The sequence below is a fragment of the Eptatretus burgeri genome, chromosome 3 (assembly GCF_056783735.1).
Source record: "Eptatretus burgeri isolate ZD-2024b chromosome 3, Ebu_testis_v1, whole genome shotgun sequence".
Classification (NCBI taxonomy): domain Eukaryota; kingdom Metazoa; phylum Chordata; class Myxini; order Myxiniformes; family Myxinidae; genus Eptatretus; species Eptatretus burgeri.
Genome location: NC_140963.1, coordinates 86,718,509 through 86,790,597, shown reverse-complemented (window position 1 = coordinate 86,790,597; position 72,089 = coordinate 86,718,509). Strand labels below are relative to the sequence as shown.

General features: G+C 43.0%; 2 protein-coding genes and 1 pseudogene across 2 annotated transcripts in view; 1 reads left to right on the top strand and 2 right to left on the bottom strand.

Annotated features, from left to right (window-relative positions):
- The window catches only part of PRDX6 (peroxiredoxin 6), a 13,048-nt gene extending 2,680 nt beyond the window's left edge, over window positions 1-10,368 (top strand). The window contains exons 2-5 of the mRNA XM_085874365.1: window positions 1,076-1,232; window positions 1,541-1,684; window positions 6,426-6,572; window positions 9,688-10,368. Of these exons, the coding sequence (XP_085730491.1) occupies window positions 1,076-1,232; window positions 1,541-1,684; window positions 6,426-6,572; window positions 9,688-9,819 (580 nt within the window). The 3' untranslated portion in view covers window positions 9,820-10,368. The remainder of the gene's footprint in view (window positions 1-1,075; window positions 1,233-1,540; window positions 1,685-6,425; window positions 6,573-9,687) is intronic.
- Window positions 10,369-30,889: 20,521 nt separating this feature from the next.
- On the bottom strand, window positions 30,890-34,054 carry LOC147030380 (uncharacterized; annotated as a pseudogene).
- A 1,922-nt stretch (window positions 34,055-35,976) lies between these two features.
- Window positions 35,977-57,069, bottom strand: COMMD5 (COMM domain containing 5). Its single transcript, XM_085874368.1, has 7 exons — window positions 56,645-57,069; window positions 56,412-56,566; window positions 54,195-54,223; window positions 51,927-51,977; window positions 39,117-39,212; window positions 38,907-38,982; window positions 35,977-36,771 (listed from the first exon to the last, which is right to left on the bottom strand). The coding sequence occupies exons 1-7, from the start codon at window positions 56,784-56,786 to the stop codon at window positions 36,670-36,672; spliced, it is 651 nt and encodes a 216-aa protein (XP_085730494.1). The 5' UTR covers window positions 56,787-57,069; the 3' UTR covers window positions 35,977-36,669.
- Window positions 57,070-72,089: the final 15,020 nt, after the last annotated feature.

The following is a 72,089-nucleotide window of genomic DNA, read 5'->3' as shown; positions in this document are numbered from 1 at the left end:
CACACACACACACACACACACACACACACACACACACACACACACACACACACGTGTGTGTGTGTGTCAAAACAAAGCCATGCATTGTGTTTACAAAGGGTGGGTTAAGTTTGAACAAGAGATTTTTATCAAGTGAAAGTTGGCAGGTATGCTAATCACCTCGATAATCTAAATAAAGCTGCTGTTCCAGGTGTTGTCCTTTTTATTTATTTTTTTATTTTTTTGGGAGTGTCAGATGAAGGATGAACATCTGAAATATCAGCTTGTTTTATCTATATCGCTCAAAATTCCTTTGTTTGCCTTGAACAATGTAAAATCGATCGATACATGTTGAATGGGATTGAGTTTTTTTTTTTTTTTTTTTTTTTGCAAGCGAGGTGGTGATGGGTAAGGTTCACTTGGCAAAATGGGCCACATGACTCCTTTGATCATGTTAACCCATCGCTATGCTCTTCTACAAGTCGTGGAGTTATTTTCGAGATACACATGAGCGATACTGAAAAGGCATTTTTTTGGTTTGTTTGTTTTTTTTGGAACATTTTGTCATATTTTGGAGACATTTCCGAGGCTGGTACTTTATGCCATTTGTACCAGCCAAGGCCATGCAGCAAAAACTAATTATAGTTTGGAAGATTCACCAACATTTTGCCGAAATGCAACACTGAACCAGAAAGCAAGGTTCAGGTCCAATGTTTCAACCGTCGTCGTCCGGACAACAAGCAACATAAGCCCGGTGTTAAGTGCCCTCCCAAGAGGGGGCATTGTGTGAATGATGAGATTTAATGTTTTAATCACAGAGTAAGATTGGGAAGTGATATTGGGATTGGTCCCAATTGTCCCAAAGATGTACAGTGTAATCCACTTATTGGTAGTTTTATATTTATTTGAGATACGGTAAATGTACAAATTTTTTTTTATTTCTACTTTTGGGCAGTCCTCAGTGGTCAGACTTTCAGTCATTGTTTGCTAACTTTTTGATTCTTGCAAAAGCACCAACTGCCTGTAATGTAAATGAGTATTTCCACTCGTTGGTGCAGGCATTGCATGCATACACTAAGTGCTTCTATGCTTGCAGCTGGGGGATCCTGTTCTCACACCCGGCTGACTTCACTCCAGTGTGCACCACGGAGCTGGCTCGCGTGGTCTCGCTCGCACCGGAATTTGAACGGCGTGGCGTCAAGATGATTGCACTCTCCATCGATTCTGTTCAGGATCACAATGCCTGGATCAAGGCATGGCGCACGATTGGCAATGACTTTTCGTTGTTTGTCTCCCAGTGTTGCTATCTGTTTTGCGTTCCCATATGAGCACGTAGCTTGTGACCCTTGGGTCAATTGTGCCATTTGTTGATTTTACAGTGAAAGTGAGTGCGAGTGATTTTATTTTACCTGTGCGTCTCACCATCAAATTATTTATTAATTTTTGTACTTTTTGTTTTCTACGTAATTGTGTTCAAGCTTTCCCCAGTGCACCACAATTTAGTTATCTTTCTTGTTTTGCCCCCCCCCCTCCCAACCCTATTCCCTGTTTCAACCTGCAGGATATTCAGGCTTATAGGGACTCCTCTGACAAGTCCTTGCCGTACCCAATCTTGGCTGACCCAAACCGCCGGCTGGCTGTTCAGCTCGGCATGCTAGATCCGAAAGAGAAGGATGGCACTGGGATGCCACTCACAGCCCGCTGTGTGAGTAATGCTTGCCACCCAGTAAAAAATGATTTTGATTTGGGAAACAACACAGCGGTTTGACACGTGGTGAATGTCAACTTTTAAAGTGTCTGTTTAGAAGTAATATTTTGGCAATGGTCAGCAAATACATTTGTGGTTAAAACTGATGCAATTGTAGCTTGAGCACAGACCTGGAACTGGAACCAATACCTTTGCCATTGTGACCTCGTCAGAGTTTAAGCTGGAGAGAAAAAAAAAAAATCGGTATATTATATTAGCAATTTGGCAGATTTGTTTTGTTTGTTTGTGAGTTCAGGTGAGTTGTTGCTGGCACCATGGCCAAATTCCAAATTCCTACCTGTGTGGTCTAATCCAGTCTTGAAGGTTCCTGGACACCAGGTTCCACTGCTTGTTCCCTTCGCCAGAGGAGAGGGTATTGCGTTTGTTTGTTTGTTTGGACGCACAGAACTTTAGTGTTTTTCTCCACAACTGCTTGTCTGATCAAGACGGAATTTTCAACCATCGGAGCAACGACTCATGCAGAACGGTTTAGTGTTAAATCATGTCATCATAGGTCACGTGGTGTGGTGGCCATGTTGGAAAAACTTTGAACCTCTATTTCAAAAACCGCAACAAAGGAAAAAAAAATTGAAACTTAGCAAATAGCCAATACTCCTCATGGGGAATGTGAGGTGTGTTTGTGTTTTTTATTTATTTTTTTTTTTTTTTTTTTTTACGTCATAGTTGCATATATGGAATGCTACATCCGGTCAGTATGAAAAAATTTTGAGGGTAGTCTTTGGATAAATTGGTCCACAGAAAAAATAAAATAAAAATGATATCAGTCACAGGATTTGGCAGCCATATACATTGATAAGCCAAAACATCATGACCACCTCCCTCATATGGTGTTGGTCCTCCATGTGCCGCCAAAACAACGCCGACTCGCCGAGGCATGGACTCTACAGGACCCCTGAAGGTGTCCTGTGGTATCTGGCACCAAAACATTAGCAGCAGATCCTTCAAGTCCTGTAAGTTGCGAGGTGGAGCCGCCATGGATCGGACTTGTCGGTCCAGCACGTCCCACAGATGCTCAATCAGATTGAGATCTGGAGAATTTGGAGGCCAGGGCAACACCGTGAACACTTCATCATGCTCCTCAAACCATTCCCAAACAATGTGTGCAGTGTGGCAGGGCGCATTATCCTGCTGAAAAAGACTACTGCCATCAGGGAATACCATTGCCAAGAAGGGGTGTACCTGGTCTGCAATAATGTTTGGGTAGGTGACACGTGTCAAATTGACGTCCACATGAATGGCCAGACCCAGGGTTTCCCAGCAGAGCATTGCCCAGAGCATCACACTCCCTCCACCGGCTTGTCATCTTCCCACAGTGCATCCTGGTGCCATCACTTCCCCAGGTAAATGCACACACGTACACGGCCATCCACGTGATCTAAAAAAACGGGATTCGTCGGACCAGGTGACCTTCCACTGCCTCAAGGTCCAGTTCTGATGCTCGTGTGCCCATTGTAGGCGCTTTCGACAGTGAACAGGGGCCATCATGGGCACTCTGACCGGTCTGCGGCTACGCAGTAGGGTGTGGTGCACTTGTGGATTGTGACATTCCTCCCGTGACCACCATTAAAAATTTTTATGACTTGTGCTGCAGTAGACCTGTCAGTTTGGACCAGATGGGATAGCCTTCGTTGCCCTCGCACATCAATGAGCCTTGGGCACTCAACACCCTGTTGCCGGTTTGTGGTTTGTCCCTCCTCAGACCACTGTCGGTAGGTACTCACCACTGTTGACTGGGAGCACCCCACAAGCCTTGCCATTTCAGGGATGTTCTGACCCAGTCGTCTGGCCATAACAATTTCTCCCGTCCAAAGGCAGAACCTCGTAACTCACTTCTGATTGATTTTGAGAAAACAAAGAAAAACTGCTTTTATATACGGCATATTAAAGCCGTATCCATTCGAGAAGATTTGATTATTCCTTTACAGATGTTGGAGCGCTGCCATTTTGATGTCATGTGACTAAAGCGTGGCATCAGATTCGTCCATTGAGATACTAGGTTTTTTTGTGGTATTTACCGAATTCTGGAGGAGTTGCTAGGTCCTGCCATGAGCGTACAAGCTTACGTAGGGAACAAATTACAATAACTTATACACTAACATAAAGCCTATAACCTAGTAACTCCAAAATTAGTATTAGCTCAGTTTTGATCAAAAAATGAGTGACGAGGTTTTGCCTTTGGACAGGAGATTTGGCCCTTGTCAAAGTCACTCAGGTGCCCTGAGTTTACTCCTGCCCATTTCTCCTGCATCCAACACATCAACTTCAAGAACTGACTGTTCACTTGCTGCCGAATATATCCCACCCCTTGACAGGTGCCATTGCAACATGATAATCAATGTTATTCACTTCACTTGTCAGTGGTCATAATGTTTTTGTGTGTGTATGTGTGTGTGTGTGTGTGTGTGTGTGTGTGTGTGTGTGTGTGTGTGTGTGTGTGTGTGTGTGTGTGTGTGTGTGTATTAGCTAAAGTACCTGGTAATACCCAGGAAATTTGCCCTATTCCCCTCACGCTAGTTAGACTGAGGCATTAGTTGTATGGAGAAAATTGGGAAGGCTTCTTTTATTCCTCAGATTTATGGAAGGAAGGCTTTATGCTGCCGTAATCCTCAGAGAGGTCATAGTTGAAGGCGGCCTTGAGCCACTCAATGTTTCTAGCAGCAGTGGCAACTGTCCTTGATGTCCTGCCAAAACCTGGAACGTGAGTTTTGTGCTTCTCTCGCCCGTCGGTGTAACGCTCTATTTGCAGTTAGGCGACTCTGTCTCTCTCTGTCTCTCTGTCTCTCTCTCTCTCTGCAGCCGACTCTGCTTGCCTGGCTCGTTCATGAACAGATATTATATCAGCAGTAAGATGACTCACTCTCACTCTCACTCTCTGCAGCTGACTCCACTTGCCTGGCTCTTTCATGAGCAGATCTATCAGCAGTTCGCTGTTGCCTTGCGCGTGCAGTTTGAGAATTCAAATAACAGGAGGAGAATGTGTATGTTTAAAAAGTCAACAAATACGAACATTTTGGATTTCAAAAAACCCTAGTGTTTTTAACCATGAAGCCTTTTGTTACGATTAATACGCTGGCGCACAATTCGAAAGCCTTTTTTTTTTTTTTTTTTTTTAAATGGAAATTTTTATTTTTTATATATATATATATATTTTTTCATTTTTATGGAAAGCCACTTAGCGCATCCTGGAGCTGAATGTTAGGTCTATATGTGTGTAAAGTTTCATCAAGATCGGTTCATGGTCTTGGAGCTTATTGGTTACAAACAAACACAGACAGAAGGACTGCCATTTATATGTAGATATATATATATATATATATATATATATATATATATATATATATATATATATATATATATATATATTAAACCTTCAAAAATCTTCTCTGAAAAGGTTGAACAGATTGGAGCAAATTTACATGTATGACTGCCTATTCATGAGGAACAAAATGTTCACACACATGACATCATAGGTCACATGGTTTGGCAGCCATATTGGATTTACCCTAAAACCTATAAACATCTTTTCCAAAACGGCTGGACAGATCGAGGGGAACTTCACACAAATGTTCCCCAAGCCTTGGGGATACCAGCGTATTCATGAATAATTTGTCACATGGTCTGGCAGCCATATCGGATTGGGCAAAAATCTTAAAAAAAAATTCTTCCTCTTGAACCGCTTCATCAATAGATGTGACTTCACAATTATCTAGTGCTGATGGGGAATATTTATTTTAAATTTCAACTTGATCGGACGCATGGTGTGGCAGCCAGAATTGTTGAATTTATTGAATCCGAGTTATTTTTGCCTCTTTATTTATTTATTTATTTAAGAATGCTCACTTGTCTGTGCCGGATGGGTTTGAGCATAGAGGAATAGCAGCTGAAGTCTATCCAGATTCCTCCTGACTCCAATGCAGGACTGTACCGATTTGCTCTCCCATTTGAATTGAATTGAATTTATTTTAATCCCATTCTGAATTCAAATGAATAATAATAAACGTCAGGGTCAGGTGTCCGATCAAAGTGAGACGTCTTGGTACCCGGTCATCATTGCCAGAAGTTATGAAGTGGCAGTTCTAGTTATGTCTATTATTAATTACGTAACACACCAGTACACAAGTCCTAGCGAGGGTCCTCTGTCTCCGTCTGTTATTTTAGACTTTGGTGGCTGTCCAACCAGCAGCTCCTGAACTCTAAACATGTTTCATATAAACAGCTATCTTTGGTTACCAAGGGCAACAAATTCTGAAGTTTGGTATTGCATCGTATGTGTTAACTGCAAGGTGAAACTTTCGCTCAGTTATGCAAGTGTGGTGCTCCAGTTAAATCATTATGTTGCATCATGTGTGACTTTCTACAATAAAAGAAGCCGTTTTAAATTGGACTCCTCCTCTCATTCTGTCAGGAGTCTGACGGGACTTGGCCGCTTGCTTCCTATTCCGATTTCTCTGTTCAGGTCGCTCCATTGCTGGTTCCCTAAGTATACCATAAGAGAACAGGAATGGTTCGTATGACTGAATATAGGAAATAGATCCCTATATTCAGTCAGATTAACCCCCAAATCCCTCTCTTCTTCTCAACAATAGATAAAAGATAAATCGTTGATGCCCTTAAGCGGGATGTTTTATCTGGATTTGGTGGTTCATTGCGGTGACAGTCATTTGTTGATTCACAACAGGTGTTTATTGTGGGACCAGATAAAAAGCTGAAGCTGTCTCTGCTCTACCCGGCTACAACTGGCCGTAACTTTGATGAGATTTTGCGAGTGATTGACTCGCTGCAGCTCACTCAACGTCTGCCTTGCGCAACCCCTGTCGACTGGAAGGTATGCTATGGCCGACCTGGAGTATGTAGTCTACAGCCTTTCACTGATATTTTGATTCATTTATTTTGGCATTTGTTTGACTTTCATGTCTTTGTGCTGCTGTTCCCTTGAGAATTTTTGGCACTCTCTTCCATTTACACCAGGAGCTCCCTCGGGTTTTCTTTAAAACGTCTTGTTTGTTCCAATGTTTATCTCAAGAAGCAAGTGCCTCTTTTCTTTAAACCCATCCCCACTCTTCCACACACAGCCAAACCCCCTGCTCTTCTCGCTCGTATTACACACAGCCAACACCCTGCTCTTCTGAACTCTGTTTTCTTATTTAGTATCGTTTGCTCTTTTAGATTCCGATTTGCATCGATGTACGGCAGTTTGTAATCTGTCATGGGGGAAAAGATAAATGTCTAAATTACACCAATTATGTTTAACCACCGGCAGCTGTTGCTGTAAAAGTGGAATGGATAGGGAATTGGTGATTCGATGGATTGTAATGTTGCATCAACTTGTGGTTCAAGGATCGCAATCGAACAGTAATATAAAGGAAGGGAAAAGTTTATTTTGAACATTATAGAAAGAAAATCGTTTATGAGCTGCTGCAAAACATTACATGGATGATGAGATTGGATAAGTGGATAAATCACACAGTTGGGATTTTAACCTGGGCACAGCATCAGGAGGCAAGTGCTCCAAAGGGCAACATCACACAATGACCCAAAGTTGGTCTGTGTGGTGGTGATAAACCTGTTTTAAGTATAACCAAACTCGAGTTCCATGATGGACGGAATCGAGAGAACATTGATTGGCGGATGCCAACTGCCAATGGAAGCAAGGAGCTGACGTTTCAGGCATTAACCCTTTGTCGGATTCCTCTTTTGCTCCGATGAAGAGTTAACACACGGAATGTCACCACCTCCTGACTTCCCACGACTGTCAGCATACCTCGGTCAGTGTTCTGTTGAATCCATTCATTGTTGTAGCTGCCATTCCGAAACAGACTGACAATAGTCTTCATGAGCAAGACAAGTTCATTCAAATTTCATAAACAATTGTAATATCTGACAATCAAACTTTTTCAAAACATCATGTGTCTGAACGTGGTCATATGTTTGGCCTTTTGGGCCCATGATTGTTTATGAAACAGTCAACCAGAGATCCACAAGTGCAAGACAACGACCTTGAGAAAGTTCAATATTATTTGGATTTTTTTTTTGAAGTTGCCAGAGGCATTGTTATCTTGCCAAAACGAAGTTTTTGCAAGATATGCTAGTCAGCTTGTATGTTTTTTTTTTTGTTTGTTTGTTTGTTTGTTTTGTCTGTAATCACGTATAAAAAAATTCTGCAGAGCACAGTTATCATTGGAAATTTTTGTAACTTTGCATATCAGAGGCCTATAGAGGTCCCTTTCAGTGCACAAAATTTTGAAGGTCAAAGGTCAAGGTCACTTTGTCGCAAATCAGGGGAGTCGACGAAACCCTTATTTTTTAAGCAATTTTGATCGGATCGTCTCCAAACTTTATGGGAATATAGTTCATGGTCTGGCGCTCAGCTGATTAATTTTTGGTGGCGATTGGCCTTGACCTTCATGGTTAGCGCCTAAGGTCAAACATATTTGACCCCAAGGTCAAATTTTCAAGTTTTAGGAACCATATCGTGTAGTACCTCAAAGCCTGGTGTTGGCGCAGCGGTTCGGGCAGCGGCTTGGGATCCAAAAGGTCCTGAGTTCAAGCCCCGTTCGGCCACTGAATTAATACACCAGGGGGTTGACTCAGCCTGTCATCTTTCCGAGGTCGGCGAAGTGAGTACCAGTGTACTGGGCCGGTGTATACCCCGGTTAAAATAGGTGTACCATATCCCTGTGTCGTAAGAGGCGACCAGGGTTGCGTCAGGAAGGGCATCCGGCGTAAAACATGTGCCAAATCACTATGCGGATCATACGGATGATCCGCTGTGGTGACCCCTAATGGGAGCAGCCGAAGGAAGAAGAAGATCGTGTAGTACCTCAAATTGAACACCTCAATGAGTGCTTTCTAGATATGTCAAGCTTGAGACATTATGATGTCATTTGGTGACGTCATGAGGCAAACGCATATTTTTCATGGTTACTCTGTAGAATGATTCTCATCGGAATCTCTCGTAGGCAGATATTCCTCAAGGAGTCGCTCCTGGTGGATAGCAGCTCTGTTCACCTCAGTGTGACCTTAAAGAAGTCACACGTGGTCACCTTTTCGCATGATACGGGTCACCCTGAGGGTGACATTGGTTTATTTTCCAGTTGACCGTCCATGCTAATTTTCTGTTTTCTCTGCAACCACTTGTCCGATTCGTATCAAATTTTCATCATAGATGACTGCTCATGTAGAATGTTTTAATGATTATGATGTCAAATATCATGTGGTGTGGCAGCCATGTTGGGGGAGAAAAAAGGAAAAACCTTGGACCTTTATCTCCGAAACTGCTCCATGAAAAATATTGAAACTTGGCACACAGCAAGTACACACCATGGGGAATAAGTTTTTTTTTTCTTTTTTTAATGTTGTCGGTGGCTTCATTATGACGTCATAATTGCACACATTGACTACTATCTGATCAGTATGAAAATTTGAGGGTCATTTCGGGTTAACTTGTATGGGGGGGGGGGGCGTTTCGTGCATGCCCTCCCAGAACGCTGAGGTAACACTCATGGATACGGCATGTTGTTAAAGCCTGTGTGAGAGGCTTGAGCTAACAGACGTGTGCCCTCCATGTTGAGGTCTCGTGAAAGGACAATGGGCTGATTTAAGAATTACAGAAATGGAAGATGGGAAGAAGAAAAGGGTGGGGATAACAGGGAGCGAGCTTGACATCCAATTCTGGTCGATAGTAATTTTTACAAACAATTACCGAACACTCAGATATAACTGATGAATAATTAACCCCTGCTATTCTTGTAACAATATACATGCCTTGTATTTTGTTTTAGACTGTTGTGAATGTCTCATTTGTTAGTGTATTTTTTGGGGTGTGTGGTGGTGGTGATTTTGTGAATACTTTTTTTTTCTATGCTCCACTGAGGTATTAATTGTATCGGATATAGATTATTTAAGACTAACGTGTGTGTGTGTGTGTTCCTGGTTTGCAGCCTGGACAGAGAGTGATGATTCCACCCAATGTCGGCCCAGAAGCTGTAATCAAGCATTTCCCCAATGACGTGGAAGTAACATTGCTACCTTCCGGGCGACCATATCTCCGCCACACACAGATTAAAGAATGAGTCAAGCAAAACCCCTCCAGATGTTCTGTTTAAGCCATGTTGCCTTTACCTATCATTTCAACACTCGTGCCTGACCTATAATTTTGTGTCATCTTTGGTTTATTACCATGTGCTGCTTTCACCCAAAGCTAATGGATTTGTGAACATTGCTGTGAAGTGCATTATTCAATGGAACATTGGATAGCTGCAGATTCATGGGAACATGGAGGAGGTATATTAACTTTCGCGAAATGAATCTGAAAGTAACGATCATGATGCTGAATTCATACGAGAACCTTGCAATGTGATTTACTTTGATTACAACTCATGGTGTGCTTTTATTTCATCACTTCACCATTGATCAGATCAGCCAGAGCTGTGGATTAATGTTTGGAAACTTTAGGCTTTTTTATTTTTTTTTGAACATTGGTTAATCATTTTATTGAAGTTGAACAAAATCAAGTTGGGAGCATTTTCCTGTCTCTTTCTCTGCTGCCTCCCCCCCCCCCCCCTCTTGGAAAAATTTACTTAAATTGCAATAAAAAACGGTAATGGCTTTTGTCTGTCTTACTGATGGCATCCTGATATCAGTTAATCAACATCCTTGATTGTCAGGTTTTAAAAATTGCTTGACAAATTCAATATTTGTCTGGTTATTACATACTCAGAGCTAAACAAGCTCGAATGAGCTAAGATCCTCGTCTTTATGAAGTCATTGTGATGTATCAGGTTTGCGATAAATTATCTGTGCTCATGCCCGGCTTGATTCCCGCAAACAAAATTCAAACAGCTTGCCTAGTTTCGGAGATAATGGTAGAGGCGATTTCACGTCAACTTTTTTTCTAGGAAGAATTTCCAAAATCGGAGATGGTTACTGCCTGCGCGTGGGCTTTCTGCATATACATGGCAAGTTTCACGAAGATAGGATGAAAACTCTGGGTTGTTAAACAAAGTCAAAAAATAGGAATGATGTCATAGTGATGAATCATGTGTGGTAATTCATCTGCTAAATGCCCTGTTCGATTCCTGTAAACAGAATTCAAAAAGCTTGCCCAGTTTGAGAATTTTTTAGGCGATTTCCATTAGTGGAGATATTTTTGACATTACTTCTCGGAGGAATTTTCAAAATCGGAGATGGTTACTGTCTGCGCAGGGTATTTTTACATATAATGCCAAGTTTCAGGAAGTTTAGATGAAAACTGTAGGCTATGAAACAAACTAGTTTTGGAGATAATAGTATAGGCGATTTCCATTAGTGGTGATATGATGTTAACTTTTTTTTCTCGGAAGTATTTCCAAAATCGGAGATGGTTACTGCCTGCGCGTGGGCTTTTTGCATATACATGGCAAGTTTCACAAAGATCTGATGAAAACTCTGGGTTGTGAAACAAAAAAATAGGAATGATGTCATAAAAATTGATATGACGTCATAGTGATGTATCATATGTGCGGTAATTCATCTCTGCTAATGCCCTGTTCGATTCCTGCAAACAGAATTCAAAAAGCTTGCCAAGTTTGAGAATTTTTTAGGTGATTTCCATTTGCGGAGATATCTTGACATCAACTTTTTGTCTAGGAGGAATTTTCAAAATCAGAGATGGTTACTGTCTGCGCAGGGTATTTTTACATATACATGCCAAGTTTCAGGAAGTTTTGATGAAAACTAGGCTGTGAAACAGTCAAATAGGAATGTCATAAAAATTGATATGACATCATAGTGATGTATCATATGTGCAGTAATTCATCTCTGCTCATGCCCTGTTCGAATCCCACAAAGAGAATTCAAAAAGCTTGCCAAGTTTGAGATATTTTAGGCGATTTCCATTAGCAGAGATATTTTGACGTCATAACTTTTTTTTCTCGGAGGAATTTTCAAAACCGGAGATGATTACTGTCTGTGCAGGGTATTTTTACATATATATGCCAACTTTCAGGAAGTTTCGATGAAAACTAAGCTGTGAAACAAAAAAAGTTCACAAGAACAACAACGTGAGTATGACTTAGAGATCCTCCATGAGGATTTAAAAAAGTTAATTTCCATAGATCCTGTTTAGCATCATTGAACATGGTGTGTTGTTGCACTTTTTTTTAATATACATGTTTTTTGCATTTTGATTGCCCACCACAATTGAATGCTCCGCTCAATGGTTGAGTGTGAGAAAGAACCTTAAAAGGCACTGAGGATGGAAAACCATGAAACCTAGCAGCCTGAAACTTTGCATGCATACGAAGGAAACTTCAAGGGTGAGTTTCCACCTCCACCTCCAATTTAATTTAACGAAGGAAACTCCACCTCCAATTTAACTTAAATTAAGTTAAAACAAGTTAAAATTTGGTGTTTGGGAGCAATTTAAACACCACTTTTGAAGATAACCTTATTGAATTCCTTTATCAGGTGCATCATCACTCTACCTGCAATGGGGTCTTAAGGCACATCCTCGGTTACCTCGCAGGAGGTCTTAATTTGCCTTTTTTTGGGGGGGGGCTTCCTCAACAATGCCTTGATTTAGAACAGGCCCCCATGATTTATTCGAGTTTTTTTTGTTTGTTTGTTTGTTTTCCCCCCCACTTTTTTCACTCATCATCGAATGCCTGATCGTCATACCTACAAATCGCTGGATACATTGCAATGCTTAGACCAGCGTTTCTCAACCTTTTTGCCCTTGTGGAACCCTTGAAACGGTTTTCATGTCTCAGGGAACCCCTGCATAAAAATTATATACCATTATTAATATCTAGCTCTTTTATGTGTTTATCGTAGTTCAAGTGGTAAATATAATAAAATTTTTTTTGGATACCTGGTTTAAGGAAAAAATGACCCCCTTTTTGTCAAATTTATTGGCAATGAAAAAAAACAACCAACAACAGATTCAAATATAAATAATAAAAATTATTAGACTTAGGCGCTATCGCAGCTGCGTCGTACCTCCTATTACTCTTGTTTTGTTTACATTGATGACGTCATGAGGTCATTTCTCGCAAGTTTCCGCGATTCACTGTTCGAACACGTTTCAAACCACTAAAAAAATCTGATTGAATTGGGCCAATCTGCTTGCTTTGTAATTAGGTTGTGTGCTGCTTGGCTAATTAAAAAAGTCATTTTTGAAAGTGTTTGTCAATTAAAAAAACACCGCATGCAACTTGATAAACAAATAAAGCTGAAGCAATAAAGGGGGAGGGAGAGAGAAAGAGAGAGAAAGAGAGAGAGAGAAAGAGCTCGGAAGCACAGAGAAGATAGATGGACACCGTGCATGCGTCCCGTACTTGAGTCAGTCACTCAATGATACACGAATCTGCCGCGTACAGGACGTCCATGAACCAGTGAGGGCGGTTTCACACTGGCACCATAGAGACATCGTTAAATACATTCCCTATGGTTGTTATAAGTGTAAATAATATAAGAGGTTGAAACCTCTATTTAGTCTATTATAATAACCAAGGAGTTTCCAACAATATGCTGTACCTGTATAGTGAAATTACGACTATTAAATCAAACAAAAACTACTCAAAAATGCATTAGCCTATTTATTACCGTTTCTCGTGGAACCCCGAGCAACCTCTTGCGGAACCCTAGGGTTCTAGGGAACCATGGTTGAGAAACAGTGGCTTAGACACTTGAAGATACCAGCATTCGTGACTTTATTTCATTTCCACACATGCCATAATCTCTGGAATATCTTAAACCGAACCGAATTACAAAATTGAAGCTCCAGAATTGAACTTTGCAACAGTTCTGACTGCTAAAAAAAAACGTGTTCATTTGTCTAATTTGGACACCACCAGGAGGTGTTAAGTATGAGGGCCCCTCGATTTCAAGTCGCTTACGAAGCAAGTGATTAAATATCATTTGAGTTTGGAGGATTGGATCCTGTGGAGTAAATGACTCGATCTGGAGAGAAATGTGAAAATGATCAGAAATCGGTAATGTTTCGTTTTTTTGCCATTACCAATCAGCTTGCCAAGCCAGCTGTTCCTTATCAACCATTTAATTGGAGTGCTTAAGCCACTGGCCGAGTACCCTCCAGTCGATAGCAGTTTATCGTTTGTGTCCCGATTGGGATGTACAGTCAGAAGTTGCAACAAGCTCGAGGTACATACAGGTAGATTTGGATCTGCAAAGGGACTCTCTACAGGTGTGTGCATGTCTGCATGCTTGGTTATGGCTCTGGTGGCAAAGTTTCATCCTGTATCTTAAGATGATGGGTGGTGGAAGTTTTAATTTCTAACATCAGCAGCGTATGAGCGATCACGTGTTCCTTTGTCCTTGTTTCTAAAGCAATTGGTTATTTTATATCAACCGGGTGTGCTTTATAAAGGTTATATAGTGTTACGGCCACGAGTACAGAGACACCAGTTTGCTACTCGGGGTTGAATCCGCGTTTGTCCGCGGAAGAGCCAGACTTGGGGCCACCGCTCACAATTAACTTTGTGGTATGGTGGGTTACTTTAGAACCATGAACACCACCTAGTTAACCACGAGTTTCAGTGTCCGTCAAATTATGCCGTTTAACTAGAGGTCACGTGGTTACCTGAATGGGGAGCGTGCCCTCGGCGAAGCAACAATCTTATCTTGATTGCATCTAAATTAGGGCGGCCGAGCATTTAACCGCTGGTGCGTGCCACTACTATTGGTCAAGTCATGTGGTAATTACCTCCCAATCGAGGTTCAGACATTGCTGGATCAATGGAAGGAAAGGACAAGCACGGACTAGTTGGAATGTCAACAAGCAATTTATTAAGAAGAAAATAAATAAATATAAAGAACTTTTTAATTTTGAGGTAAAAATAAATAAATACCAAATCAATCAAATCATAACAAGAAAATAAATAATTAATCAGGCAAACTCAAAGTGAGAGGAAAAGAGACAAAGAGCAGAGGCTCATCAGGGATTGACTTACTTAACAACTAAACACAGACAAGCGTCCCCAGATCATTCGGGGAGGGGGGGGGGGGGAAGAAACCGTCTCGCTCACCAGAGAAGTCGTCCGTCAAACAAAAACGTCCTGAAATGTGTGAGCGTGCCTTGTCCGTTGCCAGCACCCAGCCTTGCCGTGCACCCACTCGCAAACGGGCTTGAGCGCCAGTCGATGTCATCCCCAAGAAACAGGTACACCAAGAGCGACCGTCTGACTGGAACGATGACCAACCTGCGTGCCACACACCAAGAACGGATGGACCTCCCTCTTTTTATAAGCGGCCTGTCTCAGTGGCACAGACTCCCCCCAAAATCCACCCCGCCCCACTTCGCACCATTACCGTGACAACCCGCACGTCCCGCGGTTATTCCTCGCTTACGAGGCCATGTCTGTGGTGCGGGACGAATGGAAAAAAAGCAACCATTTGTCTGAATTACCGAGCACAAACATGAAGCGCTCATCTCTCTCTGTCTCTCTAGAGTGCAGCCTGTGGCTGCTAGTTGCATCATTGGTTGGGACGCGGCTATGCCGCTGATGCAGTGTCCCCCTTACCAGTACACTGGTGCTCATTTTGCCGACCTCGGAAGGATGACAGGCTGAGTCAACCTCCTGGTGTATTTTTAGTTCAGTGGCCAACGGGGCTTGAACTCAGGACCCTACGATCCCAAGCCGCTACCCTAACCACTAAGCCAACACCAGGCCTGAAGCGCTCATAAAATGTCAACAACAATTGTTACCTCACTGTTCAGCCCGACATGAACAGGAGCCAGTTCGCGTCCATCGAGCTGTGGAACAGGGTGTCGAACAATCGATGGAAAAAGGCGGGTCTCAGCGTCCGTGAAAGAAACGGGAGTCTCGTGTGCATGAACATGTCTGCCGTAAAGCAAAAAAGCTTCCCATAAGAGAGGGGATCTATTCTTTACCCTTCTCAACGCATCACATTTGGAATCCCACCAGACATGGGGATGGGTCTATCCTGGACATGCATTTAGGGAAATAACTATCTGAGGACCTGGCTGTTGGTATGCATTCATCAGATCGGATTCTGAAATCCGTACCAATAGTTTCTTTTTGTGAGTTTCAAAGCAAAATACATTTGATAACACCTGAGTTCCGAGCAGTTTTCTCAATCACCCAGGCAATTTTTTTTTAAACCCATCATATCGACTGGCAGCTTTTTATAAAGATTAATATTTCTGCACATCTTGAAACATCGATAAAAATGCAATGCTGTTTTTTTAAATTTGTTTATTGAAATTGCCCCAAAACAAGGGTGTAAGCAACTCAAGGTATTTGGGTTGTATGCAGTACGTACTGTCACAAATCACACCGACTCCAATCTGCCGATTCCTTAAAAATTTCTGATATCACCCAAGCAGTGTGTGTGTGTGTGTGTGTGTGTGTGTGTGTGTGTGTGTGTGTGTGTGTGTGCGTGTGTGTGTGTGTGTGTGTGTGTGTGTGTGTGTGTGTGTGTGTGTGTGTGTTCATAAAGCAGAACTTTCTCTCTGCTAACTTCTCTCCCCCACATTTATCTCCAGACATATCCGGGTGGTGTTTTTCGTATGACCGGTAGAAAATGGATTTCAGACATTATTTTGTTTCCATCTTCACTATTATGCTATACATAATAATTTTGATGAAAGTATGTATTGCAATTAATGCTCCACCGCACATCTGCCTCCCCTTCCACCATCCTTCTACACTCTGCCCCCCCCCCCCACCTCATCCCACTATTCCCATCAGCAAATCAACAGGTTGTATTTTTGCAAGTCTATCTAGAATAATAATGTGTGCATGTGTCCATCCTCCAGAATTCAACCATGAAATTCAATTGCCTCAAACTTTGCATACATACAAAGGGAACTCCAAGGGAGTGCATGAATGAAAATTGGGTGTTTGGGTAAATTTAAACACCCCTTTTGATGATAATTTCAGGGATGCTTATGAGAAAAAATTTTTTGAAGCCTGACTGAGATGGTGGTGCACAATCTTGGTCAGCTCTATCACATCACTAGGTTCTTCAGTCACTATTTTGTTTGGCCTGTTCAAAAATTCCTCTTTGGAACAAGCCACAATGGTTCAACAATAAAGCATTCATTTTTTTTTTCACTTTCCTAATTCATATTATTGAATTCATATCATCCATACGAATCACTGCATACATCGTTTTTTAGAGTTTTTCTTCAAACTATAGTTTTCAATTTGGGAGTTTGGAGCCACGTTATGCATTGTGTGATGCAATTTTCCACAATGACCTCTCATGGACAAATGAAAGTATAAAATCAAAATATGAATTTGGCTTTGAAAATCAGATCTCATGGACCAAAGAAGTGTCAATCTGGAGTGAAATCTAAAAATGTTAAGGAAATTATTGATGTTTTTGGGGGTGTGTCCATATTAAGAATCAACTTGCCATCACTTGATAAGCCAAGCCACTTGGTGAGCGCTCTACTAGCTGCCTGTTTGTTCGTTTGCAAGCCATGGTGATACGTGGCAAAGGTACCCACACTAGCTTGGGATCCTTCGGTCAGAGTTCAAATCCTGCTTGGCCATTGAATTCATACCAGGTGGGGTTAACAGAGCCTGTCATCCTTCAGAGGTCAGCAAAATGAGTACCAACTTGCTGAGATTATTAAGCCATTTGAGGAACCTGCATTGGAGTGATGACCCATCCTGGATTGTGCCCAATAGCCCACAAGACTGCTTCGGCAGCACCAACACTACGTACAGCACATGGTCCTAATGGATGGATGTACCCACGTCCCACACTCACTGCAAAATACAACCAAAAACGCATGAAAGGTCAGACCACACCTGCCTGCATTGGAATTTTTGGTGCCATATATATTGTTACGAATTCGCGCCCGCCGGCGTGCGATCGGCCACGTACCTCTAATCGCAACCGCGTCGCCCACCGGACGGACAATTCAGTCGTGACTTTCCGGAGCCAACGCCGGAACCGTCACGGGTGGGTCTTCAACCCCACCATGCCGCGCAAGATAGCGTCACTCGCCGAATTCGATATCCCTAAGTACCTGTGCGGGGAGCCGAGCGGGCAGCCGTACCTCGACGCAGGTCGGCTTGGGACATGAACCGCTTAAGCGGTCCGTTCCGTTCCGTTCTGCAGTGATAACCGAGCGGGTATTATCGCCTACCTCGCCGGATCAGATTCTATTTAACGGGTGTTTGAAACCCCACTATTTATTCCGTGATGCAAGATGGCATTTTCAATAGGGGAAAGAGGATGCGACGAACGGGTTACATTCAAACAAAGCACATTTATTTTACACATACACATATACAGTCAATCATGCAGGCAAACAAAAGCAATCACGTGATGTATGCAAAGGAAAAGCACTACGACCGAATATAATTAATAAATGTACAGTCACTTAGGCAGTTTTTACTTGTCAGGACACGGTGCCACAAGATTCACTCAAAAGGAAGGAAAGGGCCACTCTCATAGACGAGAGTGGCAGACAGGGTCCGTGGACCTTTATAGTGCGTGAGCCTTGGTTGACCGAATGGGCTCGCGAGACCGATGCGGCTTACCCGCACCCTCGTGGTGCGACGATGGGCAGGTCGCGACGTCTGCTCCCCACGGCCACCAGGACAGCCGCGCCTGATTGCGGCCTTGCGACGATGGGCAGGTCGTGACGTCCGTTTCCCCACGGCCACTAGGACAGCCGCGCCCGATTGCGGCCTTGCGACGATGGGCAGGTCGTGACGTCCGTTTCCCCACGGCCACGAGGACAGCCACGCCTGATTGCGGCCTTGCAACGATGCACAGGTCGTGACGTCCGTTTCCCCACGGCCACTAGGACAGCCACGCCTGATTGTGGCCTTGCCAAGGCGAGGTGGTCCGGGCCCCGGCCGGCAACGCGGTGGAGAGGAACGAACGGGTCTTTTAATGCTCTGTCAAAGTTGATGCTCTATAAGAGTCGAATGCTCCAAGACCCCGTCCGTTCCTCAGCGATGCGCGAACCGCGCCGAGGTCCGATCACCTCAGACTGCCTTGACGCTGGCAAGCTCTCCCCGGCTGTGGTCTCCACGCAGCTCCTCGGCTTTCTCCGACTGACTCTCTCCAGACTTCGGGCTCCACTCGGCTCATCGACCCCTCCAGACTGCCTCGAAGCTCCATTCTGCTCGCCCTTATATAGGGCCTGGGGGGGATGAGATTTGGCCTTCGCTCTCTGACCCTTGACCCCACGCGGAAAGCGGACGTTGTAGAGATCACCGGCCCTCTGGATCCGATTCTCCAAGACGAAGCTTCCACACAAAGCGGACGTGGTAGAAATCAACACCCTTCGACCCCCACAGGCCCCGCCCCTTTCTCTCCTGTGATCCGTTTTTCGAGGCGAAGCTTCCACACAAAGCGGACGTGGTAGAAATCACCAGACTTGCGCTGCACGGCGAGGGAACCCTTGCCTCTCCCTGTAGTGATGCCGTTTGATCGGATCCCACCGCTGCTGGCGCAAAGATGGCGTCGTTTCGGGAACGAAGGTGAGGCGATGTTTGTGGCGTGGAGATGTTGACGGTTGCTGGCGGAGTGGTGAGGATGGCGTGGTTGTTGAGAGGCAGGTGTGGTTGTGGTTGGTGTTGTGGTTAAGGGGAGCGATGTTGGTTGTTGTAATGGTGGTGATGTGGTTGGTTCAAAATAACGATAAAAAAAGAAAAACCTACCTCAAAGGGTCACAGCCCCGTGACACGAATAAATCCCATTAAACAACGGTGGGGAAATCTAACTGAACACAGACTTATCAATCTTACTGAACTACGGACCTTTATGGTGTTCTGCGAATTTCCGCAGCCATAACAATATATTGTTGCGGATTCGCGCCCGCCGGCGTGCTGACGGCCACGTAACTCGAATCGCGGCACGTCGCCCACCGGACGGACAATCCAGTCGTGACCCTCTCGGACTAACGCCGGGAACCAGTCACGGGTGGACCTTTCGGTCTCACCGCGATCGAGCCAATCAGCCCCCGCGTGGGATAGGGTTGCTCGCCAAATTCGACCTACCTAAGTACCCACGCGGAGGGTAGACCGGGCGATCGCACCTCGCCACAGGTCGACTTCGGACACGGGCCACTTAAGCGACCCGTTCCGTACTATCGGGATAACCGAGCGGTGTTATTCGTCGACCTCGACGGTTCGATTAATTATCGGGCGTATTCAGCCCACTACCAACCCTTTACGTGAAGCAAGATGAGGATTCAATGAAAGAAATGACGAAGCGAAGCGGGAAACAGTTCAACACAAAGCACATTTATTCGCGACGAACGGAAAGCACACATATTCAATTCCACCAAAAGCACATAGAAAAGAAGAGAAACACAATGCAAATTTTACACAAAAAATAAATGCGACAATGCAGATCTAATACCGATTACACGAGCACACGGCAACATTTATACAATTTTACTTCACAGACGGCGCCGACAACACATACCCAAAACCAAGGAAAGAATACCCTCAAGGATGAGGCGGGCCTGAGGCTGAGACCGGGTCGGGCCTACCCGTCTGGTGATGAGACGCGGAGCGGCGATGGTGCCTCAACTCCGCGGGCCTCGCGGGCAGTGTCTGGTAGGGGGTGGGAAAGGGGCCCCCTTGGTCGCACTATCTCAGCGCGGGGGGAAACAGGAGGGGGTTGCTGATGCTCGGGGTATAGAGGATTTTTATTGTCCCGCGACAAGCGTCTCCACCTCGGCCAGGTCGCGCTGTCGGCCTCCCTGGGGTGCAGCTCCCTGCACGACGCGAGCACCCCCTCGTCTGCCCTCGCCGCCTCTCCACAGCTCCGTCCCCTCCGCTCCGACTCCAACGCACACGACGACCAGCTCCTTCTTGCCAACTCCACCGCCCGCGAAGTCTTAACTCTCTGTTCCCTCTCGACTCTACTACTCCCCTGGACTGACGAACACGGTCGCTTATATCAGCCCCGTGGCTTCGCCCTCTCATCTTTGACCCCCTCCCTTCGACCTTTCACCTCGCTCCCCATTGGCCCGAGAAAAAGTGGGCGTGAATGCTTTTTGATCCATAAATTTGCATATATCGATCGCCCTCCAACGCCCTGGGGCGGGGCCAGTCGCCCCTCGCTCACCGATTGGACGGCAAAAAGTGGGCGTGTGTCGTTTTTGATCCGTTTTTGAAGCACAAAATCCGTGATTTTGTACACGCTGTTCGGCGCGCGCCCTGCACGAGTCCAACACCGGTACCCACAAGCGGCGCAAGAACGGTGGCGATGCGACGGTTGCGAGGTGTGACGTGAAGGTCGTGGCGGTTGTGGTGAAGTGGCGTTGTGGTTGGTGGTTGATGTTGTGACTGGTGGTGGTAATCATGGCGGTTGGTCCAAATTAAAGATAGTAAAAGAAAAACGGCTATCCTGAAGAGTCGCAGCACGCATAAATGACATGTATTCCCACTAGACAACGGGTTTGGGCCTAACTACACATGTACTTACCGAGATCTCACCTAAGGGACCTGAATGGTGGTTTGCGAATTTGGTAACCACAACAATATATATATATTTTTTTTAATCATAATAATCACCTCGTTTCACATTTTTGTGTGATCTGCATTAATTATACCACCCATCACTTCGACGTACAGGTAGTGGACAATAAAAAACAAACAAACAAGTGGTGCCAGGCACAACAAATCCCACCCATTTGAGGCATAAAGTTATTTTGGGGATCAAATTTAATTTTGATATATCCTTAACCTGAATATTGATTATAAGGAATAGAATAAGGGATATTTTGTCTTAGTTTGAAGTCAATTAAACAATTTTTGACGAAGTTATGAGCGAAAAAGATTGACCTTTTCGTGACCTGACCTTGACCTAATTGGACCCAAAAGTGAATGGAGTTGTCCGAGGTTCATTACCCACGTGTGGATACAATTTGACAGTGTTTGAACCAGCCGTTTTCCCGCAAAGTTGTATTTTCGTAACCATGTTTTAGTTTTATTGGAAAATTTGTAATGTTGATCGATGGCCATGACCCCCAAAACTTTGGACCCTACCGATCTTCACAGATATGCATTTTTCACTATAGGAATGGGTAGGATGATAAGTGACAAATAAAATAAGGTTCACTACAAGCTTAGTTTTAAGTAAATCAGATAATTTTTGACGAAGTTATGAGCGAAAAACGATTTGATCTTTTCGTGACCTTGACCTTTGATCCAATTGGACCCAAAAGTTAATGGGGTCGTCCAAGGTTCATTGCCCACCTGTGGATTAACTTTGATAGTGTTTGCTCAAGCCGTTTTGCCGTAAAGTTGCTAACAGACAGACCGACAGACAAACAAACAGACAAACAAACTGGACGATTACAATATCCCGCCCCCTCCCTAATAATGGAAACATCAATGTAGTCACTTAATCGGGTGTTGGGCCATCACATGCCGTAGCAGCGTCCACCAGCCTCTGGAATTCTGCAGGAGGGTTGCATGAACCATTGTTCCATGAGAAAGTCAATCAACACATACTTTTGAATTTAGTTCATTTTCCACTTGTATTCCTCTTTTAAACAACTCTGTTTGAAAGGAAACATTTGCGGTTGTCATTTTGACGTAGTGTGTGTGTGTGTATATATATATATATATATATATATATATATATATATATATATATATATATATATATATATATATATATATATATATATATATATGTATATATATATATATATGTATGTATGTAAACATGACAAACAGAACTGGAAACAGGCCACGGTGCCTCAATCACAACAGTCTACAGGAGGTATGTGTTTGTGCATGTGCGTGGTCATGAAGGAAAAATTTTTTTTTGTTAACCCTCCCTCCTCCCCTCACATTTCTCTCTCTTCCCCCCCACCCCTCTCTGGCACCTCCTAATAAAGCACAGCACTCTCCTCCCACCCCACTCCTAGCACCCCCTCCCACCCAGAGTGTATGGCGATGTGTAGTGAGGCTTCTCCACACCCTCACCCCCTCTCTCCCTATGAATGTGTAGCAACTTGTGGTGTCACTCCCCCTACCCTCTGTCTCTCTCTCTGACCCCCCCCTTCCTGGAACGTAGCGATATGTGGTGAGCGACTCTTCCACCTCACCCCCCCCCACCACCTTTATATCCTCATCAATGGAGTGATGGCTGGTATATCAATAATTAACACAATGTAATCCTATTTGGTGAATTTTTTTTTTATGACAGCAACCATGTTCACAAATTAACCTACACGCACAAAGCAAATAGCAAAGTTAAGCAATTGGTTCATGTCCATTCGTCTTATCAGTTTATGATCAAGGAACAGCTTATTTAAATTGAATGTTATATTTTGAGCACAAATCAGAACATGAATAGTGTTCGTTTTAAGGTACTTTGGTGTTGAATTCATACCAACTGCACATGCACATCGGGGAGTGAAAATAATTTTTACTTTGTCAAATAATTGTCATCAGAATGACAAAAGGGGGGAAGCCAGCCGGGGGTGAAGGGTCGAAGGTAAAAGACCAAACCCTCCCCCGAACCCGATAAAAGGCGGGGCTGAAACGCCGAGAGGGTTGTTGAGAGTTGGACTGGGCCATCACAGTCCCACGAGTACGGAGCTCTGGAGTTCGGAGTTGAGTCTGCAGTTCGGAGTGGAGCTCAGTTGTTGAGTGGAGCTCGGTCGTTGGAGTCCGGTGGAGTTTGGAGCCTGGAGTCCAGTCAAGCCGGCAGTGCAGTGCAGAGGTGTTGGTCGGTGGAGGCGGCAGAGAGGTCGCCAGCTGGAGAGAAGTCGCCAGCCAGCGGCATAACGGTCCGAAGTGATCGGGCCCCGGGATGGTCCGAGCGACGCTGAGGAGTGAGCGGGCTCTAAAAAGAGCATCAACTCCAAAAGAGCAAGGCCGGTTCGCTCCTCTGAGGCGTCGTCGGCCAGGCCTGATCGACCAGGCTGCACGGCAAGGCCTGGACCAACCAAGCCGCTGTTACACCAGCTGCCATGTTGACGAGACATACGGAGGGTTGCCGACCGAAAGACCCATCGAGTAGTCTCCAGGGCGACAAGGTAGCCTGCTTGGTCTCCCAGAGTCCCTTCAGTCATCCCGGCTGAGAGCGAACATGCAGGCATTCAGGAGCCAAATGCGAACACGGCGGGGCGAAAGGCAGAGCATGGGGTTGGATCTCCAGGCTGGGCAAAAGGCAATCGTGGCAATTGCACGCGACGAAACACGGACGACGGAGCACAAAATGGCGACGCCATGTGGCAGAGACATCGAGCCAACGAGAGGGAGTGCAACGGCTGACCGGCCCACATTATAGACGGGTGAGGACACAATAATTCGGGAGACGTGTTGGGGGAGACTCGTAAAGGTGACTGAGGAAGTGACGGTGACGACGACGGAAAAATTAAATGGGGTGACTGAGACGTGTACGAGACACTTAGAAACGGAGGTAATGAACGAGGTGATGGAATTAACAGACACACAAAGGGAGATGACGAAGGAAATAGAAGTATGGCCAGAGATGCGGGAGATAGACCGAGTCAAGAATGAATAAAATTTAAAAAAAGCTGAGACAGAGGAACTGGGAGGACGTTTGGAAAAACATGAGGGCGAGACGAAGGAAGGAATTGGAGGCCATAAAAGAGGGGTGCAGGACAAGACACGAGGAGATGATGGAAATAGTTGAAGAGATGGGACTGGAAGGTGGGGGTCGGACCAGTATTATGGATCTCCGCCAATTGGGCTGAGGCGGTTGTCTGCATGCCGGAGTGGCGGCCACGTGCCCACCGACCGTGGCAATCCAGTCGTAGCTTTCGGATCAACGCCGAAATCCAGCTACGGGTGTGTTTTTAACCACACCACAACCTTGTCAATGCTCTGCCCGCGCTACAGGGTCGATCGCCGAATTGTCGATTTACCTAATTATTCGCGCGGACAGACCACCGAGAAGTTATACCTCAATGGGACCTGCTCGGAAACGAGCCGCTTAAGCAGCTAGCTCCGTTTGCGATTGCCGAGCGGTTTATTATCGCCAAGACCCGTTGGACCAGATTAGCTTATCCAATTGGGTTGGCCAATTGGCCAATTGGGCTGAGGCGGTCGTCCGCACGTCAGAGTGGCGGAGATCCACAACACTGTTGTCAGGAAGTGGGATACAAACTCTCCAGTCTCCAAACTAAATTAACGGGAATCGGATGAAGGGTGTGTAAAGTGACCCTCCGTTCCCATTAAATTCCGAGTGTTCAAATTTTTTATTACCGATACGCAAAATGGCAGCTCAAGGCGAGCAGGCACAGGAGGGATTAGATATAGATTTGGAAATGATAGAATCTATGGCTTAGGACGAGATCACCGTGCAGGACACTCCCATGCAGGTTGAATACCCCCCACAACCAAACACAGAGCTCGAAATGGGCGCAGGGGCGGCCACGGTGTACGACACCCCCCCCCCCTCCTCCGTCAAATTCCCTCCCCAGTCCCCAGCGGATCCGTGCCCGATAATGGTGAAGCGACTGCCACAGGGTCACCTGACACGAGCCAGCTATTCATAATTTTGCTAGCAAAAATGGAAGAAATGAAAAACAACATAAATGAAAATGCGTGCAAAATGAATGGCATGAAAAAACAAATGAAAACAAATGCGCAAGAAATGAATGCGAATATACAAGCCACAAAAGACGAAATGAAAGAAAACGCAGAAGAAATGAAAAACAACATAAATGAAAATGCGTGCAAGATGAACGGCAAAATAGAAAATAAAATGGATGAAAATATGCAAACACTGAGGCGTGAGATGCAGCGCATGGGGCTGGATCTCCAGGCTGGGCAAGGCGCACTGAAGAAGGAATTGGAGGAAGCAAAAGGCAAAATGGCAGAGGATATCGGCACGATACGAGACGAGGTGAACGAGTTGAAAAGTAGTGTAAAAGGTGTGGGGTCCGCGATGAAGGCGGGTAAGGAAGACATGACGGAAAAATAATAACGGTTGGGCAGGAGGTAGACAAGTTAGGACAGGGGATGGAAAAAGTAAAAGAAGGACAAGACCAATTAAAGGGGGAGATGGAGAACACGACAGCGATAGAGCAATTAAAAGAAGACCAGCGGGAAACGAGGAAGGAATTGGAGGCCGTAAAGGAGGGGTGCAGGACAAGACATGAGGAGATGACGGAAATAGTTGAAGAGATGGGACGGAATGTAAAAAACGGAGACAGAGGAACTGGGAGGACGTTTGGAAAAACACGAGGGCGAGACGAAGGAAGAGTTTAAAAGGACGAAAAAATAATTATCAGAGATGCGAAGGGGAATAGAGCAGGTAAAGGAAGAGTTTGAAAAGACAAAAAAAAAGAATTGACAGAGACGCGAGAGGGGATAGAGCAGGAGAGGGAAGAATTAAAAGAAGAGTGGGCACGAATGGAGGGGAAGATAGGGGATATGAAGGCGGAGTTGGTAGAATGTGTTGAGACCCGGTGTGAGAGGCAGCATGGCCTCCTTATGGAACAGAGGGAGAGAATACGCTCCCTCGAGGCAGATCGTAAACAGGTGGGGCCAGTGTCACTGAACGAAGTAAGAGGGTTGCACGACGCGGGGGTGTGCATACCGAGTTTGGGGGGGGGGGCAGAGGCCGCAGGGTCTCTTGGCCTAGTGCAGGCCCCCAGTATGATTGTCCCTGAGAGGATGCAGAATGCGAGTCTGATGGCATGGGAGAGTAAGCAGAACGGCGCGGAACGTGCACCGATGAAAACGGGGGTAATAAACTCCCCGGGAAAATGGCTCGGGCCCTGCGGGGGTAGGCACCATTGGAATCTGGGGGGTCCACCCCTCCATGTGTCCCTCAGGGACTGGAAGGTGGGGGTCAGACCTCGAAGGAACCAAAGGTGCCGCTGCCTCCGTACGACGGCAAGACGGACCTGAGGGCATATTTGGCCCATTTTCACTGCGTGGCCAGGGGCAATGGCTGGAATTAGGTGCAGGGCGTGGCACAGCTCACGGCGGCACTGTGCGGTGCGGCATCCGAGGTCTTGACCACATTATCCTTGGAAGGAGTAACACTGGCAGACCTCTATTCGGCCCTAAATAACCGGTTTGGTATGGAACAGCAAATCGAGCTTGTTAAGGCTGAGCTCAGTGGGCGCAAACGACACTCCCATGAGACGATGGGAGAATTGGCGTACGATATTCGCCGCGCGGTGGGGATCGCAAACGCGAATATGGCGCCGGAGTACCGGGAAGAGCTGGCTCTGGACCAATTTCTCCGAGCTCTAGCGGGCACCGATGCCGGGGCGTTACTGACCACATGGCACCAGGAGAACTTCCAGAAGGCGGCCGACGCTGCAGCCCGTTGGGAGGCAGCAAAGTCACCGACTGGAGGGCCGGGTGACATGCAGTGGCAATCCGGCAGGTGGGCCCCGTGAACAATGGTGCGCTGGGAGCCGGGGCTACCCTTGGTGACCAGGCGCAGTTGGAGATGGTCCAGGGCATGATCGACTGTCGGTTGCCGAGATCTGGGCCAAAGCGGTCGGGCCCAGGAGGGCGGGGGATGAGCCATCAGGGGGTACCCCAATTCCGAATGAAAGGGGGTATAATTCTGGGTACCGGAGGCATGCACCTTACCGGGCGAGGTGTTTTAACTGTGGCGGGAGGGACCACCTGCAGCGGGAGTGTAACGCCCTGTGCAGGGAAGAGCCACGGCCCCCCCATCACCAACTCTGCCCCGGGCAGACCGGAATAGCCGGGCCCAAACATCACCACCCCCCCCCCCCCACCAGTCCCAGGGAAACTAGAAAGTGCCGAACATACAGGGCCGTGTTCGGCAAACCCAGATGGAGAAGAGCCCTCAGAGTTGCGACAGGTCATCAATTGTGGCCAAATTGGCAATGGTAGTTTGACAATTCGGTGCAAAATTGCCGGCGTAGGGGTAGACGCCGTTGTGGACACAGGAGCAAGCGCCACGATCATCAGCCCTGTGGTCCTTAATTCGAGTGTGGACGGGTGGGATGAGATCCACCGCCTGCAAAATCATAGTTTGCAGCAAGCTACCGGGGCAATGGCCCCCATCATAGGGCGTGGTTTAGTGACCTTTAAATTGGGCACTGTTAAAAGAAAAATAGAGGTTTGGGTGGCGAAGGTGTGCGACCCATGTCTAATAGGGTTGGATGTGCTGACCGCCGGTGATTGCAAAATCGACTTAGGCCGAAGAGTCATGCAGTTGGGTGGTGGGGAATTGCCATTGGGTGGCATGTGCACAGATGAGAGGGTGGAGCTGGTGGCTGCGGCCTGGCTGAACTACTGGCGGGGCAATCAACCCCGGGTTTAGTCGTGGGCCGCACCCCAGTAAACACCGAAGGCCCTATCGTGCCCGTCCGGGTAATAAATGTTAGCACGGAACCACGCACTTTTAAACGGGGCACAAAGGTGGCAAATTGCACCCCAGTGGTAGAAGTCGCAGAGCTGAGGGACGATAACATCGAGCCAGACCGGCCCCGGAGGGGGTCTCCAGAGTTTGTTAGGAATTGGCCCAATCCCATTTGCGAGATCGTAAATCGGAGTAGTGTAGATTTGGAGGATACCCAGCGGGAGGCCTTACACAAACTGGTCGACCGACATGTAGAAATCTTCTCCTTCTCACCCAAGAAACCAGTTGAGTTGGGAGCTCGTGGAGTCCAGTTGAGTACGGAGCTCCAGAGTTCGGAGTAGAGTCGGCAGAATGGAGTCTGCAGTTCGGAGTTTGGAGTCCAGTCAAGCATGCAGTGCCGTGCAGAGTTGTGGGTCGGTGGAGGCGGCAGCGAAGTCGCCAGCCGGAGAGAGGTCGCCGGCTGGAGAGAAGTCGCCAGCCAGCGAGATATCGGTCCGAAGTGAACGGGCCCCGGGACGGTCCGAGCGACGCTAAGGAGTGAGCGGGCTCTTAAAATAGCATCAACTCATGAAGAGCAAGGCCCGTTCGCTCCTCTGAGGCATCGTCGGCCAAGCCCGATCGACCAGGCCGAACGGCAAGCCCTGGACCAACCGAGCCGCCATTACGCCAGCTGCCGTGTTGACGACGAGACATCGAGGGTCGCCCAGCGAGTCACCACGAGAGTGGCAGGTAACCTGCATGGTCTCACGGAGCTCCTTCGGTCTTCACAGCTCTGAGGAACATTAAAGGCCTCTGGGCCCTGTTCTCCCCTTTTCTTTCCTGGGGTTTTTGCATGGAAGTCTGTGGCGCCTTGTCCGATAAGTAGAGAACTGTTATAAGTGCATGTACATCATAAATAGACAACGGCTGTAGGTTTTTTTTACTTATGGGACACGGATACACCAAATGTCGCACTCAGGGATCCAGAGGTAAATCGTACTAGGGGATAACTTACACATGATGGCACACAAAAATTTGACAACTCGGGACGAGTCTGTAAAAAGGGGAGGGGGTAGTGTTACGGTTGTGGAAATTCACAGAACACCATTCAGGTTCCCCAGAGATCAGTTATATCGATAAGTGCGTGTCTGGATTAGATTTCCCCACCAATGCCTAAAGCGATTTATTTGTGTGCCGGGCTGTGAATCTTGAGGTAGTATTATTCTTTTCTATCTTTATTTTGAACAACATCTCACCATTATCTCCACAAACAACGCCATCTTTTCACCAACAACCATTTCAACAAACAAAAAACATCTCCTCACCATCATATCCACAAACAACACCATCTTTTCACCAACAACAACCATTTCAACAAACGAACAACATCTCCTCACCATCATCTCCACGGCGCCGCCATCTTTTCGCCAGCAACGGCATCCACAAACGAACAACATCTCCACCGACAAACACGACGACTTCCTCGTTGGAGCGAAAGCCGGCGATTCCTGCCACGTCCGCGTTTGACGGCAAGATCGGATCAGAATGACAAAAGGGGCGGAGCCAGCCAGGGGTGAAGGGTCGAAGGTAAAAGACCAAACCCTCCCCCCGAACCCGATAAAAGGCGGGGCTGAAACGCCGAGAGGATCGTTGAGAGTTGGCCTGGGCCATCACAGTCCCACGAGTACGGAGCTCTGGAGTTCGGAGTGGAGCTCGGTCGTTGGAGTCCGGTGGAGTTTGGAGCCTTGAGTCCAGTCAAGCCGGCAGTGCAGTGCAGAGGTGTTGGTCGGTGGAGGCGGCAGAGAGGTCACCAGCTGGAGAGAAGTCGCCAGCCAGCGATATAACGGTCCGAAGTGATCAGGCCCCGGGAAGGTCCGAGCGAGGCTGAGGAGTGAGCGGGCTCATAAAAGAGCAACAACTCCAAAAGAGCAAGGCCCGTTCGCTCCTCTGAGGCGTCGTCGGCCAGGCCCGATCGACCAGGCCGCACAGCAAGGCCTGGACCAACCGAGCCGCCGTTACACCAGCTGCCATGTTGACGACGAGACATACGGAGGGTCGCCGACCGAAAGACCCATCGAGTAGTCTCCAGGGTGACAAGGTAGCCTGCTCGGTCTCCCAGAATCCCTTCGGTCATCCCGGCTCCGAGCAAATATTAAAGGCTTACGAGCCCAGGCCTTTTCTTTTCTGGGGTTTTTGCATGGAAGTCTGTGGCGCCTTGTCCCTTAAGTAGAGAACTGTTATAAGTGCATGTAAATGATAATAGACAACGGCTGTAGGTCTTTTTGCTCATGTCTTGTCCCTTACCCCCATTCATTGCATACGTGCCTGCATTGGAAATAAATGTCCGCATTGTTTGAATATTCACCTGCTCGTTGCGTCCCTTCCTCCATTGAGCTGACGTGGTTGTGTTCGGAATAAATAGCTGGGTTTTAACACCGATAAGCTAATCGGGTCCAACGAGGCTTGGCGATAATAAACCGCTCGGCAATCGCAAATGGAGCGAGCTGCTCAAGCGGCTCGTTTCCGAGCAGGTCCCGTTGAGGTACAACCTCTCGGTAGTCTGTCCGCGCGAATAATTAGGTAAATCGACAATTCGGCGATCGACCCTGTAACGTGCGGGCAGAGCATTGACAAGGTTGTGGTGCGGTTAAAAAACACCCGTAGCTGGATTTCGGCGTTGATCCGAAAGCTACGACTGGATTGCCATGGTCGGTGGGCATGCGGCCGCAATTAGCTAAAAGCGGTCGCCCGCACGCCGGAGTGGCGAGAATCCACAACAATATATATATATATATATATATATATATATATATATATATATATATATATATATATATATATATATATATATATATATATATATATATATATATATATATATATATATTATAATACCAAGCTTGCACACTGAAAACTCAGCTCGCCGTCACACGATCCCTATGAAATTGCTGTGGCACTTGGCGGACATGCCGACAATGTTTGGGAAGTCTTGGCGTTCCATAGTACCACTTGCATTTTGCACAATGCGTATTTTTGTCATTCCCCATGTACGGTCTGTCCTCTGCTACCAGCTATGTTGTACTGCTATCCCATGCATGTGCACGGATATCGCTAAAATATATATCACACACAATTATATTATATATATATATATATATATATATATATATATATATATATATATATATATATATATATATATAATCACAGCGTGAATGTTGATTCTCACAGTTACATGATCGAGGTTGTGGATCTGCCATTTGGAGAGGTTCTGGGCTGAAAGAATCGAAACCTCAATGAAAAACGGTGCCCAGCTGATGATCCGGGGAGTTGGGAAATCAGTCAATTGCTTAAAAGTTAAGATAACGTCAAATAAAATAGCTTTTTTAAGTACTTAGCAGCAGATAATATATCCATGTTTGTGTTTGTATGGATGTCTGTATGTGTGTCTTTGTGTGTTAGGTCTGGCTTCCTTCTTGGGACTACAGTGCAGTGATTGGCCTTTATTTTAATTACTCTGCTCTCAGGACACGAACATTTTATTCCAAGTACTGTACTGCTAAACAGAAGGTTATTGAATGTCCCAAAAAGTGGTGTGTTCTCCAATGTTCAAGTACATTATTCAATTGAAATAAAATAAAAAAAAGATATTAAAGGTCGTATAATTTTTTTCCCCAAGTTTTGCATCAACCTCCGTTAATTTTTTTTGCATCAACCTCCGTTGATGCAGTGTCTTCCACACTACCTTATTTCACAAGTTATATTCATAATTTGTGCCCTTAATGACATCCTTAAAAACAGTAAGTTTCTTGTTTGTAATGATTTTCAAATTTGACTGCCAGACAGGCAAAACAACAAACACTTCTTACTCCTCTCTACATATGCGTGTCAGAGCCAGATTCAGTGCCAAAGTAGAGCTAAACTGAAGGCTTGCTTTCCGATTCACAGTACACCAGCCAAACATGGAAAAGTCCTCTAGAAAACGATTTCTCGTGCATTTTTTGTTAATAGCAGGCATCCATTCTTGATCAATCAGTCATAGGGGTGGGGAAGAAAATGTATGTGGATGCCACCCTCGATTTTGACCTTAAAGGTCATTTTCAAGGTCAAATTGTGTTTTTATTTTTACATTGTGCATGAATTGACATCAACTTTGCCTCCTCTATCCATATAAACTATTTATATTTTCAAAAACATGCATTTCGCCTGTTTAATTAACAAGTGAATTTTAAGTTTTACACATATGTGTGCGGCATTCTGAAACACAAAAATGCGATTTTCTCGAAATGTGTTTATTTTGCATGTTAAAGTCATTTGCACACCGAATCTTTTTGGTTTAAACTATCACACACATTCAGTGTACTAATTTTTCACTGTAAAATCCTAAACAAACTTTTTTTTGCAATAGCCACTCACATAATCTTTAATTAAATACTTATAGCCCCCTCTTGTGGCAGTCAGATTTGTTCTAGTACACCAGCCAACATCTGATTTTTAGGTGAATTTCTTGTTTACAACAGGCATCCATGCCAGATCAATTATAGTCGTGTGGGGAAGAATTTAATGTTGGTGGATGCAACCACTAATTTTGACCTGAAAGGTCATTTTATCCTGGACTTTTCCCCGTTGAAAGCTCATTTAATGTTTATATTTGCAAAAAGATAGTTATACTATTGCTGAAGTACACTATCTCTGCAACATGCATCATTGTGTATTATATGCCTTAATGTACGGCCCTACATGTATGATGCGAAACAGCAAACTTTTTTGATCTGAAAAAGGGCCATACGGTTTCGCCATTTATCCATCATTACAATGCGTTTAAAATATTAATTAAATTAATGTGATGTTGCTGAGTGTGACCAGCTGGGTGACACAATGGAAAGGGAACATACAGTATTGGGTGTGTCGCATAAGCCTACATGTACATGCATGTGTATCGGCATGAGGCTCTTGGTATGAATCTACTGGCCAGTTGGATTACAGCAGTCAATCGCATCACATCCGCAGGCAAAAGTGCACCTGAAGTTCTCTCTGAAGCAAGTACATCGAGCTATTCTGCATTTTGATTTGCATCCACAGGCTACCAGCTCCAAGCAGGCTTTTGGGATTGGGGATAGCCTTGTCCACACTGCTTTAAGGCAACCGGACTCCTTCCTCCAAGCTGAGGTGTCTGTAGGCGATGAGACATCTATGTGTTCCTGGTCTGCTTGCAACCAAATCTTTGCCTGATAATTGGCGCGTGTAGCATGAAGTTCCCGTGCATCCCTTGTCGGTGGTAACATCTCCAGTCCCTTCTTAGCATTTCCAAAGAGTTGGAGCCTGGCATGGTTGACAGTTCATTGGTCAGGTGTCCCATGCAGGTGACACACAAACTGTTCAATAGGTGCAAGGTCTCCATCACGACCGATCCCCTTGACAGGAAGTGGTTGGCTTTCAAATGCTTTCCAGCATGACTTCTTTGCATGGCCACTGAAATAAGATGTTGTGTCACAACCTGTTAAGCACATGGAAGCTGAGTAGGTTTTCCCTCACAGGTTGTGCAAGTCTCTCAGATACGGCATGTAGTGGGTAACATTTCCGATTCTTTGCTGTTCCAGACACCATCCACACTTCGTATATTCTTGTTGATACAAAGTGTATCAGAAGTAGCATGACACCTGTGTCTCTGCAGATTATGAGCACTCTTTGGTATCCTTCATTAACTGCCTCACACGAATGGAGTATCAGCCTGGTATCAGCCTCTTCATGGTTTCCGTGAAGCCTGGGGTCATCTCTCCTTGTTGACCTTGCATCAGTAACATCTGTAAATCCGCCTCTAGTTACCAGCTCAAATCGCCCGGGCAGATCTTTACCTTTCTTTATGATTTCCTCAGCTAAGAAATTGGCAAGATCAGCTTTGTTCTCATCCAAGGCAATGAACTGGACCCAAACCTGTGGGAGTGGGACATTGGGCCCATCGATGAGCTTGCGGATTGGTATCTTTTTTCCCAGTCGCTTTGAGCGAGTCACTGCCTTGATGGAGCTTTCCCGATGTAGTGATCAAATACTACATCAACTCTTGTTGTGTGCTGCCCAAAGTGACGTGTTACAGTTTTTACAAACACATCAGCATATTCACCAAATGTCTGACACCCAACAGGCTTTCCCAGAGCTTGGATGAGGGCGTGACCATCTATAATCACACATGTCTTGTCAGCTTCTGGAACTTCAGGAGGTACTTGTAGTCCTGCCATAAATATGTTAATCAGCTCCGACTTTGAAGCAGAGTTCATCTTCCCTCCAACCTTGGCCAGAGACAGTGGGATTGGAGAGAGTTCATGCTTGAGAATGGTCACCATTTCCAGTGGTCGCCCGGCGGTGACAGTATTGAGCAATCGCTGCAGTAGCTTTCTGTACATTCTGTTTAGTAGATACATTTGCCTTGTACAAATCAGCGAAGGTTTTTGAGTGGTGCTTCCTGAGTGTGTCATGAAACCCGACAGTTCCCTCAATCAACCACAAGAACGTATCTTTGTACATCGTACTGCATCAACGGTACAGGGCAATACATGTGTAATTTGACCCAAATGTGGTATGATGGTCCGTTTTACAGCATACCGTCATTCCAAACACAATTTTAGTATGTCCTCTGAATAGTTGTTTACCGATTAACAATATGGTTCAACTCAAATCTAAATGTGGAATTGCCAGGCTCAAACTTCGACCAAATAAATCCTCCCCGTGCACAGTGTATATCAGCCGTCAAATAAGACATGTAAATGCCCCAGTCCCGTTTCCTTCATGGGCCCAGATAATTGTTGTGTGTGTGTGTGTGTGTGTGTGTGTGTGTGTGTGTGTGTGTGTGTGTGTGTGTGTGTGTGTGTGTGTGTGTGTGTGTGTGTGTGTGTGTGTGTGTGTGTGTGTGTATATATATATATATATATATATATATATATATATATATATATATATATATATATCTCTAACCAACACGTCTAATTTTTTATCAAAATTACTCACTTTTGATGTGTAGTCTGCATCAATTATGTACACTGCCTGATAAAGCATGGTCACAACACCAAACCGCCATGTTGAAATTTATTTGACCAAATCTGCCACAAGAGGGGGCTATAAAGTGTTTAAGAACAAATAAAACAAGTGGCCATTGCAAACAAAATAATTGTTTGGCATTTTACAGTGACAAAGTAGTTTATTGAGCGTGTATGATAGTTTAAACCAAAAGATTCGGTGTGTAAATTACTTTAGCATGCAGAATAAACACATTTTAGTGTTTCACGATGCCATACACATATAGGTAAAAAATAAAATTCACTTGTTAATTAAACACCCTAAATACATGTTTTTGATATTAAAGATAGTTTATATGGATAGAGTGAACAAAATTGATGTCAATTAATGCACAATGTAAAAAACACAAAATTTGACCTTATTTGACCTTTAAAATCAAAATCGAGGGTGGCATCCACCCACATTTTCTTCCCCACCCTATTACTGATTGATCAAGCATGGATGCCTGCTATTAACAAAAAAAATGCACCCCAAAGTTAAAAAAATACATGTTGGCTGGTGTACTATCATATCCAAAATCTAATATTCCATTGAAATCAAGTCGTTCTTCGGTCATAAACTGACATCTAGACAGACAGGCAAAGTGAATCAATTGCTGAACCCCACCTTTCTCTTCTCACGTGCAGGGTAATAATAAATAATCTTTGTAGTAATATAACCTGATAAGACAATGCCCCCCCCCCCAATCTGTGGTCTGCAGACCCCTGTGGATCTGCAACCACATCGGAGGGGGGGGGGGCGGGAAAAAAGCCTTACTGGATCTCCAAATGACATCACGCTGCAACTCACCACACGACAACAAAGAGCAACTATTCCGGGACCACCAATCAAATATATCAATGTAGCATGATGCCAAGATATATTTCTACCTTCTGAACCCATGAAAGCAACAATTGCAGATCTTCACTCTATGACATCACAGAAATTTATTTCCATTTCCCCCTTCTCTCGACCCCCAATTCAACATTTGTATAAATTAAGCCGAATATCTGAGTGGACATGCATATCGGTCTTTGTTCCCTTGGGGTGAGGGGAGGGATAAAAGTACTTCACATGTCAATCAATCACCAATCTTTTACAATGCGTTTGCATTACTATTGCAAATGGAACTGTACAAACAATGCATCGATAACTGAGTGACCACATATCAAAAATGCCTTTGAGATGAAATGTCCAAACCACTCTGATCCTGGCAGTTGCAACATTCAACAGTTAGCATAAATCAATACATTATATTTCTTGTGGCAACAATGACAAACTTGTATTTCTGCAATAGCATGATGAACTACAAATTATTTATTTGTATGCAACCTGTGGCTGCATCATTCTCTGCAGGCATGGATGTGCCACTGATGTAATGCCCCATTACCAGCAAGCTGGTACTCATTTGGCCAACCTCAGAAAAATGACAGGCTGAGTTAACCCACCTGGTGTTATTTCAATGGCACGACAGGAGCTCAAACTCAAGATCCTAAGATCTTAGGCCAGCCACCCCAACTATTAAGTTAACACCAAGCTTCATGAACTACAATGATTACAGATTATAAATGCAATAAATCTTAACCATTTACTGTCATGGGGTTACTTCAATTCTCAATCTTCAATATCTTTTTGTTTTCCAAATCTCCCATTTGTTTCAGTAGTAAAGCCACATTGTAACGGAGCTCTTGGAATTTGTTCACCGACACCTGCAGAAACGGAGGGGGATGGGGAACATCCAATGTAACAAGAGTGGAAATGTTTAATCTCGAAACTTTAGAAACTTTTCTTTTCCAGTTACACCAGCAAGCTTATGCTAAATAAGTGCCATGCTCATCCAGTGGCTGCGGCATAACGTGCTAAAGTGCAACAAGGTTTCAAAATAATGTAGTGCCACTCCCATTGGTGGTGGGAGAGGGTATTACGAGTGACACTTCAGAGGCCTTAAATGTATCACGAGTAAAAAGGCCTTCACCTTGTTTTGCAGTCGCTTTGCTGATGTTTTTTTTGTAGTCGAGTCGAAAGCAACATCTGGAGCAATTGCATTACTTTATTGCAATTTCCGCTTGGGAAAAACACCATGTCAAGGTGTATACATAACAGCTCAAGCATCATTCCATGTTATCATCGCATTTTTCCAAGGCCACTTCCAATAACAAGAGTAACGAGAGTGAAGTCGCTGGTGCAGCATCGCAAATCCCCACGCTTCCCACGTAAAGCAAAGTCGAAAGATGGCTCAAAGTTCCACCAAGAATGATCCAATATCGAATTTTGAGTTAAAAAATTGTTTTGACCCCTGTGCCCCCCCCTCCCAAGTCCCCACCTACTCCTTTGGGCATGAACTGGGGGTGAAATCCCCAAAAATGCTTAAGCATTTCATGCATCCTCCAATGTTGCTTACATATACAAAGTTTTATTAACAATATTTTTAAAATGTGCTATAATTGCATTTTTTTGGTATTTCACCTTTTGATCCTACCCCCAGGGCCCCAAGGGTCAGGGACAAAATTGACACTGCTCTTGCACCTTCTTTCCATGTGATCATAACTAAGTTTGGTGAATTTCTGCACAACCATATCAGACATACGCTCGGGCACAAATGGTGTCATCATTCAAAGCCAATGCAATTAAAGAAATCAGATTAGTTAGAGGAGTCCTGCTCAAAAATGGTACAGGAAGCAGATACTCCCCACCTTGAAAAACAAAATGGACAGAACGGAAGGAGCCAGACACTTTGGCAATGTGTACTGCCATACTACCTTGGCCTTTCTGAAAGGATTGGCAGGATAGTATGTGGCACACAGATTGGCGCAGCCAACAAGCTTCTATACACCATCCGTAATGTCATTTCAAAACTAAAGGACCCAATACCAACTGGTGATAAATCTGGAGTAGATTACCATTCATTATGCAAAGACTGTGACCAATTCTACATTAGTGAAACTGGAAGCAATTCAAAATAAAGGCGAGATGAACATGACAAAGCAATTAAGCTTGGAAAGGTGACCCAGTCAGTCATAGCACGTCATTGCCTGCAATCTGGCCAAAAATATGACTAATGGGACCTGTGTCCGAGACACTACATCTAACAAACGACAGCTTGACACTGGAAGCATGGCACGAAGAGCCGGGAAGGTGTTCTAACTGGGGAGATGGCGGACATACCCACACAATACACACCTCTGAAGCAAATAGCAAAAACTGGATGGTGCAAACAGCTGGATCAGGTGAACAACACTCAATCCCAAACACCACATCCACATGTGTACAACACCCAACAGGAACCCCAACACACAACGAACACCTCATCATTCCCAACCTGGACACGAAACTAGCAGAGTTCGTGCCCTGGAAATACAAAAACAACAAGCGCACACGTACACCACCAAATCACGGGCAAGCAAAAACAAACAAAAAAAAAAAAAAAAAAAAAAAGAGCAGAGCACTCTTTCGATGAAGTGATTTGATGTTTATTTTGCTTTTGCAAAATTTTTTTTTTAATTTAAAGCACTGCTCCATTTGACCTTGATCACCAGCAAACGACCGGAAATGAGCGGTCATATCGAAGTAAAAACCAGACACGTGACGAGGCTCGGGGTCTATTGTGCCTGAGGAAACCGGCTGTGAAGCTGGTGAAACGTCACCTGAGACAAGGTCTGCTCTTGCTTTTTGCTCAAATTAGCAGTCCATCTAGTTTGTACCTTTGGTTGCAAGCTTCTTCTTCAAAAATGAAAAATAATAACAAAAAAATATATTATACATACACTATATGCTCTGCAATAACATACAAAGAAGCACAAATATCTTTGTTTAACATTGCCGAATCAATGACAAACGAACAAACCTCAAATCTTCGCTCCGTCCCATCGGAAAGGGAAATATTCATCATCACGGAAGGTTGGAGAGCTCGGGCCAAACAGCTGAGAATAACAGTATAATGAAAATCGTATAAGTTTTTTGTTTGTTTGTTTGTTTTTTTTTTTTTTTTTTTTTTAACTTGTTTTAACAGCATATTTTAAACTATTATGCAAGTTGTGGGATTTTGGTTGTAGACCTTGTGGAGATGGCCACGTCCACTCGCCAGCAGCAGTCAGAGAGTCGAGGCAGAGGCTGCTGTTTCCTGTTTCTTGCAGCAATCATCGCTTTCCTCCTGATGGTTGGTAAGAACAGAATTTGTGAGGGCTAACTTCAGCAAAAATATAAAACAAACAAATTTAAATTAAAAAGAAAAACCAATGACAAAGCAGAATAGCAAGGTGGAACGTGAGAAGGTTAAAGGTCAACCTAATGCTCCAAACTGTATTTGAGCAATGTGTGGTTGTAGATCTTTCAAAAGTGGTCGGTGTAATAAAGGGACCCGTGTTAAACCAACATTTCATTATTACTTCACTTTCTTCGATTACAAGCTCTCGTTTGCGTTGCCACCCATCCCCAACATTTGGAGCATTTATCTCCCCTAACCTCAAATAATTAACACATCTTGTATCAACGTCTGCAACCATTCATCCCCCAGTCCCCACGCACCAAAGAAAACACAAAAAACCCCGAATTAAAAAGAAAAGGAGAGCCCTCATTTATGCTTCAGGTAGGTCATGCGCTGGAGCAGCACGTTGCTGCGTCCACTTTCCACCAGTATTCCAGGGGTCTCTGGCCATCCCCCAGGCAGATGTCCAGCCCATCCCCATGTCCTTGAGATGCCAATCAACCTGCTGAAACCACGAGGCACGTGTTCAGCCAGTTGGCCTCCTCCACTCTCAAGACTCCCTCACTGATCCTGCTCACCAGATTCTCTCAGCGTCATCAAAACGAGCCACATGTCCATACAGCCACAGCTGACGCTCACGAACAATACAAGAAAAAAAAATGTCATCTGAGTCTCTCAGCAACCGCTTATTGGACACAAAGTCTGACCAGCGATAACCAAGTATTCTCTGAAGAGACATCGTACTGAAGGAGTTAAGTCTCAATCAGATCCCTGGTCAGAATCCAAGTCTCACATCCGTAGAGCAAGACTGGAAGCACCAAGGACCTGAAGACTCAGACTTTTGTCCCCCTGCACAGGTACCGGCAGTGCCACACTCCATGATCCAGTGAATCCATGACTCCCCAGGTCCGACCGAAACGTCAACTGACCTCTGGCTTTCAGCCAGCAGAGACATGAATCACTCTGTGACCTCAACATCCTCACCACAAACAGGTACAGACAGGATAGCAGCATCCAAGATGTCATTGAAAGCCAAGGTCTTAGTTTTGACCCAGGAAACCCTTAATCCCAGCAGCTCCGACTCCTCATTCAGCACCTCAAGGGCCCCCAAAGAGATATCTAAAATCTCCGCAAAGATGACTGCATCATCTGCGAAATCAAGGTCAGAGATCTTGACATTCCCAAAAAATGCACCTCAGCTTTATCTCTCTGACATCATCCCCAGAATCCAGTCCATACAAGTGCTGAAAAGTGTGTGTGGGGTGGGGGGGGGGTGTATACATAACAGCTCAAGCATCATTCCATGTTATCATGGCATTTTTCCAAGGCCACTTCCAATAACAAGAGTAACTCGAGTGAAGTCGCTGGTGCAGCATCGCACCCTATGCTTGTTCTGTGATTTTTTTTATTATTATATATATATATATATATATATTTTTTTTTTTTTTTCTCTCATCGCTTTCCTCCTGATGGTTGACAAACCTCAATGACTTATGATGCGTAGGGAGCCGTATCAGTCAGTACACACCCATGACAAACTCCAGAAAGAACTGGAAATATATCAGAGATGGTGTCACCACATCTCACAGCACTCTCAGGACCAAAGTATAGTTCAGACATCAGATTAATCAGTTTTGCTGGCACCCCACGAAGACAAAGAATCCTCCAGAGGGCATCCGATTCACTGAATCAAATGCCTTACAGAGGTCAACATCGGCGACAAGCAGCCCCTGCCGAAACTCGTCTGCATTTGGTAAGGACCCGAAGAGCAAGGATACAGTCAATCGTTGACCTCTTTAGTGTAAAGCCTGACTGCTCCAGACGCTGGTGCCCAAGCAAATGGTGGCGAACCCTATCAAGAATTATCCGAGCAAAGACCTTGCCCGGCACTGAGAGCAGCGTCTCACCTCAGTGGAAGTTGCAGTTCTGGCGATCACCCTTCCCTTTCCAGAGAGGGACAACAAGGCCCCTCTTCGTCAGTTGGGATGATGCCTGTGTTCCAGAGAACAAAACTGCATGCAACGACACAAGTACAGCATTTCCAGCAACCTTGAGAAGTTCAGCATGGATGCCACAGATCCCAGGAGCTTTACCCCATTTCAATCGGTTCACCACAACCTGTTTTAACAAACGAAGGTGGACCACAGTTGATTTGGAGGGTCAGCAATAGGAATAGCAAAACCCTTGACATCAAACTCAACATCTGGTGGGTCAGACTGGTACATCTGCTCAAAGTAACCGGCCCAGCGGGCCTTCACTTCAGACTTTGTGAAGAGTCCACCACCCTCTACTCTAACTCCAGTACACTGAGGGACAGGCTTGAAGGACCGCAATGCTCAAATTCCCCTGTCAGCAGGAGAATCACTTCACCACAGGTGATGCTCTACCCTCTCACAAAGGCTTCCTTGTCCACCCATAGTGCATATAGAGTTTTATGCCTCAACTCCCTGAACAGCTCAGCTCTGCCATCAAGCCTGGCCCTGCGACTCTGGTCAATGGTATCCAGTGTCCCTCGAGACAAAATTCTTCTTCACCCTCAGCGAGTTCAAAGATATTCCCCGGCAACATCAAGGGTGGTAGTCTTGAAGGCACTCGACAACTCTTCAGGATGCCGAAAAAGCACCCAAACCTCCCAAATCCCCACTCAGCCTGTTTGCAAACTCCTCAGCTACCCTCTCATCCTTGAGCGAGCTTGCCAACATCTAGCCCAAGGTGGGATGGTACCATTCTCCCAGATTTAAGATGAAACTTTACAATTGCGACAACACGCCTGTGGTCGGTATTGAGGAACTGAGCACTCCGGTAGACCCTACAGTTCTGAATAATCCTCCAGCGACCATCACCGAGCACATTATGGAAGCAAAAATAATTAATTCCATCTTGTGAAATATGACCATAGACATTTTGGTAATAGAAAGCTCTATGGATCACATGACTAATGCAAAGCACTGATGTTTCTGTGTTAATCACACTGAAACAAATATTTTTCATATTGAGATAGTGTCAGTATTCTTTGTCCACAAATTAGGCACTTGTTTCTCTATATTTTTGCTTATAAACAAAATGGAAGGACAAAATCTGTTGCAAAGTATAGGTCACCATCACCATATAAGAAACAGTTCACCAGGAAACATCATCTGCAAAGCACTGAGATAGACTTCAATTGTCTGTGGGGTAATTATGCTTATCAGGTCTCTCACAATAACAAGGTCAGAGCTCATTAAATTTGCAGAGTTGATACTGACACAGGCCACGTGTTCATTATACCATTGTCTTGTTTATAAACTGATATATCTTTCCATATTAATCAATCAATATAATAATTGGTTCACATGTCAGAAAGTGACAACTATATTTGTTATGGGTGTGTGTCCGTCTGTCTGTGTGTGTGTGTCTGTCTGTCTGTCTGTCCCGAGCATAGCTCCGTGGGTTTTGATCCGATCCTGATAAAATTTTGGTGGGAGGTTTATATCATGATCTAGTTGTGTTTTCCTGAGAATGGGCATGCTGCGCCCATTATGGGCGGAGCCACGCCCAAAAAGCATGTTTTTAGGGGGTAGCCAGTTTCAAGTTACATCTTCTCCGAGGGGGTTTGTCGAATCTGGAAGGGGTTTCGGTATTTGGTTAGCCCAATGGCACCTGCATAGCCCCACGGAGCTCAATTTTTCATTTTCGTCCCAAGGTCACGAACTTAGAAAATGTCAAAAAAAAAATAATCAATAAATTGGGCATCGAGCTCTGAGGGTTTTCAACTGTTTCGAATGAAAGTTGGTATGCAAGTAGCAGAGATGCCAACTTTTGGAAATCAGAATTAGGGAGGATTTTCAACCGACACCAAATAATGTGCGCTAAGCGCACATCTCGAGCGCGGAGCGCTCGACCCTTGCGGCGGGGCCCAGGGCCCGCCTTAGGGCCCTGGAAGCTCTGGGGTTCTAGACGCTCTCTCGTGCCCTCTGAGCCCTATTTTGGAGCATTTAACATGTTAAGAATTCCCACTTTTTGAACAAAAAAAGGGGAAAATTGTGCACTTTTTAATGTTACATGTATGTTAATATTAGTAAGTTAGGGGACAATCAAAGATTAACAAAAAGCACAAAAGAAGCAATATTTTTCTTACCTTACTGGCTGGTACTACTGCTGCTTGCTTTTTCCATGGCAGCTTTGCTGAGTGACAGCTGTGTGGCTCTTTTAGCCCTTCTGATTATGTCTTTGCTGTATTCTCTCTGGTAGCAAGGGGTGTTATGAGCTAGTTTTTCAATTAAGAGAGCTTCCAGGGTTTTGACACTCAAATTGGGACGAAATTCAGTATGATTCTTCCGTACAAGACTGAGTGCCCGCTCACATGATGCGTTCGAATGAGGAATGACCAAGATTCCCTTCATCACTTTGCTCAAATTAGGATACTTCTTGGCACCAGTGCAGGGATCTGTGAGCTGTGAAATCCGATGCCACTGCTCATCCAATCTCACTGTCTCAGTAGCAATTGTAGCTATGGAGGCGTCTGCCTGGTAGTGAGCGAATTCACTCTCAAGACTGTCTATGTCACTATCACCGCCACTGAACAGACAGGGGAATTTCTTGATGAAAAACTCCACACAGTCAAACCCCACTTCTTGGTGTAGCTTAACATCCAGCACCTGAGCATGCTTGGCTAATTCATCATCTAGCGGCCAGGTTTTGAAGATATAATTGCAGGCTTTCACATAATATGAGCGAACTGCACTGAAGAAACCTTGGATGTCTGACTCACTCAGAGTGAAGGTGGATTTCTTGAGACTCCTTTGTTCCCTTATATACAGTTTGGCATCGTTCCCAATCATGAGGTCCTCATCATTCTTCTGATGATTTCTGTCAGAGAAGGGTACATTTACCAGAGCAACCGATGACACCGATGGTTTCAAAAACCGTACGAAGATATCTTTCAGAAGACCATTCAATTCTCCGTGCAGGAGATGAATACAGGGTTCGTCTCTTTGGAGCAGAAGATTCCCCTTCTCAAAAAGCTTGTTAGCATATCGAAGGAAGAAACAATAGAGTTTTGTTTGTGGAGACAAGAACATCCTGTTGACACGTTTTTCTCTAGATTCCTGCACAGTGTTTGAGGAAGATGCGCTTTTAGTTGTAGAACTCGTAGTACACTTAGCCGCAGGGCGATCACACTTGCGTTTACTGCCAGCAGAAGAGGTCAGACTCGTAGTACCAGATCCAATTTTACGTTTGAGGAGAGAGCTTGAGGTAGGTGCAGCCAAGGAAGAAGACCTCTGATTCGAAGGTTTTGCTGAGCTTCTATCAAGTGATTTGGCAAAAGCAGAACTTAACTTGGGTCCTTCTTTGCCTGTAGATGGGACTATCACAGTCTTTCTCGACTCTGAAGGGATCTGCTTTGTAGATGAACGTGATGAAGGGCCGGTGATGCTACCTGCTCTCAGCATTGGTTTTGGTGCTGTCCCTGCTGTCTTCTTCGCAGCAGATACTGCAGTGGTAGTGGTGAATGCTGCTCCACTAGTGCTTGATCCTGCAGTGCCAGTACTGGCAGTAGATACAGTGCCGTCCTTCTTGCTCGTTGTTAGAGTCTTGGCTACAGTTGGTTGCATTTTTCTTCGTACTTCTTCTTTGAAGAAGAGGCGAAGTGGCTCCCACTGTTCAATCAGCCTGTCTAGGCACTGACCAAGGGACAGCCACCTTGTTGCGACATGCTTCAGAATCTTGTGTGTCGGGGCATCACAGAGTTCTTGCAGTGCTTTCACTCCTTTGACGCGTTTACTACTTTTGTCCAAGTAGTAGTAAATATCGATGAGAAAGTCATCTAATTCAATGGGTAAGGCCTGAGCCGCCTTCTTGGCCGTATTGTGCATCATATGGCAAGGGCATCCCATGATGTAGCACTCTGGATTTTGTTTGTGGATATAAGCAGCGACTCCTTTGTGCTTGCCCACCATGACAGAGGCATTATCAGCACAAAAGGAAACACAATTTCCCCACGGAATTTTCCTGTCACTGAACTCATGATCAAGCAGTTTGAAAATGTTTTCTCCAGTGGAATCTTGTTTGCACGCAGGCAAACTTAGCAAACCTTGCTTCACAATCCCAGCACTGTTGTCATAGTACGAAATCAGGACAGGATATAGCTGGGCCTCACCACTGTCATTGCTACCGTCTGTAGCTAGGCTAAATGGAGCTAGTCTACCAATATCGGCAATAGATGAAGCAGTAACATTTGACAACTCACCAATTACACTGGTCAACAACAAATTTGTTGTCTGCATTTTTTAAGCTGATTTAGGACGAATCTGATGCGCTGAATCCAAAACTCACATTAGTTTTGTTCAATCAGGTCAAGTTTTTGAGATATGGCCACATGTCGTTTTTTACATTTTTGTTCACATGTACGCATGTGTGGAGCATTTTAGAAGAAGTTGGTGGGGGTAAAATGTTATGTCAAATAATTGTTTTAATTGGAAATAATTATTTTAATGACAAGAAGTATTCAGGTACGATAGTTCTAGGTGATTATGTCGAAAAGGGATCAGTTTGAAGTCATAAAACCTCAAAATCTTCCAAAAATTGGTGAGGCAAAGCATAAAGTTCGTGGATCAAAACTAAAGTTAATGGGGCAGATTTTGTAATAATGTGATACAAAAAAGTTGTATTTCTTGAAATAACGAACTCTGAAGAATGTACAATACCTACATGCGCCAATTTATGACATGCGCTTCTGCTCAAGCTTGGAGTGCCACAGTACGAACCCAAAGATTGGAGACTGTTCATTGACAGCAGCAAGCGATCACTGAAATGTGTTCTGCTACACAACGGCAACCAGTTTGCCTCTGTACCCATCGCTCACTCGACTACACTGAAGGAGAAGTATGAAGCGGTGAAGTACGTGCTGGAGAAAATTGGTTATGATCAGCATAAGTGGTTTATTTGTGTTGACCTGAAGATGGTGAACTTTTTGTTGGGACAACAGTCTGGCTTCACCAAGTACCCATGTTTTCTGTGCATGTGGGATAGTAGGGACCGTGCTCAGCATTACACGAAGAAGGACTGGCCTGTGCGGGAGGAATTGGTGCCATGCAAAGAAAGGAACGTCATCAACGACCCTCTGGTGGACAGAGACAGAATACTCTTCCCACCGCTGCACATCAAGCTCGGCTTAATCAAGCAGTTCACCAAGGCTCTGGACAAAGATGGTGACTGCTTCACTTACTTGTGCCAGGCTTTTCCAGGATTGACCATGGAGAAGTTGAAAGTTGGCATCTTTGATGGTTCTCAGATCCGTCAGCTCATCAGAGATCCAGAGTTCAAAAACTCAATGAACGAAGTGGAACTGGAAGCGTGGAAGACATTTGTTTTGGTAGTGAAGAACTTTCTTGGCAACAATAAGGCCAGAAACTACGCAGAACTTGTCAACAACATGCTGACTGCTTTCAGAAACCTGGGCTGCAACATGAGCATCAAGATGCACTACCTATTTTCACATATGAACCGGTTTCCTGAGAACCTGGGTTCAATGAGTGACGAGCAGGGGAGAGATTCCATCAGGACATGAAGGAGATGGAGACCAGGTATCAGGGTCGCTGGGACGCAGTCATGATGGCTGACTACTGTTGGAATCTGAAGAGACCTCCCTGCCGCTGAACATTCCAGGAGTTCGAAGAAACGGAAGTTCAAGCCCTGAAGTTTGAACAGTGGTGACGCAACATGCAATTTACTTGTACTTACCTTTATCAATGCCCACCATTCAGATGACAGTAATCGATGTTTCTATCATGTAATCAATAAATGTTGTTGGCAAAACATTTTTTTTTCTTAAAAACATGTTTAGGATATGTGTTGACAAAAATCAGCTGATAATGCCACAAAAATGTAATTGATTTTGTCACAAGATCTGATTTTTTCAAATCAACTTAGCACAAAAACCTGACCTGATGGAGAGAAACGGATGCCATTTCCTGATTCAGCAGTGCCAGAATACTCTAATTCACTTGTAGAAATCTAGACAACATTCAGAAAGTAAAAAATTGTTGACCAGTGTTCTTTTTTTCTTCTTTGTTCTTGTTCTTTTTTTTTTCTTTTTTTTTTCTTGCTTTTTGTTCTTGTTTTTTTTTTGTTTTTGTTTTTTTTGTTCTTGCACATCTTGCACATCTTGCAAGTTTTTGTTCTTGCACATCCATACTTTGAAGCAACTTTTGAATCTGGAAACATCTTTTGAAATAGAGGTCCAGCATGATCTGAGACTGATATGGGCAAGTTATGTTCCACAATAAATCCACTAAAGAGAAGTTCCGCTCGGGTAACATCCTCTTCCTCGCTTGTCCCTTGTTTGGTGAAATAATTCAGAAGTGTACCGGTACTCGTGCTCGAAGATCTCTCCTTTGCAATGTCTGTGTGCCGTTTGCTTCCAACGTGCTTCCGAATATCATCGCGACCTCCGTGCTCAACTGAAATATCAACGCTGCATACTGTACAATACGCATGATGAATTCCTCTTTCAGACTTTCGAATACACGGGTATTGGAGACTGTATTCGGTCTTGTACTTCTGAGACCATTTCTTGGTCTTTGTAAGCTTCTTTTCTGCCATTTCGTAATCAACATCGAGGGCTTGAAGCATCGGTAACTTCGAAGTCGATGTTCCACAGCTGCAGCGCGACTCGTAGAACTCTAGCGGCTGTTAAACACCGCACGGTGGTCGCGACCGCCGGGCTGGTACGGGGCCCAGCTGCATGCAGTGAGCGTATCGCATGCATATACACTGTGCATACATACCGCATGCACTGTATTGCACACATACCGCATGCACTAAATCTCAGTGCATGATCGCATAAGCGAGATCCAGACCCAATGTTTCGCTTCTCCTCATTTGAATTTGCAATTTTTTACGTACAATTTGGAAGCAGCAAACGTTATGGAGTTACCACATGCTCTACGTAGCAGATGATGCTTTTCATTCAATTCTCATACTAGTACATTCTGATTAGTGAACAGTGCAAAAATATCAAAATTTCGGGAGGATAAGGATAGTGATCGTAAGGGCGGGAGTTTGGGTGAATTTTCGGAAGCCTCCCGATGAAATCGGGAGGGTTGGCATTGCTGAAGTAGTGCTCTTCGAGTACTACAACTTTCATAATATACGTTTTTCCTGATTCCCACCATAAAAAAAAATTAAAAGGCTAACTACGTTTAGGATTTCGCAATTCGTGGTCGATTTGTAGTGCTCTTCGATTACTACAACTTTTGGTTCATGAGTCAGTAAGTGACCACTATATTCGTTATTGGTGTCCATCTGTCTGTCTGTCCCGAGCATAGCTCGGTGGGTTTTGATCCGATCCTGATAAAATTTGGGTGGGAGGTTTATATCATGATCCAGTTGTGTTTTCCTGAGAATGGGCGTGGTGTGCCCATTATGGGCGGAGCCACACCCCAAAAAGCATGTTTTTAGGGGGTAGCCGGTTTCAAGTTTATTCTTCTCCGAGGGGGTTTTGTCGAATCTGGCAGGGGTTTCGGTATTTGGTTAACCCAATGGCACCTGCATAGCCCCACGGAGCTCGATTTTTCATTTTCATCCCAAGGTCAAGGTCACAAGGTCACGAACTTTGAAAAATGTCAAAAAAAAAAAATCAATAAATTGGGCATCAAGCTCCTCGGGTTTTCAACTGTTTCGAATGAAAGTTGGTATGCAAGTAGTGCTCTTCGAGTACTACAACTTTCATCATTTACGTTTTTCCCGATTCCCGCCAACAAAAATAAAAAAGGCGAACTAAGTTTAGGATTTCGTAATTCATGGTCGATTTGTAGTGCTCTTCGATTACTACAACTTTCATCATTTACGTTTTTCCCGATTCCCATCAGTTTGCCCGTGGCGTCCCCGCGAAGGTCAAAAAATAAAAAAGGAGAACCGTGTGCATTGCTCGTGAGCCATCGCAGTCTCCAGACTTGTAACGAATATAAAATCCCCATACTGGCCCAAGTGCATCTGGGCCTGGTACGAGATCTTGTTAATCCATGTTGAGTTAAAGGAAATATGAACCCATCTGTTATGATTGTTACTCTAAAATATTCTTGATAAATCATTGCATATTGAAGGTTGTTTTATAAATAAATAGATATAGTATGTTTGTTAACGATGTTACAATGTAATCTTACATTTTCGACTTGGTTGACAAATTGGGAACAGTTACTTTGGTGACGCGAGAGAGTCTGGTCCCCAAGGGGCATTAATCTCATTAACTCTGGCCTCCCATTCAATTGCAAAGTTGTACAAGCATGAACTCTGTGTTCCCATTGTCCTCTCATCAAACTGTGAGGTCATTGACCTCTAATTGTTCTGCAAAAGCTGTACAAACCAGATGCTCCTTCTGCATGCTGAGATAAATGCTTATCATTGCCTAAAGTAAATGAGGGTTTTCTGTGGATACACACCCTGAAGGAAGACATTCTATCACAATACAATCTGCTAAATTATGCATAAGATTTTCTTTGCAAAAAAGGACCTCATATGCAAACAAAGGTTGCTTGTAATCCGATTGGCCAAGTGCCCTGTGATGTTCTGACCCCTCCCAATTGCACAAACAGCCATGTATTCTGGCTCAAAGGCAGATATCTGCTTGGATTCTTGAGACAAGCTCTTCTTTCCACATATGTGGTTTTGTATAATAAACGATATGATAAATTATGAAGGGTTTTCTCTTTTGGTTGTAAATCTCCACCACAACATGGTCAATCTCCTTTGACACATCACCAACATTGGAATACCAAGTTCAACAATGAGCCTGTTTGCACTGAAACCATAAACTGGCCACCCTAAGTCCACAACTTCTTGCAAAGTCAAGGAACTTAATGCAATTTTAGTTCACAGTTCCAGACCCATGGGGACCAACACATGTCTCATAACCCTCCCTATCAGTGCTAGTCCATGCATTGAAGTCCCCCAAGACTGAAAAAGTCTCTCGCCTGAGGCACTTAACTACAGACTCGAGCGTGCCATAGAATACATCCATGGTGAGATCACTCGCCTCAGTCAGAGCATTTAGAGACCAGGGAAACGACACCCAAAGTGTGACGAATCCTTAGGTCTCAGAATACGCTTGTCGACTGGTTTTACCTCAATTTTCATGGGAGTTAGCTTATTATTGGACACAGGTGCAGTAACTCCTTGGGCATGGTAACCATCAGAGTGACCAGACCAACAGGTGTAGTAAGCACCAACCATGATCTTGCCACTATCCGATCCCAACCTCAGAGGGTGCTGCAATGCCGATGTTCAAATGCTGGAGCTCAGATAAGAGACAGGTGATCATCCTCTCTTCGGGATAGGACATTTCCAGGCACCCACCCAAAGGGACCACCTCAGGTTAACCCAAGGAGACTGCCATCTGGTGGACGACACCTCAGCACCGCTCTGCCACACACCACCGCAATCTGACCCAGGAAGTTTACCCCATGATTTTCCTCCCATCATCAAGGAATGGGGGTGCCTAAGGCTTTGCCCCAATCCCATCATCTGGTGAGCTGCCCTGTGAAGTGAAGCAGCACAGGAGAGACTTCCACGGAGTGGGTTTTCAGTTTTCTTTGCATTCATGGGTTTTGCGGAATGAACTGTTTTACGGTGGCTGTAGTGCAAATCCTGCCACCAACTGCAGGAGAACATCCACAGACAGTTGAGCACTAGATATAGATGATTGTTGGCTCATAAGGAGCTCCTCCACCTTTTGACAGGTTTTGTTTTTAATCCTACTGGGTGTCCATATCCATACACCCTCCTCATCAGGTAACCTAGTAGGGGATATTATTTTGTACAGGCTTGCATAGTACCTGCAAGCAAGTCACATATCTAATCTGGCCTGACCCAAAGGAGTTAAGTCTCTGTCTCAGATCCCGTACCCTTGATTAATAATCATGCCCAGAAGGGGAAAGGGGGGGGGGGATTCAGGGGCCATGTGGGAGCTGGGGGTTTAGGAGCAGGGCAAAAGGATCCAATGAACTCTGTGCTTGGACTTCAGAGAATGCTGCTACGTCTGGTTACAGTGAAGGAGGAAAAGGCTTTGGAAAGAGTTTCCAAGCACAGTCACAAGGTACTGAGAGGTCACATGCAGGGGCAGCGTCGGGTCACATGCAGTGTCAAATTGCTTGCCTTGGCATGGTGAAATAAAGTGCATATTGCATGCCATCCAAATGAAAACCTGCACAAGTGCTCAAAGTCTTCTCAAACATGACCATGATTCTTCACCTCCATGAAGAACAGGCACAAGATTTTTTTTGCCATGTATGTGATCGGCATCTCAAGGAGATGGGGATGGGCCAGGCATCTGCCTTGGGGATGGCCAGACAGAGACCCCTGGAATACCAGCGGAAAGTGGATGCAGAGACGTGCTGCTCTAGCGCATGCTCCCATACCTGACCTGATGTGTATGCTATGAAGCATGAGGGCTACACTAGAGCTTTGAAATGAGACAGGAAAGGTGAGTGGGGGAAGAAAGTACAAGATGGAGCTTTTTGTTGTTGTTGTTGTTGTTGTTGTTGTTGTTAGAAACAAGTCACACTGCACACTGTATTTGTTAATGTTTGATTTGAGGAAACAAATACCAGATACTTTAAAGAACACAGCAAAACACAAAAGCTCAACTAACCCATCATCCATAATTAGTACTCTTACACCTACCTTTGCCCAAATACAGCAGTCAAAATATCTGCAATGAGGTCTTCTGGCAATCTTAAAAACATGTTGAGGGTGGAGGGGCAAAACGAGAAGTGATGAACAAATCAAAATTTCATTATACCAGACCAGTGCTGGAAATGATACACACTACATGAAAGAAGAAGAGTTATGCAAGCATAGCTAACCAGCATAATGGTTTGCGCATCCGCTCCAAGTCGTGGAGGAACCAAAACATTTTACACACGAGACTACTTCCCTTGATTAATAATAGTGCCTGGAAGGGGGTGGGATTCAAGGACAAGGTGGGAGCTGGGGGTTTAGGGGAAGGGCAAAAGGACCCAAGTGCATAAAATAGTACAATCAATGAGATTATATAGGTTTGAGAGCTAATTGAATGCATCCCCTATAACCAAATGAACCCCTAGAAACCAATAAGCAAACCCCGATAACCAAAAAAATTTCACCAATTGAACTCCAATAACCAGGGATAGTTTGCCCTCTGTTGAACTCAACCTTTTTCATACAATTGTCACCACTTCTTTGATCACCACCTTAGTTTACTGTATTCTGTACCTCCCCATCATCAACCAGTTGTCACCAATGAATCAATCAGTGAGTCAACACACCGGTGTGCGATTTCCACACAACATCCAAATGTGTGTGTGTGTATATATATATATATATATATATATATATATATATATATATATATATATATATATATATATATATATATATATATATATATATATATATATATATATTATGGACAATCATTTACCAACAAATTACTCAACTGTTTAATCAATCTGTTATCTCTGCCACCAAAGGTGGATAGAGGTTATGTTTTTACCTCTTTCTGGCCGTCTTTCTGTTTGTCTGTGAACAGGATATCTCAAAAAGTTGTGGACGGATGAAATTTCGTGGACAGGTTGGGTGGGTGATAAGAACAAATTAGATTTTGGTGAAGACCCAAATCCAGGTAAAGATACTAGAATTTAATTTTTCAGTGATTCTTTACCATGGAGAGATGGGACCAAAAAACGATCTCAAAAAGTTGTGGATGGATTCGGATAAAACTTGGTGAAAAGGTTGGGTGTATGACCATGACGAATTGATTAGATTTTGGTGAAGACCTGGATTCTTTAAAAAAAAATTTTTTTTAAGATTCTTCACCATTGAGAATGGGCCAAAAACGATAAACAGCACGGCATTTCAAAAAGTTGCGGATGACTTGTGACAAAACAAGGTGGATGAGTTTGGTAGGTGACGAGAACAAGGTGATTTGATTGTGGTTCAGGTCCTGATGCAGATCCAGCCTATCAGTGGGATATAAAACAAACTGTTCAGCCTGGTGGAGGTATACACTCTATCAAGTGACCTTCTAATTTCAGCATGCCTTCTTTACGACTTCCATACACAGCCACCAGACCTTTCCATCGATGTTACCAGAACACTTCTTGTATAAAAAAAAAATAATAATAATCTTAGTTTAACATAGACATTACGATGAAGCAAAATACAGTGAATGAGGTGAACTATAAAGTGAACATCTTGCTTGTTAGTATAAATAAATGAATAAATAAACTAGAAGGGAACTTGGTGCAGTGCACACCTCCACCACGAGAACACATCGGGTCAAATACATTTTTGAAATATCATGCTATGTATTGTTTTTGGCCCGATCTCTCAATGGTGACCAATCACTTTTAAAATTAAATAATTCTCCTATCCAGATCTTCACCAAAATTGAATCAATTTGTCATCACACACCCAACCTGTCCAAGTTTCGTTTGAATCCATCTCCAACTTTTTATATATCGTGATATATACAAGATATTATATATAATTTTGTCCCCATCTCTCAATGGTGAAGAATCAATGAAAAAAATTCTAGTAGTCAGATTCGGATCCGGATCTTCACCAACACATAACCAGTTCGTCCTAGTCACACACACACACATACACACACACACACACACACACACACACACACACACACACACACACACACACACACACACACACACACACACACACACACACACACACACACACACACACACACACACACACACACACACACACACACCTAAATTTCATTCAGATGCATCCACAACTTTTTGAGATATCCTGTACACAGACAAAAAGACAAACACAGAAAGGGGTGAAAACAACCTCATTCACCTTCGGTGGCAAAGGTAATAAATAAAAATAGATATATAGAGATAGAAGAGTCCAATTTTTTTTTAAAAGACAATTATCTCTTACCCGAGTTCACACAACTCCTCTTTGAACACCTGTCGCAGAGAACAACTCAGTAAGTACATGACCAATGATATGGAAAATATAGATTGTAGAAAGCAGAAATGTATGATGTAGAATATGTATTCTTAAGAGTAGAGCAAATATGACGGTACCCTGGTACAGTACTGTATTCAACACCAGCACTTCATCACTCTCCCACAAACATGCTCCCTGCATCTCCCCTTCCTTTGCTCATCCTTATAAAAGTCTTCCCCAGGAGTCTTTCCCCACACTACCCCCAACTTCTCAGCATCCGTACTCACTCAAAATGTAAATAGAGTAATTCAACTGCACGCAGTCGACGGGTATGCCTCCGCTCTCTTGCACAAACACTTGAGTATTGCCATATTTGACCCTTGACCTTAATCATATCTGGCCCAAAATCTAATCAGTTAATTGCCCCATCTAACTTTACCTTTGTACCAAGTTTGATGAAATTCTGTCCAATATTTCTTGAGTTAGGGCATAAACAGTAAAATTTCAGTTTGACCTTGACCTTTAACACATCTGGCCAAAATCTAAATCACTTAATTGCCCTGTCTTACTTTACCTTTTTACCAAGTTTGATGAAATTCTGTCCAATATTTCTTGTTAGGGAGTAAACAGTAAAATTTCAGAGTTTGACCTTGACCTTTATCACATCTGGCTCACAATCTAATCACTTAATTGCCCTGTCTTACTTTACCTTTGTACCAAGTTTGATGAAATTCTGTCCAATATTTCTTGAGTTAGGGCATAAACAGTAAAATTTCAGTTTGACCTTGACCTTTATCACATATGGCCCAAAATCTAAATCACTTAATTGCCCTGTCTTACTTTACCTTTTTACAAAGTTTGATGAAATTATACAATTTGCTTCTTGAGTTAGGGCATAAACAGTACAATTTCAGAGTTTGACCTTAACCTTTGACCAAAATCTAATCACTTAATTGCCCCTTCTTACGTTTGATGAAATTCTACAATTTGCTTCTTGAGTTATCGAGTAAATGAAAACCGGTGTAAAGACTTCAAGCCCTTTCAAGTTACCTCCCGGTAATCTGAAATCGATTTCAAGTTACCCCCTCCCTGATTTAGCTGAAATGATAAATTCTTATGCCCACAACTCATGATACATTTATTGAATAGAACACGTAAAATACACAAAATTGAAAGTTCGTCTCAAAGTCTGGAAACGTAAAAAAAAAAAGGTTAATTGTATTAAAACCAAAGCTCGTCTCAAAGTCTGGAAACATAAAAAAATGTAACAAAAATGTGAATTGTATTGGTGGTGGTGGTCGTATGGCAGCTTAGCTGCCGGGTAGTTCTCATTTCTTAAAGCACGACTATGTCGCTGATGCAGTGCCCCTCTACCAGTACACAAACTGGAACTGGTACTGATTTTGCCGACCTCGGAAGGATGACAGGCCGAGTCAACCCCCTGGTGTATCAATTCAGCAGCCGACGGGGCTTGAACTCAGGACCCGAGGATCCCAAGCTGCCACCCTAACCACTGAGTACCAGTTCCAGTGTGTGTACTGGTAGAGGGGCACTGCATCAGCGACACAGTCGCGCTTCAAGAAATGATAGCTACCCCGACAGCTAAGCTGCCAGACGACCACCACCACCACAACGAAATTGTGAATTAAAAATAATCTGTTTTCATTGCCTTTCTTATACATTGATTTTATTGCGTTGTTTCCATAATTGCAAGTATAGTCTGAGTTGGTTTAAAAGATAAACCAGTATGTCTATTTGGATCAACTATATCGAAGAAGGATTTCATAAAAATGTGGCAAAAACTATAACTGTATGAGAAATACTGATTTCAATTAATAACAATATTAAAATAAAATCATTCATAATAAAATCAAAATTCATTGCAAACTCTTTAAAGGCGGTCACGTGGTCAATGGTTTTTCCCCTCAATTAAATTACTATTTTTTTGTAAATAAACAAACATAAATAAATGTTTTGAGGGGGGTAATCTGAAATCGTAGGGGTCGGATGAAATCGGGTTCAGGCTACCACCGGCTCGGGGGTAACTTGAAAGGTTGGGGGGAGGGGTAGCTTGAAATCTTTACACCGGGACGGACGGACAACCCAGAAACAAAAACAAACAAAAACAACAACCCCTCCGTGCATATGTAATAAATAGACACCATGAAATTAAATCACAGTCCGTGCAGCCATTCCTGCCTGTACCTGCGGTGTCAGTGCTGGGTGACGGAGAGCCGTGTGCACCACGAAATACACCCCGGACAGGATCCACGACACACGCTCCTTGGTCACAACTCCAACCTCGAGCAGAGAGCGCAGCAGGTCCGTGCAGTCACCGTCTTCCATACCACGGACTATCACTGTAAAAAGGGACGGGGTGTAAGGACACGGACACCGACACCGACACCAATACCCAACGGAGCCCCATGGCACTTCACCCTCGAGAAATCGCCGAAACGTGTCACGGTCGACGCCTTCGACGTTGTCCCGCAGAGCTTGCAGCTCCAGTGATGGTTTCACCCCAAGGAAGAGGTTGGCACCGCAACCCTGCGGCGACCCAGCTTGGGAATGACTGGTCATGTCTCCACAGGAAGCAGAGACAACTCTCCGAGACTACAAGGGCACCAACAACACAGGCACAAACAAACAAACAAACAACCAACCAACCAAAAAAAACCCCGAAAACTTTATCTCGATTCAAGATAAACGGGGAAAAGGAAAAAAGGGGAAGAAAAACAAAATATCAAAAGCAAACTTGGTTTCGCAGCACGGCCGACACCAAACGACTGGATTATAGCATATACATATATGCATATATATATATATATATATAAATTATATACGCGCCAAACCCGAATATCAAAGGAAACAAGACACTTCGCACAAACAAGTGATGAAAAAAAAAAACGAGGAAAAAAGCGGAGTCGCAATATCTCCCGCGTACGCTACCGTCATGGCCGCCGATTGCAGGACGAAACATCTAAATTTTTCAAATGAAGTCGCAAGCCTTCGCAAATTAAGGAGCACCTATCCTGCGGCGTTCCGTTAACAAGCGGCTCGTTTATCGCTCGTCAAGCGGCTTGCTTGATTTAAAGCGCTCAAGCAAGCACTCCAACGGAACGAAGTGCTCGGCACCGCTTAGCATGGCGGTCTTCATGTAAACACTACGGTCGTGGTCGTGGAGCAAAATGTTGTCCGGGCCGTTTTCAGTTTTAATCGATCTTCTTGTGCCCAACCTCCCCCAAACAAATTGATCGTGTTAGCAGTGGCTACGGAGAGTACGATATAAAGAGTGAAAGAAACAGAAACGGATGTAAGAATTGCTTTGCGATGCAGGCCCCCGACCGATGTGATGTTTTCAATAACCCGATGTACATACATGTAGCAAAAACATGCGTACGGCTTATGTGCATATACAATGCTGGTAGCAAACAAACAAGCTCAAACGAGCTGAGATCCTCGTCCTTTTAATGATGACGTTTTAAAAACGAATATGACGTCATTGTGATGTATCAGGTTTGCGATGAATTATCTGTGCTAATGCCCAGCTTGATTCCCACAAACAAAATTCAAACAGCTTGCCTAGTTTCGGAGATAATGGTATAGGCAATTTCCATTAGCGGCGATATTATGACGTCATCGTTTTTTCTGGGAAGAATTTCCAAAATCGGAGATGGTTACTGCCTGCGCGTGGGCTTTCTGCATATACATGGCAAGTTTCACGAAGATCCGATGAAAACTCTGGGTTGTGAAACAAAAAATGTCAAAAAAATAGGAATGACGTCATAGTGATGTATCATATGTGTGGTAATTCATCTCTGCTAATGCCCTGTTCGATTCCCGCAAACAGAATTCAAAAAGCTTGCCGAGTTTCGGAGATAATTTTTTAGGCGATTTCCATTCGCGGAGATATTTTGACGTCCTAACTTTTTTTCTAGGAGGAATTTTCAAAATCGGAGATGGTTGCTGTCTGCGCAGGGTATTTTTACGAATACACGCCAAGTTTCAGGAAGTTTCGATGAAAACTGTAGGCTGTGAAACAAAAAAGTCCACAAGAAGAAGATGAAGAACAACAACGTGAGTAAAACTTAGAGATCCTCCACGAGGATCTAAAAATGGAAACACCAATGTAAAATTACATAATTGGGTGTTGGGCCACCACATGCACCGACTACGGTCTGTATGCGCCATGGCATGGAGTTCACCAGCGTCTGGAATTCTGCAGGATGGATGCGGCACCATTCTTCCATGAGAAGGTCAATCAACTCACACTTGTTTGACGGAGGTGGAAAACGCTGTCTCAGGCATCATTCCAAATCAAACCATTGGGCGACCACATGTGCTCTGTGGATAGGGGCATTGCCATCCTGGAAGACGCCCCTTTCGGCAGGAAAGAAATGTTGTAACATGGGGTAAAAATGATCACTCAGTGCAATTAAGTAGTGATTGACATTGACCTTGCCTCCTAATCTAAAGGATCGAATGACTGCACCCAAGCCGTGCCAGGAAAATGCACCCGCATTGCAGAACCACCAGAACCCTTCACTGTTTGAACCTAAGCACTCAAAGTTGCTTAGTTCTTTTGGTTGGTGCCACACGTGCACTCGTCCATTTGTTAAGAACGTAGTGAAGGATGATTCATCTGACCGCATCACATTTCTCCACCGCTCATTAATCCATCACCTGTATTCTTTTCACCACTGGACTTGCATTTGTGCTTTGAGAGGTGTGATGAGTGCTTTGTGCACTGGAACCAGACTATGATATTCTGCTCTGTGGAGTTATCGGCCGACTGTTTTTGATGAAACTGGCTACCTGCGCCCAAGGTTAAAATTTACATTCGATTGATTTGCAGTTTGCCTGCTTTAGCTTGCACTTCAAATTAATGCATGGATATCACGACCCTGGAGGATTCACTTCCACCCACTATTTCCCTTTGCTGATTATGTCTTTCTCTTGGAGTTCCATGCTGACATCACCTTAGACACCGTTGCTCATGAAACATCAGCAAATTGAGCTGCCTGCCACTGAAGCTTCTGCCAAACATGCCCCAACAATCACCCCTCTTTCAAAATCACTGAGGTTTTGGCCTCAACCTTTTTTTATATTAAAAAATGAATAAATAAATAAATAATCTCAACATCAAACCAAGCAAGAACCCGAACAAGGAAATCAAAGAAAAATAAACCAGACAAATAACTCAAAGAAGAATAAGAAATCAGAGCAAAAAAAACCTAAAACCAATAAGCAGGAATCAAAAGGTCAAAATAAAACAAATTACAATCCCATCCTTTTTATCCCCATTGTCTCCGCAGTGCCCAGAGGGGGTTAAAAATGAGGGGTAGAGGACTTCTCCTTGGCACAGCCCTGGATTAACCATAAAGCAAAATAAGCACGTGCTTAGGGCCTCAAGGGAAGAGGGGCCCCACAGAGGTTTTTTTTTCCAGTGCCGGATTTACAATGGACCATGGTGCAAATGTTGCAGCTGAACCAGGGCCCACAAAAAGGGGGCCCCACAATAAATGAAAAAAAAATACATATACAAGATTTTTTTTTTTTACACATTTTTTATGCAATGTAATACTGATGCCGTAGTATTTACTGTAAATAAACCTTACTGTAAGTTTTGTTTCATTTCGAAAAATAAAATTTCATTTTACGGTTTAGTATTGTTTTTATTTTGGAATACATCTACTCTATGGGGGTACCATTATCTTTTCAGTGCTTAGGGCCTCTAAAGGTCTTAATCCGGCCCTGCCTTGGCATGAACCCGTTTCTTTTAGACGACCGGTGGGATATTGTCCAAAGGAGCTTTCCCTTTATCCCGGCCTCTCATCTGGTGCTATTTAACATCCAAATCACCTGGGTTGATGTCCTCCGAGCCAAAGGAGGAGCAGGTTCCTTCGACCTCCAGCGGTGGGGTATCTTAAGATGAGGATGTTCCTTCCATCTACACCACCAAAGCAACCACCTCTCCTTTAAAAGGATCCTTCCCTGCTCCCTCTGCGGGCCCGACACCTGGCGTAACCACACCTGGTCTTTGTTTCCCCTCTCCTCATTTCTGTCCTCCACACTCCTCCCCTCCTCCTCTCGCTCTCTCTCCACCGTCCCCTCCTCATCCTCTGCCGGGCCAACACTCCCGCCCCTGCTCACAGATGCACGCATAACTCTGCAGGAAGGAGTGGAAGGTGTGCTGTGTGCCCTGGTAAACCAGAGGTTGCACTGCACCGGAGAGGTGCAGCACTCCCTCAAATGTCCCAGCTGGCCACACTGTGAGCAAAATTGTTCATTGCACCCAGAGACGATGTGGCCCAGCAGTCTGCATCTCCGCCATACTTTCGGCTGATCTGTGTAGAAGATTTGCCCATGGTTCTTCCCAATAACTATCCCATTAGGGGTATGGGTAACATGCCATCCTTCTAACTCAGAATTTAACACAATTTTGCCGTGCTCCATTCCATATACCCAGAGTATATCGGATAAACCGTGGTGGGGTTTTTACATTACCATAACGAGACAAACAGGATTTTACATCATAATCAGCCACGCTCTCATTGTAGAGGCAGACCGTCACACCCCTCTCATGATCAGAGAGGGCCTCGACCGCTAAATCAGCAACATAACCAGCTGACTGAGCATTAGTCGACTGCGAGTAGATGATAAATGGGGTTTCTGGGACGCCCATTCAAATGAATGGGGAAAAAGGGAAAAACTTTCTGAGCCAAGCTCCAAAAACCCAAAATAGGAGACTCATTCTCTCTCCATCTATCCCCTTCCCTCCCATACAAGCAAATGTAAAATTGAGACTCATTTTCTCCCCCTCCCATACAAGCAAATGAAAGATTGAGACTTACTGATGAAAGCACTTCTTCCCTTTCATATTTTCATTCCACTCAAAGAGCGAACCAACAAATATTTGCCCATGTTCTACTTCAGGGAATAACTTAATTTTCTTATAACATTCATTTCCATCGAGTATATTCACTTTATCTCTTCAAGCATGAAAGAAAGGGAAGTTCACTATCCCTCCTTCGGTTATGTAAAATTGGGAAGTGTCTTTAAGAGCACAGTCGTGCTGTGAAAATGAGGAAGTATTCTGTGCCCACGTCTCTCATGGTTATATCATAAATCATCAGAACACTAACCGAACAAAATTTAGCTAAAAGCAAACAAAAACAGCTTTTAATAAAAAGAAAAGATAAAATCTCTATTTCAGTCCTCACACCCGAACCAAGCCAAAAAAATCCCGAAGTCATTTCCTTTATGAGACACACCCTGAAAAGCCCATTGTTGTGTAATCTCCCATGATGTCATCAACTTGTACTATTTATTGCTTTGTATGCTCGGGCTTCGTATTTATTGCTTGGGCTTCGTATGTTTTGTTTAGAGAATGGATTGTGCAGATAATTTCTCCGACCTTGCGGATAAATCGTTTTCACAAGATGACAGGTGAGATCCTTAACTCAATTAATTATTTGTTGTTTTATACAGAATTAAATCACTATACAACCAATAATTATTGTGTCTTTTTCTAACAGGTTGTCCCCAATAAGAACATCGTTGAAAACTGATGTGAAAAATGTGGTGTTTGAATTCCATGACGAATGGCAAAAAATGAATGACTTCCTTAAAGACAATCAATCATTCAGAAGAGAATTGAATGACATTATTGTTGGCTGGAAGGAAGTCCTCTCACGTCCTCTGACCTTGAATGAGTCGAGTCAAAGATGAAAAATTAATTATCCATGTGTGTGTGTATGTGTGTGTGTCTGTGTGTGTGCGCGTGTGTGTATTCGTGTGTATGTGTGTATGCGTGTGTCTGTGTGTGTCTGTGTGTATGTGTGTGTGTGTGTCTGTGTGTATGTGTGTGTTTGTGTGTGTGTGTCTGTGTGTGTGCGCGTGTGTGTGTATTCGTGTGTATGTGTGTATGCGTGTGTCTGTGTGTGTGTCTGTGTGTATGTCTGTGTGTGTGTGTATTTTTGTGTGTATATGTGTGTATTTGTGTTTGTGTATATGTGTGTTTATATGTGTATACGTGTGTGTGTTTATATGTGTATGTGTTAATATGTGTATGTGTGTGCATGTGTATGTGTGTGTCTGTGTGTGTGTGTGTCTGTGTTTGTGACTGTGTGTGTGTCTTTGTGTGTGTGTATATGTGTGACTGTGTGTGGGCATGTGTGTGTATGTGAGTGTGTCTGTGTGTGTGTATGTGTGAGACTGTGGGTCTGTGTGTGTCTGTGTGTGTATGTGTGTGTATGTGTGTGTATGTGTGTGTCTGTGTGTATGTGTGTGTCTGTGTGTGTGTATGTGTGTGTCTGTGTGTGTATGTGTGTGTCTGTGTGTATGTGTGTGTCTGTGTGTGTATGTGTGTATATGTGTGTATGTGTGTGTGTCTGTGTGTATGTGTGTGTATTTGTGTGCGCATATGTGTGTATTTGTGTTTGTGTATATGTGTGTTTATATGTGTGTGTATGTGTGTGTGTGTCTGTGTGTTTGTGTTTGTGTGTGTATTTGTGTGCATCTATGTGTGTATTTGTGTTTGTGTATATGTGTGTTTATATGTGTATGTGTGTATGTGTGTGTGTCTGTGTGTGTATGTGTGTGTGTATTTGTGTGTGTATATGTGTGTATTTGTGTTTGTGTATATGTGTGTTTATATGTGTATGTGTGTGTGTGCATGTGTGTGAGTGTCTCTGTCTCTGTCTTTGTCTCTGTCTTTGTCTCTCCTCTGTCTCTATCTCTGTCTCTATCTCTGTCTCTGTCTCTGTCTCTGTCTCTGTCTCTATGTCTCTGTCTCTATGTCTCTGTCTATATCTCTCTTGAGTGTTGACTCATTATTATTATTATTATTATTATTATTATTATTATTTTCAGTTTAAACACCTGTCTGGATGAATCAAACACACAACTTAGTCTTCTGGAGGAATCTGACACGACACTCAATCTTCTGGAGGTAAAAGTTATATTATTTTATTAATATCATGATATAATCATCTTTATATACCCTAATTGTTCTTCCCTATTTGTTTTGAACAGAATATGTTGATCGAGTTTCAAAATTACAAACCATCAGACTGCTGCGAAAGAAGATTTTGTTCAATGTTTGTAATCTTGTTTTATTATATATGCTTTCCTTATAATTATCTGATTTTGAATGACAAGAAAAGAAAAAAGGAGATGTAAAGGTGGGGGGGGGGGGGTTGGGGGAGAATTCTGGTTGGGGGGGGGGTAGGTGCACCACCCCCCCTCATCCCTCTCCCCTCCCCATGTGTGTGGGGAAGGGTGTGGGGTGGGATGAGGGGGGTGGTGGGTCAAACTGATGAGGAGGGTGGTGGTAAGTCCAAGGAACTGTACCGATGACATCAACAATTTAAAAAAGTTAATTTGTCCATCGCTTGGCATAACCTTTTTCAAAATGAGATTTCCACCTGTATATTCCTTACTATATCACCAACTTTGAACTTAGGCTTTCTGGTATTAATCTCTTTTTCATATTTTAATTTTGTAAATGTTATCTGATGGTTTAATTTTAGTTGAGGTATGAATCGTATCATTGTACTTATCTACAATGTCCTGAATTAAAGATAACCATTGTTGTGAACCGAGTTGAGTGAATTTTTTTATATGGTCTCTCTTTTAAAGTGCAATTAAAACGTTCAGTAACAACCGCTTTTCCTTCATTAAAGGTGCTGTATAATGTAATGTTGTTATTTTTAAGAAAATTCATAAATGTTTTGTTGTCGAACTCTGTACCCTCATCAGTCCACAATTTTTAAGGTTTTCTCTTGCTTTTATTGAATATCTGTTGGAAAGCTAACATAAGAGTATTACCTGTTTTGTTTTTCAAAGGGACAACCCACGCATATCTATTCCTCAAATCAATAACGGTTAAAGTATACTTGTACCCCTTATCATAATTGAGTTAAATTAATTCAGCAGACCAGATATAATCAACTTCCTTGGCTTCCTTCTATGAAACTTTGTGATTATTGGTTTATGTAATTCATCAGCTAATTGCTCTTCAATCTTAATGACATCATTAGAGCCTATAAGTTTTTGGAATTTCCAAGCCCAAGTTTCAATTTAGCACTGATCATCTTCTTCACGATGAACCTATCAACTTTTCTCTCAAGGTTGGATTTTGCATCAGAGACAAATTATACAACATTTCTCTATCGGCTTCATGTTTTTCTTCCAACGTTGTGCTATTTCCATAATCAATATCGTGTCTCATGCACACTTCATCAACCCTATTGATAGGTTTGCTCCATGGTTTAGGATTGTCAGCCTCATCTAATATTTTATTCAAGTTTGTTCCTGGATTACAGAAAGAATACCCTGGTAGATGTAATTCCCTGGTATTCCAGTTGTTGTAAATTTACTTCCTGATAAAAACTTTTGTATATCTCCCCCTCATTTGTGTTTGGTGATGAATTCACTCTTTTTTGAGCCTCACACCGAACATGTACCTTTTTGTATAACCATATTATTTTTACTTTTAACATACGAGATATTTTTGCTCTTGGTTTTCTTTTTACATTTTGGACAATAACTCATTTATTTATGTGAAAAATTTCTACAGAGTGCGAAAACCTTTTTAGTTTCCAATGTGCACATTTGAATCTTAATTTTTAAAACATAAAGAATCCTGAGAAATGTCTTCACTCTCTCCTCCATTTATTTAAGAAAAAAAAATGTAAAACTTTAATCAGTCAATTACAGCAACATCATCAATAATATAATCTTTTCCTTCTTTCTCTCCTTTATCTCCACTTTCTCGTTTAAATCTTCTCCCTAAAACCGATGTTAATAGTCTTGACGCATATATTTCCAATAGAGCTGCCAATTTTTTTTTCCTCCTCGGTGCGTTGAGAATGATTTATTTTCTGTAATACCTTTGATCTTTTTATAATCTCACTGGTTTCCATATTTTTATATTTATTTATTCTCTCTCTTTCCTACCTCTCCCTCTCCTCCTTCTCTCTCTTCTCCCTCTCCTCCTTCCCTCTCTTCTCCTTCTCCTTTTCTCTCTTCTCCTTCTTCTCCTTCTCTCTCTTCTCCCTCTCCTCCTTCTCTCTCTTCTCCCTCTCCTCCGCTCTCTTCTCCCTCTCCTCCTCTCTCTTCTCCCTCTCTTCTTTCTCGTTTTTTTCTCAGTTTCTTCAACTCCTTCCCCATCCCTTACTATCCTTGAACCACTTTCACCCCATAGAATATCATACATATACTCATCTGGATTACTTGATATTCCTGCATTCAAAATAATTTTTTTTACAACAGGAAACCAATAAAATTTGTTCTGATTTTCTAAAACAGCCTTGCGTTTTCTTAACTTTAAAATTCTTTCATTATTTAACATTTTTGTTAAATCCAAAGTTGTTGGTTTATTAACATCAGTATAAAGCCAATCTTTAATTGAAAATACCTCATTCTTATGTTGTAGAACATATTTATTAAAATACTGAATACCCATTTCTCGAAGGTATGCTTGGACACAGAAATGATAATTTTCTTGAAGCCTTCTTGCTGTCATTTATGTATTAGAAATATATGACAGATTAATATAATGACAGGAAATAACTCCCCATCTTCCAATAGTTAAATCAGTTTGTATTGTCTTACTTATTATATATAATCTTGTTCTTTGTGTTTTCATGATAAAAAACTATGGCAAAACTATTATTGATTTTACCCTTGTTAAATTATTTTATTTGTTGTTTGCTAATCGTGCTTCCACAAAACTCATTCTCGGCACCAAGTGGATAATATTCTTCCTTACGAGACTGATTTAATTGTTCAAGGTCTTCTCGGTTAATTTCAAGTGACCAATTATATCCTCAATCATTCATATTATATCCCCATTGTTCTATTCTCATAAAAACGATATGCTCTTCTTTATAAAATTTTATTATAATTGGAACTGTGAATTCTATATGACCCGGAGATAAAACCAACACTTCTGTATCTTTGGAATACACAGATGTTTTATTTAAGGATATATATTGTGATAAATCACTTAATCTCACCATGTCATTCGCATCAGTCGGGCTTGGATAATGTATTAATTTATAAGCATTTTTCATCTTAATATTTTTTGCTATACTATATTTCTTTTGTTCAACCTGTGCCTTTGTGTAATAATTTGATAAAGCAATATCCAGTTCTTGGGATACACCAAAGATAGAACCATCCTTACCAACATAAGTCATTTATATTAGATTAAAAATAATGTCATTAAATTTTTTTATTTTTGTTGAGTTGAAATAACACATACAGACATAATTGACCACAACACTTGGAATTTAATTATTGGACTTGAAATGTTTGATAAACACCATTCTGTAAGAATTTTATTACTTCAACAGGTGGTGGAAGACCATAGCTATCAAAATAAAATTTGTCTTGACTATTAAAAATACAAACCCAATGAGAACCTTTCCCACTATTATCTTCTAAGTTCATAATAATATACTTTGTATGTTTAGACACGTTTGTTAATTCATCCTCATTCAAATAACCACATGATGAATTTTTTATTTCTTACAATACTTGATAAGTTCTAAATTTGATGTTGTATTCTTTCCAAATTCTTTAAACTACTCATCAATGCTCATTTATTTATTAGAAAGATGTAATCCATTACCCCTTTTAGTTAATTTTACAGCTGCTTGTGCGATAGAAGAAAGCATATCTCCAACTAACAATCTCGCTTTATCAGGCAGACTTTCAAGTTTTTCACCAAAATCTACAATTACACCACTTCCACTAATTTGTTTCTCCAACTCTTTGTTATGTCTTTTCAATTCTTTTTGAGCCCGGAGTTGAGCCTTCCTTTCGTTGGCAGTTTTCACCGCTGTTGAAATACCACCCATCAATGCTCCAGCCACACTTAAACCAGCAAATACAGGAATTAGAAATGGGAGAAATCCTCCACTCATCTCTCTTATTGAATATTTCTTCAACATTGGTTTTGACATTTTAATTTTAAGTGAGCCAGTATCGTTCAAGATTTTCACCTGTTCTCTTGTGAGCAAAACATCAATTCTTACTGCTCCTTTTCTCTGAATTGTATTAACGTTAATCATACAAGAGTTTTGATTTTGAATACAAGATGATAGTTTATGAAGATTGATTTGATTAACATATACCCCAGTTTGCACTTTACTTCTCATTTATTTATCAAAAAAATTATGTGAGACTAATCACAACACCATTATCTGTATTAATCTGTAATTCTGTTTCTTCCAAAAGCAAACAATGTGTATCAACTTATTCACTCTCTCCTCTTTCAATGTATAGGGAAGTATCCACTCGATGAGACTTTATATTTTCCTTTTGAGCACTCAGGTCAAACGCAGAGATTGTGTGCAAACTTTTAAATGCTGTCATATCCAAAATAGGTTCTTTATTTCCATTACTTTCGCACACCTTTTGGTAAGACTTGTATGCTTCAGCAAAATCATTTTTTTCCCAATTAATTTCCAATCTATCTCGTGGATAAAAATGTTCCATCTCGAGAAATGCGAAGGTGTTTCACCTTAGCATTTTCACTCAACACATTATTCTTATCAGTAGCAGTATCACCATCTGGTTTAAAAAAAATGAGCCACAGATATCGTGGCTTTCCTTCCAGAACACCCAAATTCCACGTGTAAGTGGTTTGGTTCAGTTTATCGTGTTGGTATCTTCTTTTAAGGTATGATACATTGAGTGGTTTCTTTGAGTTAAGTCTTCCATTCAACATCTCTTCTGTTTTAAGATTAGGAGTATATTCACTAATATACCAACTAATTTCATCAATTAGAAATTTATTCTGAGCAGTAAAAGCATTAGCCACACCAAAAAGCAATCTATTTTCATTATCATTCCTTTGCAGTTGAAATCTAATTTTAAGACCATACAGAACTTTATCATGATCACAAAATCCAAATAGACCTTTAAGAGGAAATGCCACAGTAAAACTATTACCTGTTTTTGTGTAATCATTATACGCTCCTTTCCTTTGACTATACCCAGGGTCTGTGTTTGTTCCCGTTGCCATATCAGGAATAAAACCTTCGACAGCTCCCTTTCCCATTCTATCACGAAATGAATATAGTGTAAACTTCATCATTTCAGATGTAACAAAAACATAATCAACCACTTCAACTTCTTGTGTTCCAATATACAAACGAACACTATCAAACATTTTCCAGAAGAAATCATTTACGAGTGTAGTGTTTGTGTTATTCTCAGCCTTAGTGAATGTAAATTTACACAACAAGAAACTTTCGGCAAGATTCAAATATGTTTGTTGATTATTTATTTCCAAACTTTTTGTTCCATTTGCATTCCAGTCTGTTCCAGTTATTGCATTTACCTTGAAGTAATCTTCTTTTTTAGTGGAGTTTGAGATGACAATAGTATCATCCAAATCATAGATACTATAAATTGCTTCCATACTTGTATTTATTTAGGAAAAAAGATGTTAAAACTTTTGAAACCCTGACCCAAGTATTTGAATTATTTTCTGTCATTCTTGGGGAGACAACTGAGTTTTGCCTTTCTTTATTTCTTTTATTGCTTGTTATTTATGGGATTCCTTTTGGGCATCTTTTTTTACCCTTTATAGCACCCAGTACATTTCCCACAGCAGAAGCAGTTGAACCAATTTGGTCTTTATGTTTAAGAATAGTTGAACCTATATCCATTAGAGTATCAATGATCCCATCTCCTTTTTTTCAAAATTGATGTCCTACACCCCTTTGTCTCTTAGGTTTATAGTATCCTCTACCAAGATACACACCTTCACCCTTGTACTATGGGGAAAGGAACATCCCATCCCCTGTAATTATTTTATATTTTCCCAACTCATGTTCCTTCACAATAACCATCGTATTTATTTATTGGAAAACTTCACAGAGGTGAATTCTGATGGATATAATTTCTCCATGAAAAGAAATCATACGATTATCTTGGTCGGTTATCCTAAAATTTACACTGTGAATGGTTTTTCCTTACACAGGTAGATAAACCAGATTTTTGGGTTCCATATTGAATTAATAACCAATTGGGGTTGAGTATGTGCTGAATGAAAATATTGTATTTGATTTTATTCCATCATTATAAGCACCATCAATCAAATCACAGTGAATTAACACCGAATTTATTCCTGAGGATATTTGAATGACATTATCACTGTAAAACGTCCCATTAGTTTCAATCTTTTTTGAGGAGAAACCTAATAATTCTCTAAATGAATTATCAATTGTGAAATCAACCTTGTAGTTATTTTTAAGTTTAATCGTTGATTTTGAAGTATGTTTTTGAATGTCTATAACAATATTTTTTGGTTCATCACCCTGTTCTTTCATAAGACGAGCAATTTCAGCAGATATTTGAGAAATCTCATATGCTCCGGGTGAAACTGTTATCGTTTTGTATCCACTTCCGGGATTATAACTAAACTTGTCATTTTTCTCGGTGATATTAAACAAGGCATTCTAAGTTTCCATGGACAATAAAGATGCCTCATATTCTTTTGTTGGGTCAAGTTGTAGTGGGTATGGGAATGAAGATGTGTGGTCGCTTGTTGTGAAATTAAAACTCAGGATTGTGCTTCTCATCTTATTTAATATGGGATAAAATGTCTTTGTATTGATATTTATTAATTATTTTCATGTTCATCAACTGGTCGAAAATGGCTGATGCTTCATTGTTATTTCCAGCCTTCTTACTCCCTCACAGCAATAACAGTCTATTAACTAATTGTGATGGGTCATTTGGAAGAAATGCTTGCTCTGCCCCCTCCTAATGCAGTGTAGCATCCTCACACACATCTCATTCTATCTCTCTCTCTGTCTTTGGATGTGTCTGGTTGGTGATTATGTCTAAATGGTGCTTGTCTCTGGACAGAGTTTATCAGAGTCAGAGAAATATGTTGAAAAATATAACTAGAACTGCACTTGGTGGAGCGCATACCGACGCCAGGCTGAACATTTTACATTTTGTATTCCACTGATATGCCTGGTGTTGGCTTAATGGTGAGAGTGGTGGGCTTAGGATCCCAGGATCCTTAGTTCAAATCCTGCTTGGTTGTTGAATAAATACCAGGTGGGGTTGACTCTGCTTGTCATCCTTCTGAGGTCAGCAAAATGAGTACCAGCTTGCTGGTATCCTGTGTTGGAGTGGCAACCTGTCCAGCATTGTATCCAATAGCCAAGGAGACTGCTTTGGCAGCAGCAATGCTCTGTGCAGAGTATGGTCCCAATGGATGGATGGATGGGTTGACTCAGCTTGTCATCCTTCTGAGATCGGCAAAATGAATATCAGCTTGCTGGGATGATTGAGCCATTTGAGTAACCTGTATTGGAGTGGTGAACTATGCACGATTGTGTGCAATAGTCCAGGAGACTGCCTTGGCAGTACCAATGCCCTGTACAGAGAATGGTCCTGATGGATGGATGGTCTTTGTTTTTGGAGCTGTCTGGGTTGTGTTTGTTTGTCTCAGGATGTGTCCTGGCAGTGTTTATGTCTGTCCTGTGGGTTTTGTCTCCAGACGTGTCTGGGCTGTATATAGAGTATTGTTGCAGTTCTGCGAAGTTGGCACTCCTCCGAGGCAATAGCACCCAGCATATATATATATATATATATATATATATATATATATATATATATATATATATATATACATATATATATATATATATATATATATATATATATATATATATATTTTATACCTTGTCTCGCTCGTATGAGAGCTGACACACAACACACAGCAAGGGGTGGCCTGAAACAGGAGGGGCAGGAGTGGGAAGGACAAAACAGGGGAACAGAGACATTAGGAGATCTGTGGAAGTAAGAGGGATGGATGGGGAACATGGGGAATACAAGATGGACATTACAGGGACGTTCAGGAAGGAAAGCAGGGGATTTGAAGGAGGTGGGTTTGAGGTGGATGAACAGGGGTAGAAAAGATCGAGGATTTGGATGGGAGACGACAAGAGGTGGTGGTGAACAGCTGTTTTGAATTCCTGGAGGGAAGAATGGGATTGAACAGAGTGATCCCGATATAGCGATCAGATATAGTGATCCTCGTCCTGCAGCGTAGTCTGATATTTCAGATCAATTGTTCAAATTTACATAAAGGCACCAAAATTGGTACACATTTAGAATAATGTATTCCGAACAATTCTAGATATGGAACCACCCGAGATTGTGCCTTGGTCAGCTTCGGTGACCATTTTCCAAAATGGCCGCCATTCCACTTTAGCGAAATTGGCTACATGCTCTTATTTTCTTATTGTATTGGTGGTAGATATAAGGAAAGTGTAAAATTCAGTAAATTGACCATGAAAAGGCATATTCAAATATTATGAGCCAGTATTTTCGGTAAAAAAGCCATTATTTGATTTGTAAATTACTGCTCTCCTGAAACTTTTCGCTGAAATGTACCCATTATTGCCTGGAGAACAAGATTCAAATGATATTCATCACATTCAATGGGTTTGGAATCAACAAAAATTGCATTATAGATTACATACTTCACTCTATTTTGAAAAGGGAACTGATAATCGTGATGATGACAAACTCAGAAGATGTCGTCAAATTATTGCACACTTCACTTTGAAGCGGCTACGGTTTACTGTCTACTACCATTCGACCAGGACACATGGTACACGCATACATCAGTCTAGTACAATATGATTTTCTGAGCTCAAGTGTACTGGCTCTGGATCAAGAAGTCAACACTTTTACAAGCAATGCGACTTTGCATTTGCACATTCTAAGCTAGGCCGATATCTCAGTCTGTGTCTACTGCGTCTGTCTACTGGCATTCTCCTTCACAAGCACACAGTCCAATGCATTGCAGATTAGCCTTCTTGTATTTGCAGCGGCCCCATG

Bases quoted from the DNA above. Each gene is read 5' to 3' on its own strand.
- COMMD5 (XM_085874368.1), bottom strand. From the start codon at position 56,786: ATGACCAGTCATTCCCAAGCTGGGTCGCCGCAGGGTTGCGGTGCCAAC. The intron at 51,978-54,194 runs GTAAGAGATAAT...CATGTTTTTAAG, and splicing joins GAGGAGTTGTGTGAACTCGG to ATTGCCAGAAGACCTCATTG. The intron at 36,772-38,906 runs GTTTGTTCGTTT...CCGTTTCTGCAG, and splicing joins GGACGGAGCGAAGATTTGAG to GTGTCGGTGAACAAATTCCA.